The 64,543-nt window shown below is 46.3% G+C and overlaps 1 long non-coding RNA gene across 1 annotated transcript; it reads right to left on the bottom strand.

Moving 5' to 3' along the window:
* Positions 1 to 18,598: 18,598 nt before the first annotated feature.
* Positions 18,599 to 20,792, bottom strand: LOC119865296. Its single transcript, XR_005376676.1, has 3 exons — positions 20,658 to 20,792; positions 20,086 to 20,287; positions 18,599 to 18,658 (listed from the first exon to the last, which is right to left on the bottom strand). It is a non-coding gene; the product is annotated as an uncharacterized LOC119865296 (long non-coding RNA).
* Between the last annotated feature and the right edge of the window lie 43,751 nt (positions 20,793 to 64,543).

Genomic DNA, 64,543 nt, shown 5'->3' on the forward strand with positions numbered 1-64,543 from the left:
CTTCAGAGTCACAGCAACCTGCTCAAGAAGCTGCTGCCAAGGTTCTGTTGCATTATGATAACAGTGCAGCCAGCCAGACGTGCTGCATGAGGCTTGCCTGGGCTGACTTTGCCTCCAGAGGCTGAAATGAAATCAAAGAGACAGGATAAATGGAGGCTTTTTCTTCTCTTTGGTGTGGGCCTATGTGATATAAGCATATTTTCCATCAAGAGTTAGTTGCTTAGAGAAGAAGGATCCAAGCAAATCTGGACCAGGTGTTCACTCCATTTAGTCCTAGAACCAAGAAAAACCATTTTCTGGACACTGAGAAGAAGGAAAAGGGGAAGGCCAATTAATGGTCATCTTTCTAATTGTTTCTGCTTGTCCTGGGGACTGGGCTTCATTTGACCCTTCAAGCTCCAGTGGGCAATGGAACCTTTTTTCTGCAGAGCATTTTCTGATGGTCATGAGGGCATCACCCTGTGGGGAGTTGCAAAGATAGATGACTTCCTCTATGAAATCAAAACTTTATCTGCAGCAGTGTCTGTAGGAAGCCAATATAGGCGATAGAAAATAAGAAATAGTTACTCCATCTAGGAAGGGCAAACCGAAGGCTGTGGGATGTCACATAACCAGGCTAATGGATCTTTCACAGAATCGACGGGTGTTTTGACAGAATTGTCCTGAGTGACTGGTTGCTTAGGCAATGTGCAGACACAGCTTTCTTCTAACTCAATAGGATACCGATTATCATTCTCTTTACCTTCTGGACTCAAGGGAAAACAAATCTGTATATTTTAAGAAGGTGCATATATTTCCTTTGTGAGTAAAATGAAGCCAAGAGGATAATTTTAATAAATTATGAGTGTTCACTTATCCTGAAGGGGAAAAAAGAAAGGTTGATTCTCCTTCCAGAGCAGTCTCTTGATCTGTCCAATCTCTTAAAGAATAATTGAACCAGCAACAATCACTTCCATGAAGTATCTATTAATTACACTGCTCTATAAACAGCCTCTGCATTCAGACTTGCTGACTGCTAAAAAAGGATCATTACATCAATAAGAGTGTTGTTGGAGTTTTAACTACTCCCAGATCCAGGAGATCTAACCCTGAAAAATGAAGGCTGATGCTTTATTTTCCTTTTCCTTAGTGTGCCCCAAATCTCATCTCACATATTCTAAAGCCTTTGCTCTCCTCCAAATTCAAGTCTTTCATCTTCTTTTGTATTATCAGTCTCATAAGGTATCCCAAAATACACCATTTCTCTTAAATGATTCATTTTTTTTTCTTATTCAGCAAACTCTCTGACAGCTGGCAGAAAAGGCACCACGAACCAAGCCTGATATAGTCCATTCAGGCCTGCATTTTTATCTTTCAAATGAGGAAGATGGATTATGTATCACTTAGGATTAGGTTCAGCTGTAACAGAGACCAAAATAACAGTGGTTTAAAATAAGCATGGGGTTATTTCTCTCCCACATAGTGAAGCCTGGTGGTAAAGAGTACAGGGTTGGTACAGTAATTCCATGATTATCAAAGACCCAGGCTCCTTCTATCTTCTTGCTCTGACATCCTCCAAACTTGACTTCCACCTCCTGGTCTAAGTTGGCTGCTTTAGATCAGGTCAGCATGTCCACATTTACTTATGTCATTAGTAAAAAAGGGTGCATTTCCTCTGACATGACACCACTAGAAGTCACACTCAACACTTCCACTTACAAGCCATTGGATAGCTGCAAGAAAGTCTGGTAAATGCTGTGTTTGTTCTGAGAAGCTATAAACCAGCTAAAAATTGAAGATTCTATTACCATGGAGGAACAGGAGAATAGATACTGGGAAGAGTTAACTGTCTCTACCACAGATTAGGTCTGTGACTTGAAATCTTGTCTTCAAAGTCCTAGGGTTTGGGTGTGTTGCACAGGGGTTATTGTAGGTTTGAGAAGGGGTGGTGTGTGGGCACATTTGCATAGGATCCCAGAAAATTTCTCAAAATCAGAGCATATGGATCCTCTGTTTTGAATTATATCAGAACATTTCTGATGGGTGGCAGTGGTTTGGACTGAAAGCCATGGGTAAGAATTCTCAGGGCCCTGGGTAAGAGGTGCTTCAGGTAGTGCCTTGGGTTGGTCAAGGTGAAATCTGATTATGGATCAGGGTGCTCATCTTGTACAGGAACACAGCGAGCTATGTTTAGACTGGTTTTCATTGCTGATATCTGGTAGCACTGACACAAGCAACAGCACCTGACAGCTGGGCCCTGAAATTGAGCTGATAAGACTCTGTATTTTTCTCCCTGAATGGGTTGCAATCCAAGTGACAGTTACCATAGAGCAGCGTTCTCAACTTTGACACTGTTGACATTCCGGATCAGATGATTCTTTGTTGTGTATAGCTATAATGTGCATTGTAGGATGTTTAGCAGCATCCTTGATCTCTGCTAAATAGATGCCAGTAGTATCCTTTCCATTGTGAAAACCAAAAATGCCTCCAGACATCAAATGTCCCCTGAGGGCAGAATCACTCAGTGTGGAACCATGAGACTAGGATCTAGATAATGGTGCCCATTTTTGTATTTGCTCATGGTTGTGCAATTTGGTACCCATCCTTCCACAAATTAGGTGGGCTACATATCAAAAGCCTTAATATGTTCATGACTTTGACTTAATTATCCTATTTCTTGGACTTTGCCCTAAGGGAAAATATCACAAGAGGCCTTCTGTCTAAAGACATTCATTGTAATACCGTTTACAATAGAGAAAAGTTGGAAACAACCGAAAACATTTAAAAATAAGGAAAGAATTGAGTAAACCCTGGTAGATCCATGCACCCACTGAAATGTATGCATGAGTTTATAATAACATGGGAAAATACTTATGATAAGTGAGCACATAAAAAAGGATGCAGAGAAAAAAGACAGGAAGGAATTCACAAAAATGGTAGACTTTGGGAGTGGGATTAAGACCATTTTTTCCCCGTTTCCTTCTCTTTTCCTATAGTTTCCAAACTTTCTAAATTCAATGCAAATAATGCTATAGCAAAGTACAAAACGAAACTTAAAAAAAAAAATCCTGAATAAAAGAAAAGTCAGGCACTCAAAGGAGGCATCCCTTTGGGAATGGTGCATGTCCTGGAAGATCCACAGACCCTATGAACACCCTGGGATGCTCATGCTGCTGGCAGAGCAAACCATGTGGCTTCTCAAAGTCAAGCATGACTGTGCCAGCGAGCATTGAATCAGGAATCCCTATGGATGGAAGGAAAACCAAACCACCTATGAGAAAGCTTGACCCAAGGCACTGTCAAATAAGAGCCTTGATATTGGATAGTGAAAAACAGGGCTGATCATATCCTGTCTCAGGAAAAGTACATACAGACACTCCCTGAGGAAGCTTCTCTGCCCACTCCTGAGATTTTAGCAAAGAGAATCAAGCTAGAAGGCTGCTGGGTCCTGAACAGTGAGAGGTGTCATTCTGATTCCTCACCAGACAGGAGGATGGCTTTCCTTACTCCTTTACTTTCTTACAAGAAGTCTCTGCCACATGTAGAGAGCAAAGCAGCATTGGATCTGTGTCTAACAAAACTTGTCTCCCCTTGGGTGTATATAGTGGACACTGCAGGGGCAGCTGGAATTCCTGTCTATACCCCATGGCCCCATAGACCACCCCACAGATGAGTGGCACAGGGAACTTGGGTTGAATTCCAGATGCCCGGCTCCTCCCCTAGATAATCTCGTCTCATAGTCTTGAAAGTGGGGCACTCAGGGATTTGCATATAAGAGTTCCCAGGTGATTCTGATGCAGAATCCAGTTTGGGAACCATTGTTTTACCCACTACTGGAAAAAACACACACTCATGCTCTTCTGAAGTAATCCTGAACAGTATGGAGGGTCCTCAAAAACAGAACTCTGGATCTCCATGTTCATTGCAGCATTATGCACAACAGCCAAAAGGTGGAAGCAGCCAAGTGGCCATCACAGATAAATGGGTGAATAAATAAGATGTAGTATGGCCACATAATGGAGTATTTTTGTTCAACCTTTAAAAGGAATGAAATCCTGACACATACTACATTGGGGATGAGCCTTGAAGACATTACGCTAAATGAAATAAGCCAGACACACAAGGACAAATATTGTATGATTCCAGGTATAGGTGGCTCCCAGAGAAGTCCAATTCATCCAGATGGAAAGTAGAATGGGGGTTACCAGGAGCTGAGGGCAGGGAGGAGTGGGAAGTTATTTAATGGGTACTGGAGTTTCAGTTTGGGAAAGTGAAAACATTGTGGAGATACATGGTGGTACAACAATGTGAGTGTACTTAATGCCAGAAAACTGTGAGGTTCAAAATGGTTAAAAATGGTAAATTTAATGTTATGTATATTTTGCCACACATACAAAAACCCAACAAACCAGCCAAGCTACCACCAAAATAAACTATGCAATCTTTCTAGCAAAGAAGCCACTTGAAAGAAACTATAGCCAAGAAAATAACTTTCTTTTTGGTACAAAACACTGTCAGAAACGAAAATCTTTAGGAAAAAAATTAGTACAAAACAAGCTTTTTGGGGATGCTTAGGTGGCTCAGTGGTTGAGCGTCTGCCTTTGGCCCAGGATGTGATCCTGGAGTCCTGGGATCAAGTCCCACATCGGGGTCCCAGCATGGTAGGTAGGGCTCTGCACATCTCTGTGAGACTTTTCTAGACTAGGCTCTCATTTAATTCTTACAACTTCCCTGGGTTTATGTTATTTTCATTTTATAAGCAAAGGTACTAAAATGCTAAGAGTTATGTCCATTTTCCAAAGGAGCTCCGCTCCATACACGGTGCCTTTGGTCTCCAAATCCTTCAGAACCAGCTCTGTGTGGTCCCAGAACCCCTTCCTCTGTAGCCCCTAGAGGTGCTAAGTAGAGTCTGGCCCTGGGGTGCTTGTGTCGGTCTATTGTGGGTCTCTCAGCTCTGGACACTGTCATCTCTAAATGTCTGTGTCTTCCTAACTCCTGGGTCTGCTATGCCAGAGCCCAGGAGCCATCATGTGGAAAGCTATGCACACTGGCCCTGCTTTTCCCCAGGAAGCTCAGAACCCTTGCTTGCCTTTTGAGCGTTTGTGAGTGTTCCAGGGTGGATTTACCATCTTAGGTTGGGCTGTTGTTCACACTTTAATTGAGGGCACGCATGTGCTAACAGTGGGAGGATGCTTATTCCAGACCTTGGAGGGACAAAAAGAAGCATCCATCCAATGCTGGGTTCCCCCAGTGCTGAGACATCATTGATAGAAGGAAACACCTCGAAATGAGAAAGCTGAAAAGAAAATCCCCCTTTGGCTGGCTCTGTTCTGTCTTGATGTTTATATAGGTTCTTTCCATACTTCCAAAGACTGCTCTTGAGTGATTAGGAAATTACATGTTTAAATCAATGAGGAATAAGCCAAGAAGAGTAACTTTTAAGAAAGATGCTGGTTGAGGGCTCCCGGGTGGCTCAGTCGGTGAAGCATCTGTCATTGGCTTGGATCATGATCCCAGGATCCTGGGATGGAGCCCAGCATCAGACTCCCTGCTCGGTGGGGGGCTTGCTTCTCTCTCTGTCCCCTGCTTATGCTGTCTCTCACTTTCTCTCAATAAATAAATAAATTCTGTCAATAAATACATTTCTTCAATATTGTTCTCAATGGCTGAAGAAATTGCACTGTACTATCATTTTAAAAAATCCCTTATTGCTGGGCTACCAGTAAGATTACTTCATTACTCTATTTTTAAAAATTAGTTATTATTTTTATCTTTATTTTTAGTATAAATAAAATCTTTAGGACACATCCTATTTCCTTAGAAGAAACTCCTAGAAGTGGAGTACTGTGCAACTTTTATGATTTTTAATATATATGATCAAGTTTATCTGTAGAAAAAGCATAATAATTAATATTCATCTACCATGCAGGAGAGGATTCCCTGCATTCTGGTTCACAGTGGACACCATGTTTTTCTTTTTTTAGTTTTTGTAAAAAAAAAAAAATTTAAGTAGGCTTCATGCCCAGCATGTAGCCCAATACAGGGCTTGAACTCACAACCCTGAGATCAAGACTTGAGCTGAGATCAAGAGTCAGATGTTTAACCAGGTGTGCCCCCCAGGTGCCCTGACACTGTTTTTCTTGAGAGTTTTGGAAAGTCAATGACATTCTCTAATCCTTTGGGAAAGAACCACAGTTGCAGATATATCCTATACAGAAAGTTTTCCTTCCACGACAACTCTATCTGAAAACTCCGGACCAACACCTGCCCCAAAAGGGGACAGATTAGACCCAAAGTCAGATATGCCTGCATCTCAGAACACGCTCTCATTTCCATAGGCTCTTGAACACACATCTGGCTAAACCACTCTCTATACTTTGTGACCTAGGCTGGATTCAATGCTGACCTAGATAGAGAATACTTTGGATCTCATTACCAGCCCTCTGAACCATGCTAAACGGGTCCTGGCTAAACGGGTTAGCCATACAGCTGGAACCTTCATCACTCAAATGGTTTTCTTCTTGCCAGTTTTCTAATAAAAAATATTTCCTTGCTCTCTACACAAAAATAGAGCATGTGGATGTCTTTTGCACATTTTTGCCTGATAGCCAGGTTGCTTATTTTTCAAACTTTGGCAACCCTACAGATTCTTTCACAGCCCCCTGAAAGCCCCAGGAGACAGTGAGAAGAGAAGGACGGAAGAAACAGATTCCTGTAGTCATGAGGACTTGGGCTGGAGGAGTTGCCTCTGCATGTTATCTCCCTTACGTTAATATTTAAAATATTTGTGCTTGGGGGGAAATGCCAATTATTTTCAAAACTGAGATTCTGTTCTTCACTACAAAGCATTTTTTCGAATTCCTAGAATTAAAGCAGACTGTTCTTCCAAGCTCACGAGCTATTTTTATCTACAGCAATATGGAGCACACACACCTGTTTGCACGTACACCTACCCGCATGGACACTGGGTTCGTTATGTTGAAGATAGAGCTAAGAGACAGTAAGCATGGTGTTTTACCACCTGGGTGGAAGTGGATCTCTGGGGCACAAAAGATTGTCTTCCTTCATAGGTCCTCATTTTCTCAAATGATACTTTGGGATCTTAAAATCAGTCATATGGTGGGGGGGGGGGGAGACGTATTTTTAGTACTTCTATTGTTAATTGTATTATGTTGTTATGGTCTCTATTTATTTAATTATGCAAAACATCCTTATTGAGAGCCTATGTGGGCAAAGCCCTCTGCTGCGTGTTGCAGAAGCCATCAAGACAGAATCCCTAGTCCGGCTGTGTCACGGACCAGCTGACATGAAGGTCAAGACCTCACACAGTTCTCAGTTTATCCACCTTTAAAGCAAGGTGCTTGGATGTATTGCTCACAGGGCGCTAACTCCTCTGCTCTTGTGGGTTCCTCCTGGTGGGGTGCAGGATGTCCTGAGCAGGCTCAAGCTGGCATCCCCTGCCACACGTCAGGGAGACCTGTGGCTCATTCTGGAAGTGAAGCAGGTCGCAGCTGCAAGGAACCATCCCCCAGCCATGGACGCAAGCACCCGTCAGCCTGACAGATGCTGAGGTGGCAACTAGGTGTCCGATCCGGCACCTAACATCCTAACATGGTTTGTAGTCATGTAAGGTGACTTTATGAAAGGTTTTAATTTACTATAAAACTTTCAAAAGATACACAATGCAGGCAGAAGGGTATAAGGAAAACTCAGGCACTCATTCCCCAGCTCCAACCATTTAACTCTGTCCCTTGCTACTCCCTAACTCTAAGAGTCCCAGATACCATTTCATTTCAGCCATAAATATAAATACTTCCAGGTACATCTGTAATTGGTAAGGACTTTCTAAGAATATAAGTACCACACCATTATTCACCCTAACAAAATTAACAGTCATTCCCTAATATTAGATTAGTTCCCTTAAAGATGTCTCTTTGGGGTTGCTTTGTTTTGGTTTTGAATCAGGATCCAAACAAGGCTCATGCATTTCTTTTGATGGTTCTTATCTCTTGGGTCTTTTTTTATTTTTTAACAATTTCCACTCCCCCCCCCCCCTTTATCCACGCTATTGATTCGTTGAGGACACTAGGTCATTTATCTTGTAGAACGTCCCACATTCCAGATTGGGCTGATTGTGTCTTTATAGCGTTGCTTAATCTCTTTTTCAATCCCTGTATTTTCTGTAAACTGTTCAGAGATCCAGAGGCTTGATTAGTTTCAGGATCAATTTTTTTAAGACAAGAATTTGTCCAAGTTGGTGTTTGTATTTTACATCCATCACCTTAGGAAGCACTTAAGACCTGGTTATCCCGTTTATGGTGGTAGATCAGAGGGCCCGGGTGGTTAAGTAAGTAGACCACCTTGATAAGAGGCAGAGGGGAAGGGCTTTGGATCTTCTTAATCTGACCTCCAAATCTAGACTTTTAGCCACTACCCCACCCCATCCTGCAGGAAGGACAAGCGCTCATTGTCACACCTTACTCTCTTCCTGAAGTCCCTGTGCCCAGCACTCACCCTTCCTCAGCATCAAAATGCTGTGGGTTGGTTTATATAGTATAAACGAGGGAGGAAGATAGGTGTGAGGCTTTCAAGTATCGAGGGGGGCCTGACCTGTGGCTCCTTTTCTTCTCTCCTGGCTGTGGTGGAAGTCTTGAGAGGTAGGGAGCGGCTGGGGAGGGTCTAGCATCTGACAAGAGTTTTCTTTGGTCCCTGCATTTCCCTTTGGCCTGAAAATCTTCAGGCTCCAGCTGTGAGTGTGCCACGGGATTGAGGACTATGACAAAATGTGATCACATTTTCAGGCTTCATGCAGGGTTTCTCGTGAATTCCCCATCTCCTTGTCCTGCCTCCTTTTCACACTCTCTTCTGCCCGGATTCTCTCACATGATGAGAAGGGGTTTCCATCGGCCTCATCCATCTTGTCCCTTCCTCAAGGTACAGGGAGCTTGTAGTACCATCCCACACTGAAATCGCACTGCCAGAGGCAGCTGAGGTAGCAGAAGAAAGGTGGGTGTCATAGGTTCTGCCCTCTGAGGTCTCTGAGAGCCCCAGACCTGAGTGTCTCTACCTCTAACCCTGCAGGTAGGGAGAGAGCTGCACAGGAGAAATCCTTGAATCCAGGGAGCTGAGGAGTGGAGAAGGCAGAGACACAAGAGAAAATAGGCCATCTGGTGGGAAATGAAGAAATGATCGCAACTGTTCCGGCCCATGCATTTCTCCTCAACTCACCCAAGTTGAAAGTGTCTTCTTTCTGCCCGAAGGCTATCATGTGCTGCAGGCCTCCTAAAGGTTGTGGGCTGTGACATAGGGAGCAGTTAGGACATTTGTTCTTGCCTTTTGTGGTGGTGATTACTCTCCTTCATTTACGAGTAATATTTGCAGAGGTTCTGGCCATTTGCAAGGTCAGGGGCCCTCATAGGGCCTTCAGAAGGGAAGGAGCAGGAGCAGCGCTCACAGTCTCTGGCTTGAGGTGCCCCCACAATGAAGTGTCTGACCTGGGGATGGAACCACATCCCTGGGAGGCTGAGTGTCTTCCCCTGTGAGGCCCTCCCTCTGCACAAGCTTCACCTCAGAGAAGCGAGAGGGGCTTGGGTGTCACTTTGTTCAGGGCCCAGTGACTCTTCTTCCCAAGGACTTCGTCGAGAATGTCAGTTGCATTTGCTCCATCTGTGGTCAGTGTCCTTTGGGAAAGGGTCAGCTGGCTGTCCAGAGTGGGAAAGAATTCTTTGTGAGGCCTCCCGTTTCTGCTCTAATTATTAAAGGCATTTGTACTGCCCCGTGGGGCCTTCGTGGTACACATTCCGTGCTGCTGTTACGGCTGTTGATGTGGTTTGTGTTTTGGCCTTTTAAATTTAAAAATCATATTTTCTGCAATTCCAGGAGTCACATGCGCTCATTTTGAGATTAGAAAAATACAGAAAAGCACAAAGAAGAGAAGAAAGCTTGTCCAGTCTCCTGCTGCCCCACATCAAGGGAGGCCCTAGTGGGCTTCCTTCTGCCTTCTTGCCACCTACGCCCCTCCAGATCCTTGCCTTCCACTGCTCTGTGTCTGGAACCATACTGGCAAGTCCTGTACCCTCTCCTAGGGCTGGCTTCAGCTACGTTCAGGCCCACCAGAGGAAGGAAGGTGAGGTTGAGAAATTTAATCCTTGGCTCTCTCTGCAAGATCACCTCTGTTGAGGGCCGCTGCTCCTCTCAAGACACAGGGGCATAAGAAGACACCCTCTCCCTGTGGACTCCAGTAGCTATCCCCAATCTCCTTCTTTTGGGCCTAAGAGTGGTGAGGCCCTAGACACTGTACCACCTGTTGAATCCCCCACCCACCCGCACTTTTATACATAACCCCTCCCCAGGTCTTCCTGGTATGAATATGCCATCTGTTTTTCTATTGGGAACCCGATTGATTCACCTTCTGATTCATTGACATTTTGAGGCCTTTGCCTGGAAGTTCCCATCGCTATGACGTTTCCTGAGGTTTCCAAAGCAATTATGGAGTGCATGGAATAAACTGGAGGGTCCTTGGGAGGGAAGGCATTTAATTTCCTGACTGTTGCCTGGAGCTCCCCACCCTCCCACTGCCCTGGCACAGAGTAGGACTAGACTCATGTCCATGTGTTGTGACGTGAGGGCTGCCACACACCCTAAACACCTCCATTAAAGTCACTCCTTCGATCACCAGGACTTTCTCCACAAGGTCCCAGTTGGCCAGGAGGAATGAGCTTGGCTGCCTCGTGCTGAGGCCTCCGTATATAATGGCACCTCAGGCTCACCATCTGCTGAGCCTTCCTGCCCCTCTCATTTCAGTTTCCGTGAGGGACCCCTATGAAGCCTTGAGCTCTCCAGCCTGGCTAGTGGTCCTTCCTCGTGACTCTTAGTACCATGTCTTATGCCTCTCCCGAAGCTGTGAGGCCTGCAAGGGCAGGAACTCTCCCCCACTCACCCTTCCTCCTGGCACCTGCCGTAACACCTGGCACATGAAACACTCCATAAATAGGTGTTATTGCATATTTGGGACATCCTCCAGAATCAAGTTTCTCCATTGGATCCATTTTGAAGGACTGTTTCCAGTTGGAAGAAACTTGATTTGAATCAGCCAGCCACCTCTTCCTTGAATATTGTGTGCATGACAGTCCATTCACCCATCCCCACTGGCACTGATATGATGATGGGCCTAGACAGGTGAGTTTGTTGGAAATGGAGATGGGCCTTTGTCAGAGCCCTTGTGGGGTTGTTGATGTGGGAGGAACAAGGGAGCTGGGGAAAAACTATTCTATTCTTTTCCCAAAAGCCAGGTATATTTTTAAAAAGGTCACTGCTGCTGACAGTCATAGGAAGATAAACCTTAGAGGCAATTTCAGTCTCCTGGGGTCACTTTTGAAATTATCTACCTTATTTGACTTTACCTTTTAATGTGGCATCAGGGCAGCTCTGTGCATTCATGAACTATTTAAAACCTCTCTTTTTGAGGAAAATACTATTTGCATACAGCAACCCTGAAGGTTTTATAAGAAACAAATATAAGTGGTGACTTCCAGGGTGTGGGATGGAGGATCTATGTAGACTGGGGATCAGTGAGAACGAAATGTCTCGATTATGCCTTTTAGTATTGTGTTGACTTTTGGATCACAGGAATTTATAATCTATTTTTAAAAAATAAAGCTACATTTAAAAACCTTCCCAGAAAGGAGTAATAACCTTTAGACATTTTTTTACTCCAAGCCACGTAGGTGTGGCAATAGACCTATTCTGCCCTTTTACATTTTCTAATGGAAAAAAGATGCCACTTGTTTGCAACAGTGTCACTGTACAAGCTGTCACTGTACAAGTAAATTGCTTTTTAGGGAGAGGGGTGGAATTCCGTAAATGCTTGCTTTTGCAGTAGGGGCATCGATGGTTCTCGTCTGAACCACCATGTATGCATATCTTCCAGTCTAGTTATGAGATAATAACCACTGGAGACAAGATCAGATCATCTGTAACCAACTATAGTACATGGATAACATAGTAGTAACAAATGATGAGAGAGATAACAGAGCTCGCTTCCTCCGAAGTGTGGGCATTCTGGCCATTGACAGTGATGCATGCCCAGCACGAGCTTTGCAAGTTGCCACATGTTGCATGGAAGACAGAATCTGGGATAAAATACAGAGTAAAAAGTATTCTATGGGATCCCTGGGTGGGTCAGTGGTTTAGCGCCTGCCTTTGGCCCAGGGCATGATCCTGGAGTCCCGGGATCGAGTCCCACATCAGGCTCCCTGCATGGAGCCTGCTTCTCCCTCTGCCTGTGTCTCCGCCTCTCTCTCTCTCTCTCTCTCTCTGTCTGTCTCTCATGACTAATAAAATAAATAAAATAAAAAAATAAAAAGTATTCTAGTCACACACTAATTTTGGTTCACAAATTCCAAATTCAGTCATCTTTAATGATTCACTTAATAAGTTACTGGTAAGAAGTGGTGAGTTCTTTATAAACAACAGTTGAAGGATTGTGTGGCATTCACTCCGACAAGCAGAAGTAAGGACTCACCATGTGTGGAGAGCAATTTGCATCCATCAGAGAATTCATGCATCCCACCAGTGGCCTTCCAGCCCGCTTCAAAAATGACTGTTAGAACTGCAGTTGTGAACAAGGGGTGGTAGAAAAGGAGGTGGGCAGGGAGTGGGGGTAACTGGGTGAAGGGCACTGAGGGGGGCACTTGATGGGGTGAGCACTGGGTGTTATGCTATAGGTTGGCAAATTGAACTCCAATAAAAAATAAACAAGAAAAAAAAAAAGAAAAAGAGAATAGAACTGCTGTTGTGCCAAAGTCATAAAGAATTTGAACTCTGATGGAAAGGATCACTCACCCAAATCATGCTTTTTCCCAGTGGGAAGTAGCCCTTCAAATGAGGAAGTTCTCTGATGTATCAACTTCAGCATCCATAACAACTTTTCTAGAAGGGACTCACTATGTGAGTTAGCTGCAAAGCTCAGGAAAATCTTTTCACAAACAAGTTGTAAGACCTGGGAAGTACTGAGTAGCTCCTACCCTTGCCTTACACTGAACCGCAGCCAAGCTTCCCATGGCAAGAATGGGAGAGTTTTGAGGCAATGGTCTTACACTCCCTTGCTTCACTATGCTCTAGTCCTCTTGACCCTCTAGGACCCTAGAGGCTCTTCCCAGCATCTGCCTTTTGTCCTGTCTCTCAGGTCTCACTCTACACTTATCCTTTGGACTCAGGGACCCTCTTGGAGGTCTCCAGCTTTGAGCATCTCAGGTTGTCATTTGCCATTGATGCCTACTTCCTGCATCTGTTCACCCAGCCCATCTCCAGTTCCACTCCCAGCTCCAGTGGGCCAAAGGGGAGGCGGGATGAACTAAAATGAAATCTTTAAGGCTCTTAAATCCAAACACCTCTGTTCCTTGGCCTGCTATAATCAACCATCATGTATGCTCAGGGACACCTGTATGTTCAGCCATTTGGTGTGGCTCTGTAGTTTCTAAGAATTGAGAATATATGCTCATTTAAGGTTGGCAAACGGCTGGTTAAATCATTGCTTTCCTATCACGTGGTATGGCCATTGCCCCACTGCTCTGACCACCTAGACCCCTTCCCTGGAACTCCCTGGACCTTCCTCTAATCCTGCAGCTTCAGAGGCACTGCCTAACGAACAGGGGGGTGCAGGTGGGGGTAGGGCCCTGGTTGGGTACACTGGCCAACATCCATTCTGATTGGTCAATACCTGAGCATACTAGTTGCTATATACATTAAATATCAACTCCATGCAAGTGAGCCATGGGAGGATTTCCATATTTAAAAATGAGACAGAAAAAAAGTCAAGTGCCTGCTGTGTCAGGTACCCCCAGCCAGCAGCCTCTTGTCTTTAAGGCTGCCCCAGAGGCATGAGGGTTTGTTTGCAACAAGCAGGTGACTTAGTAAACATTGCTTTTGCCAAATCCCCAGAGGCTCTCAACTGTTAGGTGCTAATAAAGCCCACGTTATTATTAGGCATGTGGTCTATGTAGGTCATTGCCAAGCACTGGCACGATGGAAAGCAAAGAAAAGCAAAGAAAATGAGCTAAGCCCAGATAGAAGGTGGATGGGGAATGGCAATTCCTTCTCCAAACAGGAAACATGCCCGAAATCTCTGTTGCCTTCAGAAGGACTCAGTTTCTTCACTTATAAAATGAGGGTCACCTGAACAACCCCCTTTGCTAGTGTCTCCAGAGTTTGGACATAAAATAGGCTTCTTCAGCAGAAAGCGGGGGAACCCACTGGAGAATAGCACTGGGAGACTCAGCCTCATCCTATAGCCCTAGACTTTCAGGGACTGCCACGTCGGAGCAGTGTTTGGCTTCTGTTTTACCTAGTGGCCCCAGAGAGGGAGTGTGGTTGTGAGTGCAAGCAGGAAATAGCTCCAGGAACCCAAGCTCTGGACTGAAGGAAACAGCAGATGTGTGCATTTGATTCTGCTTGGACACAAGCTTTTTTCAGATGCTCACAGGAAGATGACTTGTGTCAAGCTCTCAACCATTTGGACAAAGTTCAGGATTGTTCTTTAGGGAGACCTCTTCCTGAGCAATAAGGAACACACGCGTTTCCCAGGCATCCGGTTGGGTGGTGACGTGCCCTTCCTTCCCAAGGTGCTCGGAGCTGGAAGGGTGTCCACCACACAGGCAGGAGAGACAGCCCAGGGGTCTGGGGCTGGGCGCGCGTGCTGGGATTGGGGACGTCTGGAAATATCGCTGGATCCTGGATAGAGTAGGATGCTCCCAGGGCTGGAATAAGGGTAGGACACAAGGAAGCAATGAATCTGCCTGTGTTGATAACAACTCTGGTGGCTTCCAGGCTGGGGCATCTCATCTGAACCTGGCAAAGGATGAGAAACATTCAGGAGAAGAAGCAGGAGGTGTTGAATTCAGGCCGTGCTGCAGGGAAGGGCAAGGTTGCAGGACTTACATGCCAGTGGAGATCATAGTGAGACCTAAGCATGGTCTTTAAAAAGAAAAAAAAAAAATATATATATATAGTTGACACAATATTACATTAGTTTCAGGTGTACAACTTAGTGATTTGACAAGTTTGTATGTGATGTGATGTTCACCACAAGTATAGCTACCATCTGTCCCGTTACATCCCTGTTACAATCTCATTGACCCTATTCTTTATGCTCTGCTTTTTATTCTTATGACTTGCTCATTCTATAACTGGAAGCCTGTATCTCCCAATCCCCTTCACCTATTTTGCCCAACCGCCTCCCACTGCAACTGTCAGTTTGTTCTCTGTATTTATAATTCTGATTCTGCTTTGTGCTTATTCATTTTTCTTTTAGATTCCATTTATGAGTGGAAGACAAATATGATATTTGTCTTTCTCAGCCTGACTTATTTCACTTAACATAATACCCTCTTGATCCGTGTTGTCTTGAATGGCACAATCCCATCCTTTTTATGGTTGCATAATATTCTTCTGTGTGCATGTATGTGTGTGCATGTCACATTTTCCTTATCCATTTGTCTATTAATGAACACCTGAGCTGCTTCTATGCTTTGGCTGTGGTAATAATGCTGCAGAAAACATAGGGGTGCATGTATCTTTTTGATTTAGTGTTTTCCCTGGGTGAATACCCAATAGTGGAATTACTGGATCACAAGGTATTTCTATTTACATTTTTTTTTTAGGAATCTCTACTATTTTCCACTGTGGCTGCACCAGTTTACATTCCCACTAACAGGGCACAAGGGTTCCTTCTTCTCCACATCTTTGCCAACACTTGTCTCCTTTTTTTTTTTTTTTTCTTAAGAGAAACAAAACCTCAGCTAATGTGCGCTCTTCTTGTTTTATAGGACACATGAGGTGGACTCACACCTTTAGTTTTATGTATTAAATAAGCACTAGCAGTATTTACTCAGTGCCAGGCACTCTTCCAGAGTTTAGTCACCAGGACAGTCAGAGCTACTGTGATTATTCCCATTTTACAGTGAAGAAACCAAGGCACAGAAGGACTAAGTGGTTTACCCAAGGTGAAATGGACAGGATTGAACCCAAGGCAAACTGGCTTCCGAGTGTGTGCTCTTGGCCTTTGATTTTTTTTAATAGACTTTATTTTTTAGAATAGTTTTAGATTTACAGAAAAATTAAGATACTGCAAAAGTTTTCAGTACATTCTATACCCCATTTCTGATATTTATAAACATCTTACGTTATTAGCATGGTACCTTTGTTACAGTTAATGAACTAATATTGATACATTATTAACAAAAGTTCATCATTTATTTAGATTTCCTTAGTTTCCACCTCTTGTCTTTTCTTGTCCCGGGATCCCAGCCAGGCCACCGCATTATGGTCAGTCCCAAGGCCTCCTTAGGATCCTCCTGCTGTGGCAGTTTCTCCGACTTCCTTGCTGATGATGGCCTTGATGGTTCTGAGGAATGCTGGTCAGGAGTTGGGGGACATATCTGATGATTTTTCCCCCATTAGACTGAGGTTCAACCCTTGACTTTTGACAGTGACAGTGAACTCTTATGAGGTGGGTGTAAACTCGACAGGGACATCTGTGTTGGTTCTACCATTATTTGGCACAAGTCCATGCTAGGTCTTTTTTTCTTACCTGTCTGTTTCATTTCAGAAGGAAAATGAGACTCCAGCTTTGTAGTTGTGCCGAGACATCTGGTTCCAATGAAAAGAAGTGAGGGCCTCTAGTGAGAGGCCCTTGGTCTGTGCTAGGCTCCATATTTCAGAGTCATAGATTGCATTTGGTTCCTTCAGGCCTCCTGCTTGGCCTTGTTAAGCCCAGAACCCTGAAGCTCTAGTCCGGTGCGTGGAGGCTGCCTCTCAGCTCCCAACGCTAGGCTCTGTCTCTGCAACCATCCATCTCTGCTGTCTCTGTGGAGGCATCTCCTCAACCCTGCACATGTATATCTGCAGCAGCTCCCCCAACTTTCCACCTTCCTCTGGTGCTGTCCTGCTGGGTGGACCACTATCTCAGGCGATAGACCACATCGTCGGATGGACCCTTCCAAGCCAGCCTGCGGACACGTCCATTTGATCTTCCCAGGGAGGACTTCAGTCCTAAAGATGTTTACACACCAGAGAAGTACTTGAGATGTGGTCTTGAAATGATAAAAATACACACAACCTTTTAAAACCATGGCAACACAAGAGGCAGGAATGCTGCCAATTAAAATGTATTGAAAATATGGCTCCAGGCTGCAGGTTTGGAAATCAAGTAGATGAGGAAAACAGATGGATGGCATAGAGTCCTGCCTTCATGCTCGCCTGCACTGGGCTCAGGTGGGAGCCCCACGGAGCTCCAAGCCCTGCCCCCTGTAAATGTCAGTCATGAGTGAAGAAGGGTTGTAGCATTGGCACAGCCCCCACTTCCATTCCTCCACACCTTCAGTCTGGATGGGCAGGGCGCTAACAGCTTCCCAACCATCCTAGTACCATGTTGAGTCACTGACCTCAATTATCCACCTTTTGCTGCATCCACACCCTTTGTCATGTGATTTTGCAGATTCTCCCACAATTTTTGGAAGAGAACACTTCTCTGTCTCGAGACTTTGGGCTTGGCCAGGGGTACATTAGCAGAGGTGATGCATACAACAGTTGAAAGTGTGCTGGTGTGATTGGGTGTGCCCCCTTGTGCCTCTGCCATTGCTGGGAGAAGAACATGCCCCAGCTGGCTTGCGGTCCCCGAGGATGAGACACATGTGGCACAGACTTGGGCCCAAACTACAGCCTGGAGCCCAAGCCAGCTGATCCCAGCCAATAGCAGCCAGAACGCAGCTCACCCACAGTGTGCAATGAGAGGCTCAGTGGCCTGCAGCCGAGGCTCTCGGCCATTTGGTACCAGCAAGAGCTGGTGGCTATACACGTCCCCCTCCAGCCCCTCTCGGAACCCTACACGGGCGGATGATTTCTGGGAAGAGGAGGCATCACGGAAAACTCTGTCCCAGGAGAGCATTCCTTCCTCCTGTGAGTCTCAATAGTGATGTTGCAGTCACCGTGACTCACCTCTCCCAGAAAGCATTAGTGTGTTAGTAATAACAGTAATTAGCATTCACCTGGGGCTTTACAAGCGGGAGGTAACGGCGACAACATATAACTATCTCATGAGGTGGAAAGGCTAGGATTATCATGTTCATTTTGCAAAGAGAAAATAAAAAACAGACAAGGTGGGTGACTCACCAGGACTGGACCAGGAGGCAGCTGTCTGGAGGAACAATGAGATAAGGAGTTCCTTATGCCCAGGAGGAAGTCACATGTGGGTTTTAATTTTTATAACCTTTTCATTATAAAAGGGATACATGCCAAGTGTAGAAAAAAGGAAAATACAAAATGCATAAAAAATGAAAGTTCCCATTCTACCTCATAGTATTTTGGTTTATTTCTCCTTGATATTTTTAATGCACATATGTTTGTTATATGTATTTTATAAATTAGAATCTTACTGTATATATAAGAGCATTTCCCACAACATTCAAAATTCTTTAAAAGACAAAGTCTTGGGTTTTTTAAAAAATATTTTATTTATTTGTTCATGAGAGACAGAGAGAGAGAGAGGCAGAGATACAGGCAGAGGGAGAAGCAGGCTCCATGCAGGAAGCCCGATGCAGGACTCGATCCCAGGATTCCAGGACTCCAGGATCACCCCCTGAGCCAAAGGCAGACGCTCAACCACTGAACCACACAGGTGCCACTAAAAAACAGAGCTCTTAATGCATAGTATTATGTTCTACGGACTTAATCTAATTTGTTTAAGCATTCTTTGTTATTGCAAATGTCACTTGTTTCTAATTTTTTGTCATTAAAAACAATGTCAGTCATTATATAAACAGGGATTTATTCCAAGTCTTCCCTTGCTCAATTGAAAGTCCTTTCAAATGGACAGAATTCTGTGGTAGAAATGAGGTTTGGGAGTGTCTGTTGGGGTGATTACACCGAGAAGCAACTGCTGGGCTTTGGAGCTGGCCAACCAGCCAGGGAGAGCTGCTGATCAGCAATCAGGAGGCCGGGGTAGCCAGTGGTGCCTTTACTCCTCCAGTCTCCCCCCTCACAGCTCAAGCACATGCTTGTGGCAATGGGTGTATTTGGGCTCTGTGGACAATTCTTTTCTCGAGGAGAAGGCAGGGATGTGGGCTGGAGCTTTGCCCCTGACTGCATCATGATTTGACTCAGCCAGCAGACCACGTGAACTGGGTTAACCCTTGCCAACCTCCCTTGGTTCCTTCCTCCAGGTTAGGCTGAGACCTCTGCCTCCTCCTCCTTCCTTCTCTGTCTCCCTCACCCCAACCCACAGCACTCTTGCAGTGCTTACTACTGTGCCTTTTAATGTTTCATTTACAAGTCACACTCCTCTTTTTGATTCAAGCTACTCGAGAGTCTTACCATCTTTGTATCTTCAGGAGCTGAGCATGAGAAGGAATGAATACATATCCCAGGAGCATCCGGAGTACACCAACGATAAATTAAGGGCTTGGAACTTATTTGGGAGAAGTAGAGTTTATTCTTTATTAATATGTTTCATCACAGAGTTTCATTGAATTGGGGAAGTTATAACTCAGATGTGAGGCTCAGTGGGTGGTTGGGGTTTTGGCATCACATATCTCTGTGCCCTGAAGGTTTCTGTTTTTGCTCTGATTTGACTTTACACTGAGAGCCAAGTCTTAACTAAGGAAGGATTTTTAAACAAACAAACAAAAAACCCATCTTCCCAGCTTTCCTTTAAAGCAATGGTTCTCAAGCTACTTGATATCAGAATTGTCAGAAGGACTTGCTAGAACATGGAAGGCTGAGCTCTACCTCTGGAGTTTCTGACTTAGCATTTCTAAAAACTTCCCATCCCGTGTGATGCTGATGCTGCCGGTCTGGGTACCACACTTTGAGAACTGCTATTCTCAATGTTCTAATGTGATGGACTGATCTTCTCCCAAGTCCAAGGAGCTGGGTGTGTAAGATGTTTGGCCCCTGTGCCACAGCCCAGCCCTGTTTGCCCTCACATCAGGCTTGGACTGTCTTTTCTTGGCAGCCTGTAGAGGTACACTGGGGCATTCCAGCTTTTGTCAAAAGGCCACCAGGACCTAAAAATCACTGCAGCAGGATCTGAAAGCTTACCAGGGTACTTACTAGCTTTTAGAAGAAGCACTTGAACCTTCAGGGAAGAGAATTATACATCACGGGAAAACTCCAGGAGCCAAACTTTGAACAGGAGGAGGCACCTGCTCCCTTCCAAAGGCCAAGGGACTCCTGGCTGTCATCTGTGAGGGTCTCCATATGCTCTCCATGCCACCTGCTCTGTGCCTGAGCCCACGGCCTCTTCTTTCTTGACCTTTACAGGGGAAGGGGATAAGGGCTAAGATAGGCTTTCCCGATCACATTCAAATAAAATCCAAACTTCTGACCATGGCCTGCCTGGGGCTTAGACCTCATGTCCCTGCTTCTCAGCTTGTCAGCTCCACCCTGACCCTCTGCCCACTCTGCTGCCCCTCAGATGCCAAGCTTTTCCTACCCTGGAGCTCCATCTGCTAAGGCCAGGTCCCAGATGGCACACAACATTCGTTCGGACATCCTCTCCCCAGAGATGGCTTCCTGTTCGCCCCTGTAAATCAGCCTCCCCGCCCCCCTTTCCTTCTACTCTTTCAGGCCTCAGTCCCAGGAACAGAGGGGCAGGGATGCTATATTTTTCCAAACCCACTTACCCCTACAACTAAGAACCTCTTTGGTATGTCTCCACTCCAGTTCCTTCTCCTTCCTTCCTGGTCCTGGCCCATTGGTGGAGGGCAATAGGTGGATGTGACCTCAGGTAACCCATCTGCCTAGGCTGCCGCTGAGATGCCGCCCACACAGCCACAGTCCTTGGAATCAGCAGGGCACTTACTGAAGCGTGGATGCCAGAAAAGTGCTCAGGTCCTAAGACAAACCAGGGCAGGAATGTTTTATAGATGTTGGGAGCATTTGATTCTTAGATAAAGGGCCTAGGAGACCCAGAACACTTTCCTGAATGCAGAGCAAAACTCCTGTCAGCCTATTTATTTTGGTATTACTAAACACCACCTTTATTACTAATAATACCTCGCACTCATGTTGTGCTTTTCATCCAGAGATCTCTAGGTGCATGCAGTATTAGCATTAAGCAGCACAGCCCTGTGACCCCTGACTTATGTAATTATACAGAGAGCTTCCTCAAGGTAGAAGGGTTGGCCCTTCATCCAACAGACCTAGATGGAAGCTAGAAATAGTCGAGTCCAAACCTCAGCTGGGTGACAGACATTTCAGTACATGTCCCCACCCACCCTGTTAACTTCGCAATGACAAGATCGGTTCTGCCTTCTTCTTCTTTGTCATCTCCAGCATTTAGCACAATGCCTGGAATATATAGCAGGTGCTCAGTAAATGTTTACTAAGTGAATAAGTGAGTGATGAACAAACAAATTAACCTGAAAGTGAGCTTGGCCTTCCCTCCTTGCTCTCTTCTCTTGCAGATGGGGTGTACAGGAGTGGCTGTCAGTATGTTGTTGCTACTCCCTCCTGTCGTATTGCTGTTCCCTGGTGCTTCTGCTCCCAGGCTCACGTGCATCTCCATGGCAGAGGACAACCCATAGGCTACTGGAGCAGCTTTGGCCATGCCCCCATATGTCCTGCCCCTACATCCCTTAACCAATGACTGAGGGGTCTAGGCTACGGGCTCTCCAACTCCCTCATCCCTGATGGGAACACTTAGGTGTGACCTATACTGTGCCAGCATTACCCTCTTAGGAACTCGGCTTGACACTATAGCCTTGTTTGCTCTTCTTCCCTTCCCAGACCTGCTTCCCGACCCTACAGAATGTGACAACCGTGGGAACACTTCCTAATGAGTCACTTTCACTGGAATATTCTGTCAGGATCCGCTTCTGGGGAAACTAGCTTAAAACTGGAACATTTTGATTTCATGACTGTGGCTCCTTTTCCCCATGATGCTGACTCTTTTTCCTGCACCAGGAAGGATCTACTAAGAGAATACAACAACAGCAACAGTAACAAACACCCTTCCTATTGGATGAGAAGCAACGGAAGATAAGGAGCAGCCAAGACTTTACATCTGTTGGGGCCAGAATATAGTTTTGGCTTAGAATTTTCTTGAGCAAAGATAGGGCAACAAAGTAAGCTTCTAATTCTTGCACCCATAAGCATGTGGCCTGATTTTTAGATTTCCCACCTGGGGGCTCTCTTCAGACAAATCTCTGCAGGAGTCAGAGTGAAGACCAGTGGTTCCTAAGCGACCAAAACAGGGCCTTACGATCGAGGCCAGGCAGGACCCAGATGGCCTCACCCATTTAGATCAAGGAGGTCTTGTAGCAAAGTGGTGGTGGGTGCTGGACCGAGTCAGTGTGGTGGGTTGTGACTGTGTTTCCTCAAAAAAGACTTTTAAAGAGTCATTTCTCCATTCCCTGGGACTTTCTTGTCCCAGGACTTCCCATCTTCAGAGATCAAGCTCAGATGCAGAGGGGCATCCAAGGGCTTCAGGCAAAAGCAATGGAATGGCATTTAATAACTTTCCTGACTGTACCATAAAGACAATGGCAGGGGTAAGTGTTCCTGAGCTCCCCGGAATTTTATTAGTTTGTACGACTTCAAAGGGCTCTGGTGATGCTGCCATAACCTACTTCGGAGGAAAACATTTATTATTAACATTGGTTTAACACTTAACTTTCTAGGGTATTTGTAGATGACACAGTCATACATCTGCCTTTTTATAGTGCTTTGCAGCAGAGCACAAGACCTTCTGGCTGACACCTCATAGATCATCAAAATTAAGACCTCTAGGCAAACAGAGGAAAGTAGGGCGGGGGTGGGGTAGGGACAGCAACTGGGGATGATTCAAATGGTTTCCCAGTTAACTTTCCTTCAGAGAGAGACTGTTTCCATTAAGGAGCAAATTATTCTTAACATTAAGACATCCTTGTTTCCGTGGCAACCTATAATAACTTGAAAGGAATGGTCCGCGGTGGCCATGCAGCCAAGTGATGCTTCCCACCTGATTGGTAGCTGGTGGAGATTAACCCAGACATGGGGTGAGCCAGCCAGGGATCATCCTCCGCCTACTTGGCATTCAACGCCCTTACTCTCCTGTGCTAAAGCCAGAAGAAATCTGGAAATTAGCAAGCCAGGATGAGAGCAGGTTCTCCATCTTTTATAAACATAAACTGTATTTTCACAGTGTCAGGATCTTTGCTGAAGACTCTGAAGATGATAACAGAAAGCTATCAATATGGCAGCCCAGGTGGCTCAGTGGTTTAGCGCCGCCTTCGGCCCAGGGCTTGATCCTGGAGACCTGGGATCAAGTCCCACGTCAGGCTCCCTGCAGGGAGCCTGCTTCTGCCTGTGTCTCTGCCTCTCTCTCTCTCTTTCTCTGTGTCTCTCAAGAATAAACAAATAATATCTTTTAAAAAAAAAGCTATCAGCAAAGGAAGAAAATAATTCATTTCTTTTTTACTGACTCCCCTTCATGGTCCAGCCCTGGCTGACATTTTGGGATTTCTTTGGCCTGTCTATAAAAAGATAAGCAAGAGGCCATAATTGTATGGTATTATATGCTCTTACACCCATGAGCCTTTGTCACTCAAACTGACCAAATGTGGAAAATGAGTGAGGTATTTGGGAGATCCCTTTGGTAGAGATTGTGTTGGCCCAACTTTATGTAGGTCATAAACTATTTTGCACAAATGACCTTTATTTTGGGAGGAACAACAATTGTTGCCTCTAAGCTCTGAGACCAGCAGTATCTTTGAGGGGGGAAAAAAGGAACCATGAAAGAGAAAATTTACTGACAAGCCAGTAAGGACTGCAAAATAGCCATTTGGGAGAATTCTTGCTGGAGACCACATAAAACCTTGCATCTTTCCCACTGATAAAGTGGCTGCTGTTTGCTCTAGGCTGTCAGGAATCAACTGTGCGTAGTAGGAAATGTAACACGAATCCATCTGCTGGGAGCCTTTTCTTGTCTTCTTTTGTCAATGGTATGACATTAGCAACACCATACGACATTTGCACAGTGCATCAAATACATGCCTGTTGGTTTCCAAACACTATGTCCAGAGAGAAATAGAGCCTATTGCAACCCAAATAAGGAAGCAGGAGCGGGGAGGAGCACTCTGCCCCGTGCTGGTGCTGGTCAATAAGAGTGCCATGAAGGCACTGTGCAATGGACAATGGGAAAAGCAGAGAAAGCTGCCCATATGCTGGAAAAAAGGAAAGACACCAATGGGAAGAATGTGGCTGCTCTATTGGAACAATGAAAGCAATTGCACCAAGCCACAGCTTCCCTTCACTGATGTTCTTTCTTCAAGTCTGGTCAGTACCCAGTTATGTTACAGTTGTTGTTTTTAATTTTTGAACGATGGGACAATGTCTGCAGGAACATTTATGGGAAAAACACAAATGGTGCGTTAACACACATGCTGCATAAGTCTTTTTGGTAGGGGGTCCAGGCGTTTCATGCCAGGAGAGGGAAAACACAGCTGTCTTTGACATCACCCTTGTTTGGATGGCTAATCAGAGAACACACACTACTTCAGAGGAAAGGTTACTAGTTTGGTTGGTCACAAAAATGGCTGAATGGGACTAGACTGGTGACTAATAAACCAGTTGGGGTTAATGTAAGACCACTGGGCAATACATTGATCTCTTCATCTTCCAGGACCTTGTGCAAAGTGCTTATCTGACTTCCTTTGTGTCCCCACCTCCATTCCCTGCCCTCCCTGCTCTCCTTGTCCTCTCCTACCTATGCAAGCACCAACAGGGAGCTATCACATCCCTCCATCCTGGCTGGCTGTCCTCCTTCCTCCCTGCTGATATGTGTAGGCCAGTGTTCTGGATGCAAAGGGCGACCAGGTGAACCTGCTCAGCAAGGCCTTTCCTGCTTTCCTGGCAGCAAGTGGGGAATGCTTTTGAGTCAAATTAAGAGGAGATATGGGAGTGGTAAAGGGACACCATTTCTAAGAATGTAGCCTGGTTGTAGAGCTGGATTGTGTGTGCATGCACACACATGTGCACACTGTTTACTAAGGGACAAGAAAAATCAAGCCAGTGCTTAACTGGGTTCCTGTGCAAAATTCCCAGGCTCCTGAGTCTAACAGCGGATGGGAGGAAGGGGCTTCTTCGGACGCCCTGCTGCCTTCCCCTGACTTATTTGGGCCCATAGACTCCAAAGCCTCCCAGTGTGAACTTCATCCCCACCTCCCTCATCATCTTTAAAATGTTGCTAAGCCCCTTCGCCCAGTTTGAGGAAGGGTAGCATTTTTAAAGAAGTAAAGTTATGGATTCCCGTGTGAAGGGAAAGGCTCTTCAACCCTGCCATATAGACCTCAATACAGACACTAGAGCAAAGAACGTGGGACATCCCCTTGCCTGTCGCCCCGCCCCCACCCAAGTCGTTCCTTAATTCATCCTGAGAAGCAGTTTAGCCTTGTGGTTGGGGGCATGGACCAGAGGTCCACCTGCTGGGGCTGCATCTCGCCTCCACCAGTGGCAGGTGCTATGACCCTCGGCAACTCATTTAACCTCCCAGTGTCTCAAGTTTTGATATGAAGAGTGAGGTAATAACTTACCTACTGATTCACTTGCCAAGAAGTCTCAATGAGTTCATTGAGACTTGAACCAGTGCCCGGTCGCTGTAGGCACAAAGTGTTAGCTCTCACATGCCACCATCCTGATGGGCAGGGCTAGTTCCATGGTGCTCCTGGTGACAGGAAAGCATTAAGAAGGGAGCCATTCTTAATAATTTTATCTTTGAACTTGTGTTTTACAAGAGAAGTCAAGGATACAATGGAGCATGCTCATAAGCAGAGATGTGTGCAGCATTTGTGTCTGTTGTTCCCTGCTGCCCCATTTCAAATAGCATTTTTGATGCCCCATGAGCACCTATTTCCCACAGACCCATGATGGGTACGTGGGAAGTATGTTATCAGTATGACTGATTAATCAGGGGAATGGAGGGGAGAGTCAATCTCTCTTTTCAACCACCACTGGCTTTGACTGCGGAAAGAAGACAGTGGGATTCCAAGAAAGGCCAAGGAAACCTATGGTATTTTTTTAAAGGTTTCATTTATTTATTAATGAGAGACACAGAGAGAGAGGCAGAGACATAGGCAGAGGGAGAAGCAGGCTCCCTGTGGGGAGCCTGATACAGAACTCAATCCCAGGACCCTGAGATCACAACCTGAGCCGAAGGCAGATGCTCAACCCCTGAGCCACGCAGGCGTCCTGAAACCTATGGCAGCCTTATTTTACTTCCCTGTATTAACCAACCACTGACACTGAAAATGAGGATTTAGAAAGAATGGTAAAGACAGGGCAACCATAGTATCTTTTCCTTTCAACTCTACTCTACTTGTCAGTAAGAGAAAGGTACATAGAATGGGTAAAATGTGTGTATTTCAAGAAGTGAAAGAAGAACAGGGGTCTGGGAGGCTCAGTTGGTTAAGTGTCAGACTCTTGGTTTTGGCTCAGGCCCTGTTCTCAGGGTTGTGAGATTGAGCCCCACATTGGGCTCCAAGCTCAGTACAGAGTCTGCCTGAGATTCTCTCTCTCCCTCTCCACCTGCCTTTCCCCCTGGGTCTCACTATCTCTATCTAAAATAAATAAATGAATCTTAAAAAGAAAAGAAGTGAAATAAGAACACTATCACACAGCATTTGTTCTGATAGGAATGAATCATACATAAATTATGAACTAGGAGATACGAATTGTGTCATTTTGGTGATTCCACATCTGACTTAAACACTCCTACAGGTTCATTCAAAACTGTCATTGTATAATAGAAAGATGAATGGTAAAATTCATAATAATATTTCATTCATTTATTTATTCATTCATCCATTTATTCATTTACTTACTTATGTTTTCTTAGAACACCATATATGGCAAATAAAGAACACCATGACAAATCAGAGAGACCACAGAAGAAAGGTTTACCTTCTACTTCAGTACTTTTAATGATGCTTCTCTCTGCTTTTTTTGAATAAGGGGTCCCACATTTTCATTTTGCACTGGGCCTTGTAGGTGATGTAGCAGGCTGTGCTCACAGGCTAACTCCTTGCTTCAGCTTCTTATGAGCCTCTTGTTCAGTGTCATTTCTCTTACAACTGGGAGAGTTTTAAGAGACCTCTTTTTCTCTCTCCAGAGGCAGCTACTGTAGTATTGTCAACTGGGATCTGACATCCCAGGGTCCCTTCATTCCCTGGGAGGGTCCCTGGAGGCTGCTAGGCAGCTTGTGAACAGCACTTCCACTAGCTAAGAGATTAGCTTGAAATCTACCCACCCCCCAACCATAGCTCCTGCCCAGGTTTGCCAGATGTCAGGTCTGAAAGGCAATTCCATTCCGAGGAAGGAAAGAGGATACTGAAGAGCCAAGTCATGCAGGTGGGCATTGCCAGCCAGGACCCAAGACCGAGGACCAGCCTGATGCCTTGCTCTGAATGGCAGGAGTAGGGCAGGGTTGTCACTTCTCTTCCTGGGATCAAAATCAGACAAATTTTCTATTTGGCTTACCAGGCAGTAAGTGGATCACGCCAGTGAATGTCAGTGCAAATTACAGCTCCAGCCTCCTGTCGTCAGCTTTGTGCTGCTTCTTGTCATTTTAATGCAAAGAGACAGCATGGAGCTGATAACAAGCCAGAAGGGTGGGGGATTGGAGGTGGTGGCTGTGTCAGGGACAAGGAAAATGCATGTTGGAGAGACTGATTTAAGACAGTAAAAACCCAAAGCAATGATTTCTCTGATTGCCTGTTGGAAAGGGGATATTTAAAGGTGTCAGGACAATGCCTCATAGATATCCATGAAACTGAGCAGCAACCTCAATCTGTTCATTCATCCACTTACCTATACATTCATCTGTCCATCCATCCATCAACCCCTCTCCCCACCCATCCGTCCATCCATCCATCCATCCATCTGCCAACCATCCATCTTCATCTGCTAACAAGCACTGGCCTAGGCCTCTCACACACTGGAATTTGGAGATACTCATGGTGCCTCCATCTGCTGCTTGTAGCCACTCTCCAAGGCTGTCTTTAGGAAGAAGCTTGGGGAACTCTTGGGAAGAAACACCTTTTTTCCTAGCAAAAAAATGTGGGCTCCAGGGCCTTTTAATTTTGCCTAAAACAGCCCAAGGACGGCTCAAAAGCTCCAGCTTTACTCAATTATGTTGCCTTTTGTAAGCTGGTAGGTGAACGTTACTGTTTCAGAGGTCCTCTGCCAAGAGCCAAGATGTCCTTCCAGCCAACTGAAGAGGAGGTCTTGTATTTTGCAGGCCAGGGTTTGAGTGTGTCCATCTGTCTTCAAGCCTGTGAGGGAGGGCTCACAGTAATATACAGTTTTGTTGCATGTCTACCCATATGATACATTTGAGGAATGGATGCAGTCAAAAAAAGAATCCAAGCCTTCCTAGGGCTGTGCTGGTGAGTTAGTACCTGAGGAATTTTAAAGACACCATGAAAGTAATGATATACAGGCCACACATCTTGTATATCTTCTTAGGTTGCTCAGTGACTTTGTTTCTTGGCTGGTACCCCACTTGCTCCTGGATGTTCTCCAGTTTGGGACTTGGATGAAATTCCTCACTGTGAGGCCTAGGGTCTGGCTTCCTGGGCGGTTATTAAGGGCTTGATAAATCAAAGGAGCTAGCTACCTGTGGGATGAATACTGACCTAGGAGATAGAAGATGAGAGCAGAGCAGATAAATTCCTCCACCTTCCTTTTCCCATGATCATGGGATCCTTCCTGCTTTTCCAGAGAAGCCTCATGCTAAGAGAGCCTGGTGTCCCCTCCCTGCCCATGTGGAACAGGGGATATCATAGTAAGGTATCATATTACATTGCATGCTGTCTTGTCTCTATTTCTTTCTTCTTCTCTCACCTCATTGACCTGGCCTTGCTACTTCCAACTAAATTATGAGGACCTTAATCCTTTGTCAGGTTCTGCTTTCTTCAAGGCCTAGACCTGGTAGTGAATATTTATTCAACACCTGCCATGTGCCCACAGATGCTCATAATATGTTCAAAACTGACTATGAAACAAAGAACACTCATTAAAGAGAGCAGGAGAGGAGTCCCCTGATGACCTACAAAATCAGAAGCAGAGTGGAAGTAAAACTGGAGTGAAAAACAGTTTATGAGAAAAAGAAGGAGTGCAGTGGGGATAGAGCAGCATAGGGCTTCATGGGGCCCAGTGGAGAAGAGAGACCCTCCCCCATATTCCTGGAGGCTTTGGTCTAGAATCCAGACCCCCAAATTAGGAATGATTTCTGTTTTAGAGCTTGAGCTTCTGTGATGATTTAGTGTTTTTTTCATAGCAGAAATAATACAACAGTGAAGCAAAGACAGCTTTTTGTACAAGCGCACTAGCCATCTATAGGACTCTAGTGGTCAGCAAACAGTGATCACCTCTGGGAGTTTCTGTGGCTCAGGAGCAGCTTGACTGGGTGGAGCTGACTCGAGTCTCTTGTAAAGGTAAGGTCAGATGCTGGCTGGGGCTATAGTCAACTGAAGGTCTGACTGGAGCTAGAGGACCCAATTCCAGCTTGTCTCACCCCCACAACTGCTGGCAGGAGGCCATAGTGAGTCTCTATGAGGACCTCTCCCCAGGCTACTTGAATGTTCTCATGACACGGTGGCTGGCGTGCCCTAGAGCAAGCAGTCCGAGAGACCCCCGTAGAAGCCACCCTGCCCATTATGACTCAGCTTCAGAAGTCACACCCGGCCCTCTCCATCCTACTGTGCTGGTCACACAGAAAGCCCAGATTCAGTGCAGACAGAGTACATAAAGGCCATGGACGTTGGGGGGGTGGGGGGAGCAGATGCTGGGAGAAGGAGGAGTGTTTTTAATGTTTTTGGAGACAGGACCATGACAGCATGAAACTTCAGAGCCGGGGGAGTTTTTAGAGATGGCTATTTCAGCAACCTCATTTAATAGCTCAGAACCCAAAGGTCAGGGCCATTAAGCAACTTGCTCCGGGGCTCAGTGAGTCTTCTGTTCACACTTTATTCAAGGACTTAGCAGTGTCCGTGGGAGCACGTGCTTTGAGGCCCTGTGAGGATTATGAGGCAGAGGTTAGCCAGCAACACTGGGCTGACAAAGGAAGTCAGAGGCTATGCTTTGCACAAGAACTGCCAGATGAATCCAATGCAAAGCTGGTTACAAGAGTTTGTTCATTCATTCCACATATATTTATTGAGTGCTGACCTCAGCCTGGCACCCGCACACTGGTGAGCAAACATGGGCCCCTACTCCCAGGGACCTTCTGGTGCAGGGGGAAAGGCAGACGGGCATCAGATAGTTCCGCAAACAATGGAAGCCTCACAAGGATGGCAAGTGCTCTGAAGGGGAGGTTGAAGCACTGGGAGAGCAAGGAATATGGAGTCTATGTCAGCCAGGGACGCTTCTCCAAGGAAGTGCTGATTCCATCAACACCTGACAGCCTGCAAGTGAAGCCCACTGTTGACACAATAAATTTTGTTCCCGATTTGTATTTCAAATATTGTATTTTCCACCTCCAAGAGTTTCATTTGGGGGTTCTTTTATACCTTCCATTTCTCTCATAGTTGAGTTCGTGTTTTGCTTTAACATCCTTGAGTCTATTGATAAGATTGATAATGGCTATTTCAATAGCCTTGCCTACTGGTTCCATCATCTCTGCCATTCTGAGCCTGTTCCTTTTTTTTTTTTTTTCTTTCTGGTTACAAGCCATATTTTCCTACTGTTTTCCTACATATATGCCTGTTAATTTCCTATTGGATGCCAGGTAATGGAAATTTTACAGTGTTTGGTGTTGAGTTTTGTTTTATTCCTTGAAAGAGTGTTGGACTGTGTTTTGGCACACAGTTACTTGGAAACAGTTTGATCCTTTCCAGGCCTGCTTTTGTTAGGTAGAAGCTAGACTTAAGTAGTGGAAGGAATGCCCCGAGGCAGATAAAGTCACAGGTGTATGATGGGGGAATGATAGAGACAAGAGCTGGAGGCCAGGACAGCGATAAATAAGTTACACATTAAAAGTCTGGAGGCAGGGCACCTGGGTGGCTCAATCTGTTAAGTGTCTACCTTCAGCTTAGGTCTCTCTTTCTCTCTTTCTTCTGTCAAATAAATAAATAAAAATCTTAAAAAAAAAAAAAAGCCTGGGGACACGGCATCCTGACTTTGTAACTTATAAGTCCTTGAGCCAGACAGATCAAGATCCACAGGTGCAGAGTATGTGCTCTCCTCTTCCACCTCCCATCCCAGGGTAACCCCGAGACTCATTATAATGCATTTGGAATGCGGGTACAGCCCCACTTGATGGAGAAAGGCTGCCATGACCGTTCCAGTACAAACCTCCTAGAGTCAAAAACTGCCTTCCCACCTGCAGGAGGGGTGTCCCAAATGACAGAAGTAGCCTCCATTTGAGAGCACCCACTCTATGTCTCAGGTCCTCCCAGCCCCAGAGAGACACAATGATATCAAATCCCAACACAACCCAGGGGCCAGTCCCACCTCCCTGAACCTGCCTGTTCTCCCACCTTGGGAGTGTATTTTCACCTTAACAAATTGCATTGAGCTTGCTACTTTCTTTCTGGCTGTCTTTATTTGAGCGAGGATCCCCATAAATGTTCTCACGAGGAATCCAAGGGCCAAAGCCTCCACTCACACAGCACAGACTCTCTCACTCAAACACTTGTAAAGTTTGTGCTAGATCCTTAACTCATTTAGCCTATGATTAAAGCAATACCCTTCTTTTTTTTTTATTTAAGTTTTATTTATTTATTTGAGAGGGAGCACAAGGGTGGAGTAGGGAGCAGGGAGGAAGAAACAGGCTTCTCACTGAGCAGAAAGGTCTTGGGATCTAGCCCTGCTTAACTGACTGAACCACCTAGGTGCCCTGAGGCAATACCCTTCTGAGGATGCTACCCACAAATTACAAGGTCTCTACTTCAGCCTGTGAGAATACCAGTCATTCCTAGCCCTGTAAGCACTCCAAGAATTGTCCTGTCTGAGATTGTCAGGTGGTTCCTAACCGTGCCTGGAGGAATTTCTTCATATGCAGCCACCGATCAGAAATTAAAGACTGGAGGTTTTTATGTGACAGTCTCTGGAGTTGTCCTGTATGTAGAGCTGCTTCTCTGTGACACTCTGCACTGCAAAGTTGAGCTGCTTTGACCTTCCAGAACTCAGAGCTCCTGTCTTCTCACTCTTTGAGACCACCAGTCTTCATTTGGAGTCTTGAGGGAATGAGCTGGTACTATTGTAGGATTCATTCACTGTGTCTATCCCCCAGATTTCAGAGATCACAATCCTGCCTTGACTCTTGTCCAATGTTGGAAATTATTGTTTTATATATTTTCTCTGGTTTTCTAGTTGTTTAAGTAGTCCCTGATATGTACATATCATGGTTTCTTTCTTAAGAAAACAGCTTTTACAAAAAAAGGAAAACAGCTTTATTGGGGCAACATTGACATAATAAACTGCATACAGGAGTGCCTGGGTGGCTCAGTGGTTGAGCATCTGCCTTCCACTCAGATCATGATCCCAGGGTCCTGGGATCAAGTCCCACATTGGGCTCCCTGCAGGGAGCCTGCTTCTCCCTCTGCCTGTGTCTCTGCCTCTCTCTCTCTCTCTCCCAATCTCTGTGTGTGTGTGTGTGTCTCATGATAGATAAATAGATAAATAGAATTTATCGTAAAATTTATTGTAAAAAAATAAACTGCATACATTTAACATGTACAGTGGACAAATCTTGATATTTTTACATACATGTAAAACCATCACGTTCAAGATAGTGAACATATTTGTCACCCCTCAAAATTTCTTCAAATTCCTTTTTCATCCTCTCATTCCCTGGACCCTTCCCACCAAGGCAAACACCGATCTGCTTTTCGTCACCCCAGATTAGCTTGCATTTTTTAAAGTTTTATAGAAATCCCTTTTAGTCTGGCTTCTTTCGCTCAGCAGAATTATTTTGATTCATCCACATTGTTGTCTGTATCACGAGTTTCTCCTTTTTCACTGCTAAGTAGTATTCCACTACATTGAATATATCATAATCTGTTTGGTTATTTTGTTTATGCCATCTTTGTTCATTATTGATGAGCATTTGGATTGCTTTCAGGTTTTAGCTATTACGAATAAAACTGCTATTGCACATTCACGTTTTTGTATGGACATGTTTTCTTTTTTTTCCTGGGTAAATACCTAGTAGTGGAATGGCTGGAACATATGGTGAGTGTACGTGTAATTTTTTAAGAACCTGCCAAACTTTTTTTGCAATGGCATTTGTTTCAAAGTCAGTCTTTATTTGTTTGTAGATCCATGTGGTGATGTGGTAAATCAATGAGACATTTGGATGTAAACCTTCAGCTTCTTTTATTCTGAAGCAATAAGCATGCGATGGCAACTGTCAGCTTGGTTCGTGTCAGACCCCACCAGTTTGGAAAGTAGACTTTCCCTACAAGATGCAAAAGTAAGAGGGGAGAATATGAGGGCCTTGTCTGTCAAGACCTGGCTGACAGCAGTGGGAGAAGAGTCTGAACCCTCGGATTTTTGCTTTGAGGCATTTAAACAGAATTTAAAGGGAATTTGCTCTTTTTGGATTGCTCATCTCTTTCTTGTGATTTTTGAAAATATGAAATGTTGGAGAACTTAGGTCAGAGCTGTTTTTTGAAGTTTTGAGCTGTTTCCTTGATGTTTTGACTTTGAAGCTCCTGTCTGTGAGTGAATTCAGCCTTTGTTTCACCTCTCCCTATTGAACAATGCCAGTGAATTAGAAGGAAATTTCCAGTAGGGATAAGTAGCTTTTCATTGATCTACACACAAATCAAGCTCCCTGTAGCCAACAGGGAAGTGGGATTCACAGATGCCCGTCTGGCTCTGAACCACTCATCACATTTAATGGGATGGGTGGTGGCGGCATGATCTCCGGCCACCTCCTCCCTGCTCCCAGATGCCCCAGCACAGGTGGATTCTCCTACAGGAGCTTCTTTATGACAGTCACACGCACCAGGTAGTGATACCATGTTTCTGTCAATACCTCGCGCAGTTTGAGATTTCTGGCACTTGGCTGTATTTTTAAGTGCAGAGACCCTTGTAAGTCATGTGATGCCTGGGGGTGGGGTGGAGGACTATGGTAGGAAGAGAGTGCTGATTCACACCTCTATTCGGCCTTGTTTGTCATCCCAATGATGCAGAATAAACGGGAGATCAAACAGCCAGGGCCCCCCTGTGCCCCACACTCTCTCAGAGCAGGTGCGCCTTCCCTAGAGGTCGAAGTCACCACTCCCTCGGGAATACCCTATGTGTGGCTCTGTGGCTGGCTTAGCTCACGGTGCAGCTTGAGGAGATCCATTACAGAACATTCATGTGCACAGTCATAAACTACCCAGGACAGAAATGGAGATGACCCCCTCATGGCCTTTTCTTAGCTGGACCTGATAATTCTGCATGGTTTGGGCTACAGCCAGAACACGGCCCTGCTAATCATTTTTAATTTCCCATGTTGGTTTTAGGCTTTGTTCTTAACAAGGATGCTCCTACCTGTTGTGTTCTGAGGGGCTCTGCCCCCCGACCCTCCTGTCCACAAGTATGATTTGCACTGAGCCATCCAGCCCTGCAGGCTGTGGCTAGAGACAGGGCCACTCACCCCAGCCTAGGACTGGGCCTCCTCACCTGGGCTCCCTGTAGACTCCCAACCACTGTAGTCAACCCGGTTGACACGGGCAAAGAGTTAGACACAGGGCACTGCTGAAAATGTTGTCACAACTGATGGTAGATGGGAGAAAGGAGGGCCAGCCCCCACCCCCCAACCCCAGTTCTTGGGCAAGTGACAGGTGGAGGACCCAAGGCATCTCCTTCTTGGCTTCCACCTCCTTGGTGGTGCTGCTTGTGCTGGGAAAATAAACGTTTGATTGATTTTGTTGCCCCTAAACTGTTGGTGTCGTGGCGAATGATTGCAGTTGTCATGGCAGCAAGCACCGTTTTATTATCATCGGTGGCCTCTTCCCTTCCCTGGGAAACATCTGACATGATTCTGGCCCATCACCGAGTTCTGTCCCTTGTCTTGTGGTGAGAGCTGCTTCCTCCCTGCCTCCAGCTGGCTGGTTGGCAGGGCCCGGCTGATGCATGGGAAGGACGAGGGTGGGGCGGGAGGAGGGAGTCAGAGGAGGGACAGGCTGTGTGTGTCTGGGGGGACACTGAAGCAGCAGACAGACTCTCACTGGAGGACAGAGGAGAAAGGGAGAGGGAACAGGAATGGGCACGGGCGGGGTCAGACACACGGGCGAGGGGGGTCGGGGCAGGCAGCCGGGCTGGGACACACAGACCATCGGGCCCCTCCCGACTCCCGCAGCCCAGCTCAGCGCCCTCCACTGGCCTGTAGGTTTGGGGCAGGGACACTCCTGCTCCTCAGCCCTGCCCCACGGCCTCTACCACGCACCTCAGCATAGTGAGCGGTTCGAGGCCAAAGGAATAAATGCCTGAATGGACACTCAAACACTTTTTAAAAATTGTTACTAATGAATAAAGGAGACTGATTGACGGGAACCAAAACCACTGGAGACAGGCTCGCGTGCCAGTCTGTGGATTTGCTCTGAGAAGTGCAGCTTTGAGGGAGAGTGGGAGATACGCATGGGCTGGTCCTCCCCTCTAGGCACCTGCCCTAACTGGGCGGGGGGCGGGGCCAGCTTGCCGGCGTCTTCAGCCCCGAGTGTCCCACCTGGAGACGCTGTAGGCTCCTGGCCCATGGGAGAGGGAATAGGACCCTGAGAGAGAGGCTGTTCACCTGCTCAGGGCCACCCTCTCCCGCCCCCACCCCCGGGCTCTGCTGCCTCCGTTTACAAAGTATGCAGGTATGGAACACACCCGGAGCCCTCCTGTTCCTGCTACAGTCAGGTGCAAGTGACTGCATCAGGGCATTCTGCACAGGGGAGCAAGTTCCTAAGTCCCCTAGAGGGCGCGGGGGTTGCAAAGCCCAGTGTTCCCGGTGCCTGGTGATTGATGGGCAAGGCCGATGGGCCCTGAGGCCCCTGCTTGGGGAGTGAAGGTGGCAGGGCAGCTGCGGTAGGAGCAGGAGCGCTCACACTGAGGTTGCTACAGCAAGGACCAGGCCCACCGGCAACCTCCAGAAACCTCTTTCCGGGTCAGCAAAGTCAGTGGTGGAAGGAACCCCAGGCCTGGAAGAGCTGCTGTTGCTGGGACTGTGGACACCCCAGAGCTCAGGAGGCAAGGCCTGCTGGCACCCGTATACATAGGAGGGAAGGACCCAGGCTACAAGCCCCTGCAGGCTGCGCTGAAGGGGTGGCCCAGAGCTGGCGGGCACCCCAGCAAAGCAGAGAAGCACCTTCATGGCCCCCTAGGTAGGTAGTGGTTGCTTTGGGGACTCAGATTCCTCAGCAGCATCGTGGGGGCCACCAAAGGGGTCAGCTCCGTTTTATCCAAGTGACACACCAGGGGCCCAACAGGACCAGGAGGTACCCTCAAAACAGTGTCATGAAGAACAATGTAAGGAAAGGGTACATCGGTGAGGGCAGGGATGCTGCAGGTTAAGGAAGCAGCCCTGGGGATGACAAGGCCCCCAGAGACCAGCCACAGTGGAAAGCAGACAGTATCTGGAGGGAGGAGAGGAGGAACGCTGAGGCCTGGGGCCCGGGAGGAGGGCTGGGGCTCTGAACGCAGCCGGCTAGCAGGTCTCTGGGAAGCCACCTGGGCCCTGAGCAGGGCGAGGCGAGGGGGGGTGGCGGAGAGCTGGACGGAGAGGTAAAGGGAGCCTTTGGAGCATCCGTGGAGCCAAGATCCTGATAATAAACCAGAGAAAACAAAACGTGAAAGGGCCTTACACCAACCACAAATCTGCATCCAACTCCTGACTCTTGTCATTCCCTCGCTGATCTGGGCCAAGCCCCATGCCTCTCTGATGTGGCAACCCTCACAGCCCTGGCACTGAGGGACAGCGAGGAGTTCCTTGCTGATTGGCAGTTGTTGTAGGGTGGTCATCAGATCATGACGTAAGGCACAAAGCTGTGTCACAATTGTCCCCATTATGGTCCCAGAGCTCCTCTTGAAGTAGAGATCTTGACTGTCCTGGGCACAGGCCCTCAGAGCATGCTCCTTAGAGTGGAACAACGACAAAGAGAGGGCAAAGTAAGAGGAGAGAGGAGGTCACCTCTGTGCCTGCAGCCTGAGAATGCCCCCTGTTGTGACCCTGAACCTTTAATTCCTTCTGATATGATCAGAGCTCTGTATGACCTCATGCCCAAGCCCAGCCCTGGGAAGAGGAAAAGCATTACAGTGGTAAATCCCAGCTTACATCCAGTGCTGGCAGCTGGCAGTCTGTGGGAACAAACGGAGCAAATGGGAAAACTGATCCATGCTGACTAAACTCACAGACAACTGATTGATAAACCCACACACTACCTATTTGTTCTCCATTCTTCAAGTTCTTTGATATATGAAAATCTGCTCCAGTGAAAAAAGATTAGAGTTTCTATATGACTCATCCTGTGGCATTGTCTATAAAAGAAAGGGATCCATTAAGCCTTGCTCCCAAGGAAGGCAGGAAATGGGGCAACGAACAAGTTTGTTGTTCTTTGCACTTATTGATTCTAGCTTTTTGACTCAAGCAAGGGAACTCGATTAGTGGGAAAAATAAAGTCACACTAAATGCCAACCCTTATACTTTCCTTATGGATGTAAGTAGATATTAACCTCCCTGGACCTCTCTCCACCTCATAGAGATCCAGGTAGTGTTGACTTGAGCCATAAGATTTGTGACCGTTAGAAACCTAAAGCACCCTCTAGACTTCTGTACACCCTTAAGGAGCTCATGTCCCCCTGTGTCCCCTCTTGCCCTCCCCACCCCAGCCTGGCTCTTGCTTCCATGTGTGTGGTCCCTATTATGTGCCGTTACCTGCATGGCTTTTGTCGCGTGTATCAAGAATCCTTCTCAACAAAATATTTGAGAGCAGAGCAGAATTTGGCGACTATTTCAGGAACGAAAGGGCTGGGAGGGGAGATGAGCAGATTGAGCCACAGCAGCAACACAACTTCAAACCAACAGATGAGCATCTCTGACCTTCAGCCTCTGGCAGCCCCACCCTGACATTCCCCACTCCCTCCCAGCCCTCTCTGTCTTCCCCCTTCCCCCGTACCTCCTTCCTCATCTCTCCTCTGTCCTCTCTCAGATTCTCCTAGGGGCTAAAAAGTAGTTCTCACATTGTTTTCATGTGGCAGAACAGCTTTCCCTTCAAGACCTTGCACTCCACCCCAAGCATTTATTAAGGTCTTTTTTTCCCCCAGGAGGCACTCCCACACTGCTGAGATATGAGAGGCATTGCATCTCCTTTGCTAGACAGACTCTGATTTGCAGTGCCTCACTCAGTTTGCTCTAAGCACTCCAAGGACTCAGGTGTCCTCAACCCATCCCAGACGCTACTCTCCTTCAGAAAGGCTTCTGACAGGGGAATTTTAAAAAAGAAAACCATATCTGGGGGCATCACAATGCCAGATTTCAGGTTGTACTACAAAGCTGTGGTCATCAAGACAGTGTGGTACTGGCACAAAAACAGACACATAGATCAATGGAACAGAACAGAGAACCCAGAAGTGGACCCTCAACTTTATGGTCAACTAATATTTGATAAAGGAGGAAAGACTATCCACTGGAAGAAAGACAGTCTCTTCAATAAATGGTGCTGGGAAAATTGGACATCCACGTGCAGAAGAATGAAACTAGACCACTCTCTTGCACCATACACAAAGATAAACTCAAAATGGATGAAAGATCTAAATGTGAGACAAGATTCCATCAAAATCCTAGAGAAGAACACAGGCAACACCCTTTTTGAACTCGGCCACAGTAACTTCTTGCAAGATACATCCACGAAGGCAAAAGAAACAAAAGCAAAAATGAACTATTGGGACTTCATCAAGATAAGAAGCTTTTGCACAGCAAAGGATACAGTCAACAAAACTCAAAGACAACCTACAGAATGGGAGAAGCTATTTGCAAATGACGTATCAGATAAAGGGCTAGTTTCCAAGATCTATAAAGAACTTATTAAACTCAACACCAAAGAAACAAACAATCTAAACATGAATTGGGCAAAAGACATGAAGAGAAATCTCACAGAGGAAGACATAGACATGGCCAACATGCATATGAGAAAATGCTCTGCATCACTTGCCATCAGGGAAATACAAATCCAAACCACAATGAGATACCACCTCACCCCAGTGAGAATGGGGAAAATTAACAAGGCAGGAAACCACAAATGTTGGAGAGGATGCAGAGAAAAGGGAACCCTCTTACACTGTTGGTGGGAATGTGAACTGGTGCAGCCACTCTGGAAAACTGTGTGGAGGTTCCTCAAAGAGTTAAAAATAGACCTGCCCTATGACCCAGCAATTGCACTGTTGGGGATTTACCCCAAAGATTCAGATGCAATGAAACGCCGGGACACCTGCACCCCGATGTTTATAGCAGCAATGGCCACGATAGCCAAACTGTGGAAGGAGCCTCGGTGTCCAACGAAAGATGAATGGATAAAGAAGATCTGGTCTATGTATACAATGGAATATTACTCAGCCTTTATTTATTTTTTTTTTTTACTTTTTTTTTTTATTACTCAGTCTTTAGAAATGACAAATACCCACCATTTGCTTCAACGTGGATGGAACTGGAGGGTGTTATGCTGAGTGAAGTAAGTCAGTCGGGGAAGGACAAACATTATATGTTCTCATTCATTTGGGGAATATAAATAATAGTGAAAGGGAATATAAGGGAAGGGAGAAGAAATGTGTGGGAAATATCAGAAAGGGAGACAGAACGTAAAGACTGCTAACTCTGGGAAACGAACTAGGGGTGGTAGAAGGGGAGGAGGACGGGGGGTGGGAATGAATGGGTGACGGGCACTGGGGGTTATTCTGTATGTTAGTAAATTGAACACCAATAAAAAATAAATTAAAAAAAAAAAAGAAAGACTTCTGACTTCCCAATAGTTCATTTTTGCTTTTGTTTCTCTTGCCTTCATGGATGTATCTTGCAAGAAGTTGCTGTGGCCAAGTTCAAAAAGGGTGTTGCCTGTGTTCTCCTCTAGGATTTTGATGGAATCTTGTCTCACATTTAGATCTTTCATCCATTTTGAGTTTACCTTTGTGTATGGTGCAAGAGAGTGGTCCAGTTTCATTCTTCTGCATGTGGATGTCCAATTTTCCCAGCACCATTTATTGAAGAGACTGTCTTTCTTCCAATGGATAGTCTTTCCTCCTTTATCGAATATTAGTTGACCATAAAGTTGAGGGTCCACTTCTGGGTTCTCTGTTCTGTTCCATTGATCTATGTGTCTGTTTTTGTGCCAGTACCACACTGTCTTGATGACCACAGCTTTGTAGTACAACCTGAAATCTGGCATTGTGATGCCCCCAACTACGGCTTTCTTTTTTTAAAATTCCCCTGGCTATTTGGGGTCTTTTCTGATTCCACACAAATCTTAAGAGGATTTGTTCTAACTCTCTGAAGAAAGTCCATGGTATTTTGATAGGGATTGCATTAAATGTGTAAATTGCCCTGGGTAACATTGACATTTTCACAATATTAATTCTGCCAATCCATGAGCATGGAGTATTTTTCCATCTCTTTGTGTCTTCCTCAATTTCTTCCAGAAGTGTTCTGTAGTTTTTAGGATATAGATCCTTTACCTCTTTGGTTAGGTTTATTCCTAGGTATCTCTTGCTTATGGGTGCAATTGTAAATGGGATTGACTCCTTAATTTCTCTTTCTTCAGTCTCATTGTTAGTGTATAGAAATGCCACTGACTTCTGGGCATTGATTTTGTATCCTGCCACGCTACCAAATTGCTGTATGAGTTCTAGCAATCTTGGGGTGGAGGCTTTTGGGTTTTCTATGTACAGTATCATGTCATCTGCGAAGAGGGAGAGTTTGACTTCTTCTTTGCCAATTTGAATGCCTTTTATTTCTTTTTGTTGTCTGATTGCTGAGGCTAGGACTTCTAGTACTATGTTGAAAAGCAGTGGTGAGAGTGGACATCCCTGTCTTGTTCCTGATCTTAGGGGAAAGGCTCCCAGTGCTTCCCCATTGAGAAGGATATTTGTTGTGGACTTTTCGTAGATGGCTTTTCAGATGCTGAGGAATGTTCCCTCTATCCTTACACTCTGAAAAGTTTTGATCAGGAATGGATGCTATATTGTGTCAAATGCTTTCTCTGCATCTATTGAGAGGATCATATGGTTCTTGGTTTTTCTCTTGCTGATATGATCAATCACATTGATTGCTTTACGAGTGTTGAACCAGCCTTGCATCCCGGGGAAAAATCCCACTTGGTCCTGGTGAATAATCTTCTTAATGTACTGTTGGATCCTATTGCCTAGTATCTTGTTGACAATTTTTGCATCCATGTTCATCAGGGATATTGGTCTATAATTCTCCTTTTTGGTGGGGTCTTTGTCTGGTTTTGGAATTAAGGTGATGCTGGCCTCATAGAACAAGTCTTCATCAAAATAAAAAAGCTTCTGCACAGCAAAAGAAACAGTCAACAAAACTAAAAGACAACCTACAGAATGGGAGAAGATATTTGTAAATGACATATCAGATCAAGGGCTAGTATCCAAGATCTATATGGAACTTAATGAACTCAACAGCAAAGAAACAAACAATCCAATCATGAAACAGGCAAAAGACAGAAATTTCCCAAAGGAAGACATAGACATGGCCAACAAGCACATGAGAAAATGCTCTGCATCACTTGCTGTCAGGGAAATACAAATCAAAACCACAATGAGATACCCCCTCACACCAGTGAGAATGGTAAAAATGAACAAGACAGGAAACAACAAATGTTGGAGAGGATGTGGAGAAAGGGGAACCCCCTTGCACTGTCAGTGGGAATGTGAACTGGTGCAGCCACTCTGGAAAACTGGGTGGAGGTTCCTCAAAGAGTTAAAAATAGACCTGCCCTATGACCCAGCAATTGCACTGCTGGGGATTTACCCCAAAGATACAGATGCAGTGAAATGCCAGGACACCTGCACCCCGATGTTTCTAGCAGCAATGACCACAATAGCCAAACTGTGGAAGGAGCCTCGGTGTCCATCGAAAGATGAATGGATAAAGAAGGTGTGGTTTATGTATACGATGGAATATTACTGAGCCATTAGAAACGATAAATACTCACCATTTGCTTCAACGTAGATGGAACTGGAAGGTATTATGGTGAGTGAAATAAGTCAATTGGAAAAGGACAAACATTATATGGTCTCATTCATTTGGGGAATATAAAAATTAGTGAAAGGTAATAAAGAGAAAGGAGAGAAAATGAGTGAAAATATCAGTGAGGGTGACAAAACATGAGAGACCCCTAACTCTGGGAAATGAACAAGGGGTAGTGGAAGGGGGGTTGGGGTGACTGGGTGATGGGCACTGAGGAGGACACTTGGCAGGATGAGCACTGGGTATTATGCTATATGTTGGCAAATTGAACTCCAATAAAAAAAATAAAAAATAAAATAAAAAAGGAAAAGCTTCTGACTAACTCCTCGTTATTGTCTGGCTGTTTGTGGGGAAGCCAGTTGTGGGATCCTGGACAAAGTGCTTAACCTTCCCGAGCCTCCATGGGGAAGGGAATGACAGGTAACATATGAAGTCTTTGCAAGCTTCCAGTAACAGGATTCAGGTGGAAATGCTCTGGCAGCCACAGAGCTCAGTAAATTTACCATTGTTTACTCAAGGGGCCCCACTTGCTGGGATACCAAGCACTGTGGCCCTTGGTTGTGCGAGTGCGTGACTTCCTCTCTCGATGACAGCAGATCTACTGATGCACCAGCCTTTCTCAGGTATAGCCAGAAGTTATTTCAGTTGCTATGCATAAAGAACACCTAATGAGTAGAGAGCTAGCAGTCCCACCAGAGGTGGAGCATCTTAGACTACGGAAAGTCTCTATTAGGGGGATTTAGAAATGCCCATATGTCTGCAGACAATCCTCACCTCTGGACATCTTATAATTGATAGTAAGCACCAGTTTATTTTATTTATTTGTTTGTTTGCTTGTTTATTTATTTATTTATGATTGTATTTATTTATTTGACAGAGCACAAGGAAGGGGAAGGGCAGAGGGAGAGGGAGGAGTAGTCTCCCCACTAAGCAGGGAGCCCAATGTGGGGCTCAATCCCAGGACCCTGAGACCATGACCCCAGCCAAAGGCAGACGCTTAACCAACTGAGCCACCCAGGCACCCCACAAACACCAGTTTAAAAAAAAACAATTACTCCTCTATTTTAACTTCTTTACACAAACAATATACTGTAGATTAATTAAAAATAATGGATCAATAAAAACAGAGAGAGAGAGAACGTCCATCTGTAGCCCCTTCCTTCAGGGAAAACCACTATAACATTTTAGTGTCAGTGCAGCTTAATTTTTTTCCTGTGTGTACCTGGTGTGAACTTCTCTGTAACCCTTTTGAGCACAGTGGGTCATACTTCTTTTATTTTTCCAAATTAAATTAAAACTATCAGTCACCCATCTTTTAATCCATTCAGTCATTCAACAAAAAGTTACTGAATGCTTATTACTTGCCAGGCACTCTTCCGGGTGCTGGGGAAGCAGCAGTGATAGAGAACAAAAAGCTCTGCCCTTGCCCAACTGACATTCTGGTCAGGGAAGACAGACAATAAACAAATGAATAAGAAAAATAGTATGACAGCTGGAGATGAGCACAATGGAAATATCTCAGCAGGGGAAGGGCTTTGGGAGTGTCAGGCAGGCCTAAAATCTCAATGGGGCGATCAGAGAAAGCCTGAAAGCAACACCCTGAGGGAGACAAAGGACTGAGCCACCTGGAGAGGATGGGAAGAGTGTTCCAGCAGAGGAAACAGCACGTGCAAAAGCCCTGGGGCAGAAGCATGCCTGGCAAGTCTTGAGAACAGAGGCAGTCAGTGTGCCTGGAAGAGGTAGTGTGTCAGTGTGAATGGGGTGTGGGAGGCGAGATAGAGAGATCATGGAGCTGGACTGTGCAGGGCCTTGGGGCAGTGAAGGGATGGGGCTGTTTTCTGAGTGAGATGGGATACCACTGGAGGATATGAGCAGGGCAGTAAGGCAAAAAAGATTTAACATTGAGAATAAACTGCAGACGGGCACAGGTAGGAGCTGTTATGTAATAGCGCATGTTATGCGGCTATTACAACAATCCAAGTGAGAGACAATGGTTATTTGGACCAGGAGGATGTGGGTGGTGGTGAGGAGAGGTGGTTTCTTGATGTATCTAATGATAGAACTAAAGGAGTTTCCTAGTGGAGATGCAAAATGGAATAGAGGGGCAAGGTGACTCCAGATTGCCCCGAGGCATCCAGAGAACAGAGAAATGGGGAGACTGCAGGAGGGCCAGGTGGGAAGGCAGATCAGATGTCGGCTTTAAAACTTTAAGTCTGAGGGATCCCTGGGTAGCTCAGTGGTTTAGCACCTGCCTTTGGCTCAGGGCATGATCCCGGGGTCCTAGGATCAAGTCCCACATCAGGCTCCCTGCATGGAGCCTGCTTCCCCCTCTGCCTGTGTCTCTGCCTCTCTCAGTATGTCTCTCATTAATAAATAAATAAAATCTTTTATAAATAAATAAATAAAACTTTAAGTTTGAGATAGTAAATACCCACATGATGTATCAAGGAGGCCAGTCTGGGTTTGGAGGAAAAGCTGGAGCTAGAGACACCAATTTGCGTTTCAAAAGCAAAGTGTTAGTATTTAAAGTCATAGGGTCCCTTTCACGAAGATGGCCCTGAAGGCCAAGACAGAAGCCCCTGCCCCTCCCAAAGCTGAAGCCAAAGCAAAGGCTTTGAAAGCTAAGAAAGCGGGACTGAAAGGCGTGCACAGTCACCAAAAAAAAGAAGATCCGTTCATCACCTACATTCCTAAGACCCAAGACCCTGCCTCTCTGAAGGCACCCCAAATATCCTCGAAAAAGCGCCCCCAGAAGAAACAAGCTTGATCACTATGCCATTATCAAGTTCCTCCTGACTACCGAGTCAGCCATGAAAATGGAGGACAACAACACACTTGTGTTCACTGTAGATGTCAAAGCCAATAAGCACCAGATCAAACAGGCTGCAAAGAAGCTCTGTGATTGATGTGGCCAAGGTCAACACTTTGATCAAGCCTGATGGGGAGAAGAAAGCATATGTTCAACTGGCTCCTGACTATGCTGCTTTGGATGTTGCCAACAAAATTGGGATCATCTAAACTGAGTTCAGCCGGCTATAAATCTAAATATAAAATTTTTCACCATAAAAATAAATAAATAAATAAATAAATAAAGTCATAGGGTCACCAAGGAAGTACCTGCAGACAGAGGCAGGTTTGAGGAGCAGGTCTTAGATTAGCAGAAGAACCACATCTCCCTCCTGGGGCACCCCGCAGATCCCTGCATGGCCCAGGAACAGATGCTGGTTTACACAGAGATGGTTTGATTTGCATTCTCAAGTGACCCCTACTATTCCACTATAGCAATTGCTCCACCCTAGTGACCACACCACGTATGAGGAACGCTGCACTGCTGTGGCCACATGGAGGTGCTGAGCAGGGCCTCTCAGTGACCTCACTTCTTGCTCAAGGGCAGACAATGACCTGAATTCCTCCAGTACCACACTGTCAAGGCCACTCCAGACTTGGGGTCCCTAGGTCTCATATACAGCTAGCCCCACGTGGGTCCATATGCTCTTGGAGCTTATAATCCAAATCCTTCTGGTGTCCAGCCCCAGCTGCCTTCCACCCCACCCCCCAGGGATAAGCCCCCACCCATCAGACATCTTAGCTTCCCTACTCTTGAACAAAAGGAGTTGGTTCCACTCTCTTGCTTCCAAAAGTGGGCCCTGAATGTTGACATGTTTGAGTGGGTGCTGTGAATATTATCCTCTCTCACACATCCTTGCTTAAGTCCCATCCTCATTGAGAAATTAAACAAAGGAATAGTAAGGCAGATGGAGACCAGAAAGTCACTTGTTAGGATAAAGCTGATGTAGGAGAGAGAGGCTGCATATCCTTCTACATTCTGAATCCCAGAATTAGGCATCTAACTCACCCAGTCCTGGCAAAAATGGACCAAGACACGTACCCTGTGGGATCTACAACAATGGAGAGTAGACAGTCCCAAGAAGTTCTGGGCTATTCCTGTCCAGTTTCTCCCTCCAAACTCCCAATCAGATTAAGCGCCACCCAGGGAGGGTGACAAGGATGGGGAGTTGGAGGGATGGAGAGAATCCAGGGGCATCATACCAGGTGCACTGCTTCCAGTCAGATGAAAGCATCTTAGGGGGATAAGCTATCACCACTCCCAATAGCCTCCTAACACACACCTTATGAACGGCCCCTTTTAGATCCCTTGGAAGTGATGTTTCCCTCTTCCAGAGGTGAACAAGAAGCCCTGGCACAGGCCTTGTCAAGATAATGAAAACCAAACACTGAGTCATGTATAGCCTCTGATATGCAGAGAGAGGTGGGTGTGGGTGTGGGTGTGTGTACATACACATGCACACAAACGGGATCCTAATGTATATATGATCACAGCATATTTTATAACTCCTTTCCCCTAATAACATATTAGTACTCCTCTTCCAGGAAAGATACTTTCACAAAATCATTTTAATGGCCACAAATCATTCCACTGTGTAAAACACCCATCTTTTGGTCATCTGGTTTGTTTCCAACCCTTTGCTACTATTAAAAACAAATAGAAAGTAAAAAAACAAAACCAAAAACAAACAAAATTGTCTGAACCTTCTTGTAGCTGAATTGTTTCATGTGCTCAATAATTTCCTTAAACTAAATGTCTGAAATTGGCATTGCTCAGCTAAAGCGTAGACGGTTTTTAACGCTTTGGTTAAATTTTGCAAAATTAACCCTGACATAGTCCAATGTGCAAAGGATGAAAAGAAAGCTAGGGCTATAAGCTCCCGCACTGGACTGTGTCCGCCGTGGAGCCTTGCACTACGCGGGCCACGGCCCTGCAGGTAAGCTGACAGGCAGAAGGAAGGAATGGGAAGGGATTTAGGTGACAAAGGCAAGTGCATTTTCAAGGGTGAGCAGGGGCCTCTCCTCGCTGGGAGACGTAGAAATGCTGGTTCCTGATCCCTCCCACCCCCTACTCATGCTCTTTCTCTGTGCCTGGGCAGATCTAAAATCAGAAAAGCAGTATCCTCTGCCTTTGTTTACCGTGAGACTCTCCCAGATGACCTGCTACCAGAGCAGCCATCGGTGGGCTCAAGCACAGACACGGTGTTGCACTGTCCCAAAACCTGGACCTGGAACCTGGACCTCTGTGAGCCATTTTTCACTCACAAGGATTCCTGGAAGCTATCTTTGGAAACACGTGTGCCTCTTTGGATCACATCTCTGAATGGCGATTTAGTTCATGGGCTAATATTTTCCGTGAAGCACCTCCAAAGAAAACATGAATGCAACGCAGCCCCATGAAAAGAGCCGACTGCCAGCGCTCCTGGCGTTGCTGGAAAGTTTTTCTGGTGCTGAGACAAGAAACTGCTGAAGGTTTCCAGGTTCTCAGGGATGGAATGAGGGAGGGTCTTACTGTGCTCAGGGATGGTGGCTCTCCAGGTCTCCCAGGTCTCCCAGGACTCCCAGAGCATGATGGAGAGCTTAGGAGTGAGACCGGGCTCTGTTGGATTCCTGGTGCTGGCAGCCCCTCCTTGCAGGAAGGTGGGCAGGTGATCTGACTTCTCCTCGCCTCTTTGCTCCTTAGCTGGAAATGAAAGCAGCAAAACTCAGCACCTAGCACTGTGCAAGGATCTAATTGCATAATGTGTGTGCGAATTACATGGCAAGGGCCCCGTTCGTGTCAAATGTTACTCTAGCATCAATACTAGCAAGTGTGGACAATCAGGAAGCCAGACTAGAACTCTAAAGAAACGGATAAAAGAACCAGTGGATGTGCCTCGTATACTGCACATCATTATGTCCCCAGGGCGTAGCACGTGCTCACCACTCAGTAAATGTTTGGTGAATTTGATGGATGAATATGTGTTAGGCTATGCCAGACACGTCAGCAGCAGCAAGAGGGAGCCGCTGGGCGCGGACTAGCTAAAATAACTCGGTGACAATGCTAATACCATCGGTAAAAAGTCGCAGACTATAACACTTACTCGATACCTTAAACTAAACCTCACTCTACCCTTTCTGTGTGTGTGTGTGGTTTTTTTTTTTTTTTTCAAGATTTTATTTATTTATTCATGACAGACCCAGAGAGAGAGAGAGAGAGGCAGAGACACAGGCAGCAGGCCCCATGCAGGGAGCCTGATGCGGGACTCGATCCCGGGTCTCCAGGATCACGCCCTGGGCTGAAGGCGGCGCCAAACCGCTGGGCCACCGGGGCTGCCCCTCACTCTACCCTTTCTAAAGTGGTGCTTCTGGAGCACCTGGGGGCTCAGTCAGGTAAACGCCTGCCTTTGGCTCAGGTCATGATCCCAGGGTCCTGGGGTCAAGTCCCGCTCCCAGCTCCCTGCTCAGTGGGGAAACTGCTTCTCCCTCTCCTGCTCCCTCTGCTTGTACTCTCGTCACTCTCCTGTGTCAAACAAATAAATAAAATCTTACAAAAAATAAATAAATAAATAAAGCGGTGCTTCCATTTTAGAGGAGGAAATTGAGGCACAGAGAGGTCCCACAACTTGCCCCATGTCACACAGTTAATGAAGGTAGAGTGGTGTCTGAGCCTGGATCTTGGGGTAGGAGGATGGCCAGCCAGGAACTCTTCTGGCTTAGCTAAGGTGGTAGCAAGCAATGACAGTGAATTCAGCTCTGGGTTGAAGGTGGGGAGACTGTGGACACTCGCTCACCCCAGACAGGCAGACCAAGCTTAGACCACAGAGACCAGTGACAGAATAGAAATAAGACAGAGGAGCCTATACCTTCATATTTAAGCCGTTTCTTCTGCCAGAAGGTAGGGTGACACATTTACTCAGCATACCAGGACCCATTCTCAGGGCTTCACATACATTAACTCACTCAACCCTCACAGCCACCCTATGGGCCAAGTAGTATTATGACCCCATGAGGAAACCGAGGCACAGGACGTGAAGGTCATACAGCCAGCAAACGGCCTACCTGGGATGTGCTGTTGGTTTGCAACCCTCCTGGGAGCTTCCTGGGTGAAATCTGAGCTGGCCCCTGAGCGCGGAGGGCAGGGAGAGATGGAATAAAGGGACTGGCCACTCCACGTTAGTGGGCGGCAGGTTTAATAGCAAAGGGAACTTACATACGAGGCTTGTCTTGGGCGGCAGCAAGACGAATGGATCCCTGCACCTGCCCACAGCATCTTAAAAGTTTATAGTGAGGCCTTAAGTGGGTTCAGACACGGACACCATGCAGGGTTCTCAACACCTCATCACCAAGGCAGGACTTTTCCCTTGGAGCAGTGGGAATGGCAAGTGGAACTTGCAGCAAGGACAGAGCTGGGGGTGAGGAGCCTCTGGTCACCTGGGCTCAGCTCACGGGTCAACTGGCACTCCTGTCTTTTTGATGACCTTCCTCAACATGTGCACCCAGGTGGTGTAGGCTTGGTGACAGGGCTGCCCATGGACTTAGCAAATGTTCCTGAGGACCTGCCCTGTGTCCAGCCCAGTCCTGGGGGCTGGGGAGGCAGCTCTTCTCAGGAAGAGCTGGAGACAGGGCCGTGCGGTGTGCATGGTACTGACACTGCTGGCTGCCGGGCGGCCTGCCCTAGGGCTACAGAGACCACTCAGCATGTTGGGGTGTCGAACCCTCGCAGGCTTGCTCTTCTGCTTGAGGTTGGGGGGTGTGCCGCCACTATTAGGTGATCCTGAAAGAGCCTAGCAGATCTCAAACCTCAGGGTGTGCTCAGCCATGGTGTAGTTTGTTTTCATCACTTTCAGCTACTCAGGAGACCTGATTATTGGCATTCCTATTGTAAGCAAATGTCAAGGCTATTATAAATCAAGAATTCTGCTGCCCACGAGCCTCTTCACCCCTTCTCTTTCTTTTTAAAGCCTTAGAATATAACTTTGTTCATGTGAAGTCTCTTAGGGGCATTTTTATCACCTCTACCTAAGGATGAGCAGAAGAACCATGACCATCAAGAGTCCTCTCTACATGGCCAAGGGTCCTCCAGTGAGGAGCCACCAGTGGCCTGGCAGGGATCCCTGAGCTCCATCTTACATGAGTGAAGCCACCTGCCTCCCCATTTGCCTGAACTGTGGATTTGAGTGCCCACCCTGAGCCTTGAGCAGCTCCTGCGATATGACCAGACTTGTCAGCAGGATGCCCGCCAGTGTGTCGGGATGATCCCCAGGAGAGACATTGGCCTGGTGAGGGGTGACCTGGAGAAGCTTCACCCATCATTGGCGACTGACCCATGAGGTATACAGGTCATGAGAGCTAAACTGATCATAAGGATTCCCTCCAGGATATGACCCAGGCACCCCAGAGGAAGAGACTAGCCCACTGGGACCTGCAGGACCCCCACAGCTGACAGGGGTTGAGATTCCCAGCAGAACTGGCTAGTCTAAGAAATGTGAGCTGGAGGGAAGTACAGGAGCCCTGAGGGGACGTACGGTGGGACCTAGCTGTGGGCACCAGAGAGGAGGCCCAGGTGGGCACTTGTGAAAGAGGACCCCCCATCCCTGTGGCCTGCTTATAGGTGGTAGGTGTGCCCTCATCACTGGAGCCAACCTTTGCAGGTTCCCTCCTGGGTATGGTCTGATCTGATCAACTTTGTACCAGGCTGCCTCCAATCTTCCTCCCATGTCAGGGAAACTTCTCCATGGCTTCTGTCTCCTTCCTGAGCTTCCCTACCTCTGAGCCCCTGGAGGAAGGACAAAGTAAGGCAGCCATTTGCAAGCTGGGAAATAGGTCCATGTTCATGTTTTGCAAGGAGGCAGTGCGTTTGGCCTGGTCCGCTCAAGGCTCTAGTGGCCTCTCACATGCTGCTATAGCCGCCCAGCTGAAGTGAGGCTCTGAATTCCCTGTTTCCCTAACAGCCTTGCGCCCTCCCTCCACTTCTTCAGTTCTTCTGTCTCCTTCTATCCTGTGCTGTCCAGTCCTTGTCCTCCTGGGATCCTAGCCTTGCCTCAATTTCCTTATCCCTGGGGGTTGGAGCATTACTAAGCTCTAGCCATGGGAGGGGCCCAGCCTCCGCAGGTGCACATTACATATCGTCTATTGTATGAACAGCATCACTGTTTCTATAGTGTGACTTTGAGCAACTCTTTTAACTTTAATGGGCTTGAGTTGCCCAGTCTATAAAATGCACATTAATCATCATCTCGCAGGGTTACCTAGGAGTTTAAATGAGATCACAGCTGCAGGGCTGGAGGCACAGTCACCCTCCTGCTTCCCCACGTGCTTGCCTCTTGCCCATCACTGTGCCTGGGGCCTGCTCTCCAAGGAGGTGAGCCAGAGCCAGGGAGGATATAATGTTCCTGCCGGCAGGTGCTGCCTCGTGGCCCCCAGGATCCCAGCTCATCTTCTAGTTCTCACTATTCTGTTCCTTTGGCATCTCTTCCTGGCCACTCCCCTCCAGGGCCCACCAACTGGGATTGTAAATGACCGAAAGGCCCATCCAGGATGAGCAGAGGGGGCTGAGTGACCATGGCCTGGGTTCCCAGTTCCTGCCTCCAGGGGTGCGGTTTCATTACCAAACATCCTAAACCAGTGTCAGGAATGAGAAGTCAGGCCTGGTGGGCTTCAGGGAGGAGATGTGGCATCATTCAGCTTAGAGCCAGACTGATGTGTGTTCAAACCCTGACTCCTAGTCCCCAGACTCCATGACCTTAGGTAAAGTCATTTATCTGAGTCCTTATCTATAAACTCTGGTGATAACCTCTTTCTTAAGGGATCATTGGGAGGCACTGAAGGAGATCATTTATGGAAACTCTCTGACATATAGAAGGTGTGCAATAAATCCTCCCACCCCCTGCACCACGTGATCTCCACAGGCTTGCCAGAACAAGTAATAACAGCATACTTACAGGGCGCTGCACATCTCCCCACACGGTATTCCCATCAAAATCACATGAAATAGGTTATATTATTATAACACTCATCTTTCCCAGATGAGAAAACAGAAACACACTAAGTAACTTGCTCAGAGTGCCCCGGATGGCCTGCTGGGAACAACTGTCACTGCCATTGGTGGGCATTTCCAGCTTAGCTTGCATGGCAAGTTTCCCTATGGAACTCTGGAGGAGGGATAGGAGTCTTACACCCCAGAGTGGACACGGTTCCAGAAACTTCCATGGCCCCCGTGTGGAGGGAGCTCACAGGGAATGCAGAAGGTTCAAACAAGGCCAGTCCTCCAGGTACCTTCTCTGTAGTCACTGTCGGATTTGTGACTGGCAGGAAGCCGGACCCGCCTTCCTCCTGCATCAAGTGTTTGGCAGCACTTTCTCAGAATGGCCACTCATCTCTGGAGCTCCTTTCAACGAGTTCATTAAATGGAGGCACCAAGTAAGTGGGATCTCAGAGGTTAGGGGACTTCTGGCTGCAAAGCCTCAAATGTATTTGCTTTGTTACCTGAAATTATTTTCTTAAATGTCAAAGGCTTACTTCAGGAAGACCCAGATGTTTACCAGGGCTCCAATTGGTGAAGAAAAAAGTATTTGAAAGGCCAACTGCAGAAGCAAACACCTCTCCCTTTGCCATTCTTCCAGGCAGCATCCTGGCCTTGACATTAAAACAGCTCGGTCCGTGTGCTGACAGTGTTCTGTGCACACAGGCAGGATTTCCTGGCTGCCACCTCACCGTTTCCTCTCTTCTGCCTCTGTGCCCATCCCCTTTGTTCCTCCCTCCTTCCTCCCCACAGCTTGTTCAGATCTGGGGGTAAATGTGGGGACATGTTCTGGGAACTGGGAACACTGCTGCTCCAGCCAGGCAGGCATTTAAATTCCAGGTCGACCATTTCCCAGCTGTGCACACATAGGCCGCTTACCTCTCTGAGTGTCAGACAGCCATGTGGAAACTGTAAGAACACCTGAAAGTGATCTGTCCCAGAGCCTGGCACCGGGAAAGGGGTAACGCATGGAAGAGATGGGGATAAGCCTGGCACCCAGAGCTACTGCGAGCCTCAGGCACTTGGGCCTTAGCTCTCCGGCACCCTTTCTTGAAGGCCCTGCCTCCTGTCCAGCTCTCTCCACAGACTTCACCTCAGATGTGGATTCCTTCTGCCCGGCAGGCCTAGAGGGAAGGCTTCAGGGAGGTTTCTGTGACTCCCACCTGCCCCCAGTAGAACTGACCTGTCTCAGTTTCAGCCCAGATTTGGCCTGATGGCTGAACTGACCCTGACCGACATTACCACAGCGAGGTCACGTCTCACCACGGCCCAGGGAAGCACAGACTGTCACTTGTCCAGTGTTACCTAAATGTCTCAGACCAGCTCACTTTGGGCCATGCTGCCAGGAGCCGTGCCCCACCCCCAAATGGGGACAAATGAGGGCCATGGGGCCAGTGGTGCACCCATGGGGGAATATCTTTGACTTTGAACTTCAGGTCACACTACTCAGGTCCCCACTAGGCCTATTTGTGCACTTTCCAGCGGCCTTCCCCTAGCAAGCAGGGAGCCCCAGGAAGGAAGGGAGGAGCACCCTCCAGAGCTGTCTGCTCCAGCTGCTGAGGGCCAGGAGGGGATGCTGCACCCGGGTCCAGAGAGCAGGGTTTAGACTGTGCTCTGCTCATGACTCACACATGACACAAGGCAGGTCATTACCCTTCTGTTCTGGCTAAAAGGCTATAATAGCATTTGGCCTCTCCCTGCCTCGTAATGGTGACTCGGAGGATTAATAAGGGAATGAGCACTAAGCCTTGTGAATGCGAGCTTTGTTCTCAAGTCAGTTCCCTGATTATTCCACAAAGCAGAGGAACAGCAAATGTCAAGGTTCCCTTTACTCGAGGCTGAAGTCTGAGGTTGCGGGAGGTGCCTCTCCAGGTGTGGCCTGAGCTCTGCGTCTGTGTCACGGTCATGGGAGGCCCCGAGGACACATCAAAAAGGTGGGGGTGGAAGGTAAGTCTCGTAAAGAAGGGGGTGAACACTCCTCGGGCTCAGGGCCCATGCCTGGGGCATTTCACATGGCAAGTCAGACAAAGGAACAGATCTTATTAGGCCTTTTGGAAGTTTCCAATAGGCGAAAACCATGGACTGAGCAGCACCTGTCAAGGTTGGAGTGAGCAGCACCGCTGCTGTCTCCTTTCAGAGATGCTGCTTTTCGGGGTCTCCCGGTCATTTTCCTGACCGGCTTTCTGGTGTAATTTGGTTTTGTTATCTCTCCTGGTCAGTTGACAAACCCTGCGGCACCACCTCGAGGACACTGATGGCTGAGACTGGAGCCCTAGAAGGACAGGAGAAGGGAGAGGGGCAGGTGGGTGCTGGCTGTGGCCCAGCTCCATGGAGCCAAGTCAGAGAAACCACTTCCCTGGGTGCCATGGCTTTTCCCACTCAAGATTTGGAGATTCCTCAGACTTAAGGTAGTGCAGATTCTTTCCAGTTTAATTTTATCTAATGGATAAGTAATTCACATGGTTCAAGAATCAAAATAATAAAAAATTGACATGATGAGAAATCTTACTCCACCTCTGGACTAGCTCACCGTTTCCTCCCACTGCCCTCCTTACAGTAAGCTACTTTTTTTTTTTTAAGATTTTATTTATTTATTCATGAGAGACACACAGAGAGAGAGGCAAAGACACAGGCAGAGGGAGAAGCAGGTTCCATGCAGGGAGCCCCATGTGGGACTTGATCCCGGAACTCCAGGATCACACCCTGGGCTGAAGGCGGTGCTAAACCGCTGAGCCACCTAAGGATCCCTGCTGGTTTTTATATAAAGTTGGTACTTCCCAATCCCCTTCACCTATTTCACCGATCCCCCCAGCCCTCTGGCAACCACAGATTTGTTCTCTGTATCTTATGATTTTGTTTCTGGTTTTGTTTGTTTTGTTTTTAAGATTTCGCATATAAGTGAAATCTAGTCTTTTTATGCAAATTCAAATATGTATTTTCATGCTGCATCCTGCCTTAAATGCACAAAAGTTGGCATATGGTATGCCCTGTAGACCAGCCAGAGTCTCTGTAGGAAGCAAAGGGCAGACTAGAAGCAATAGGACCTGCAGTAGCCCAGGACTGGTGACCATGGGAAGCCCTGGCAGCAGGGATAAGGAGAAGGCGCAGATGCTGAAAGCCAGAGAGACAGAGAGGGAGAGAGAGAGAGAGAGAACCTGGTGGAGGGAGCTCAAGGTAGAGGGACAGCCTACTTGGCAGTCCTTCAAGGAGGGCCCAGGAACCCAATCCCTCTCCCTCACTCCCTCTGGCCCTCTGACACTCTGCAGGGCCCCCACTGGCCATGCCTGCCACAAGTCACGGGGCCAGGAGGCTTGCACGTGTAAACGTCACCAGCCAGCCTCCTGAGACATAAAGCAGCCCGAGAAGGGAGTGGGGGTCTCAGGAAGGTCACACAGAACTCACAGCACACCATGTGGCTCTGATCAGCTGACAGCACATCCACACGTTATTCACTAGTGATGATTTCTTTTTTTTTTCTAAAGTTTTTATTTAAATTCCCTTTGGTTAATATACAATGTAATATTAGTTTCAGGTGTACAGTATAGTGATTCAACACTTCCATACATCACCCCATATTCATCATAGGTGCCCTCCTTAATCCCCATCACCTCCAGTTAAGAGTATCTTTCTTTTTCTTTTTCTTTTTTTAAATTTTTTTATTGGAGTTCAATTTGCCAACATATAGCATAACGCCCAGTGCTCATCCCGCCAAGTGCCCCCTCAGTGCCCATCACCCAGTCACCCCAATCCCCCACCCACCTCCCTTTCCACTACCCCTTGTTCGTTTCCCAGAGTTAGGAGTCTCTCATGTTCTGTCACCCTCACTAGTGAGGATTTCAACACTGCTTTGTTCCACTGCCTCACCTCTCCAGCCAGCATGGCCACCAGACTTCCCTGACACCCACTGCCTGGCCTACAACATCCTGAGGACACTACAACATCCTGAGGAGTGTTGGCCAGCCTCCTAGGGCCATCCTTCCTTTTGAAAACCAAATGGAATGCTCAGCTGCCTTGCATGTCTCTGCCAGCAGCACTCCAGGGCTCTTGTAGACACCTCCAAGGATTTCTGGGGATCACACTGTCCTCTCAGTTGCCTGACCTTTCAAACCTTGTTCCTCTCCTCTGGCTGTCAGGCCATTGCTTGGCACATCACTGTCTACACTTGGCCCTGTTTTGCCCCAGTGTGGACGCCACTCCCCCAGCCCCACACAGTCTGTCCTTGGACTGTGGGGCCAGCAGAGGAGTACTACAGCACAGAATGGGAACCCATCTACAATTTACCCACAGATCCCACCGCTGGCAAAACTCACTGCCAGCCCTGCCTCAGGGACCCAGGGAGCCCTTCCTTAGCCATCTGTCTCCCTGGTCTCTGGAGGCTGTGTAGTTCCTGGGCTTCCCCCTGACCCTACCTCCATTTCCCCTCCCCTGAGACCCAGCCCAGGGCCATACTCACCTGTCCTGGTCCCATTCTGTAACTTTTCCTTCCTTCTAGTTTCTTATACGAAGTGGCTAACCTTCCATTTGTCTCAGAGTCTTCCTCAGGTCTGGACCCAAAAATTTGTTTCTTCAAACCAAAGGGCAGTTTTGTCTTTAGTTGGTTTCCACTGAATTTCCAGTAGCTACTGAAAAAAATTAAAACAAGCAGGTGGGGGGCACCTGGATGGCTCAGTCTGTTAAGCGTCCAAATCTTGATTTTTGGATTAGTTCATGATCTTAGGGTTATGAGATCGAGCCCTACTTTGGGCTCTGCGCTCAGTATGGAGTATGCTTGGGATTCCCTCTCCCTCACTCTCTGCCCCTCCTGGTCACCCCACCCCCACCCCCACAGCTCCCTCCTGCTCTAAATAAATAAATAAATAAATAAATAAATAAATAAATCTATCTTTTCTTTAAAAAAAGAAAGAACAGGTAGCATCAATTTTAATATGTTCTATTTGACCTAATATATTCAAAATGTTATCATTTCAACATTTACCCAATTTAAAATTATTAATGAGACACTTTAATTCTGGTATGTAACAAGATATTTTAAAGCCGGTGTATAGGAGGACGCCTGGCTGGCTCACCGGTTGAGCATCTGCCTTTGGCCCAGGGTGTGATCCTGGAGTCCCGGGATTGAGCCCCATGTAGGGCTCCCTGCGTGGAGCCTGCTTCTCCCTCTGCTGTGTCTCTGTGTCTCTCATGAATAAATAAATAACATCTTTTTAAAAATAAATAAATAAAAATAAATCCGGTGTATATTTTGCACATACAGCACGTCTCAATTCAGACTAACCACTTTTCACATGTTCAATAACCACACGTGGCTAGTAGCAACCATGTTGGGCAGAAAAGCTCTCCAGAAAGACCTGCAACAACCTTTTAAAAAATAACTAGAATTCCCCCACTTAGTGGGTACAGTGGATTCACATTAACGGTAGCAGTCCATATTTCATTGTTCTTGCTCTTTTTGCCATGAAGAGCACCATATGTCTTTGCAGCTCACTCAGATGTTTCTGGAAAGGAGTTTCACGTTCTTCTTCTCCGGATGCCTATGTCTTTGTCTCCAGCGCAGGAAAGCACCCAGCCCAGGGATCCCCTCAACCACTGCTGCCAACACCTCTGGAGAGCGTTGGTACCTGCCTCAGGACCCTACCTGCATTCCTCTGGGTGCCTTAGTGGCCTGAGTTTGAATCTAAACTCCCAGTGGGCACAGCCTCCTCAGGAGATTTAAACACTGGTCCAGAGTTCTAGGGAAAGGACCAGTATCTAAGAGCACCAACATGTTGTCCCTTCCTTCTCTCTCCAACCATCTGTGCAAACCTCTTTAACCTGCCCTATCCATATACATTACTGTGGGGAGGGGATGGGAAGAAGTGCACATTATTTATTAAAGCAAGTTTCCAGGATGTTCGTTGCTATTCCTAGAGAAAATGTGAGGTGGACCCATAGTCAAATAAGTTTGAGGAGCATTAAGCTCACAGATGTCTGATCTATGGCTGCTGAGTCTCCGATATCCTAATGTCTACAGTTGCTGAGAAAGGTCATGCAAAGACACGACTGCCAGACAACCTCTGAGCTAGACCCAGGTACTGGGAATGCCTCACTTGGGCCCTGTCTTTGGAACAGTGGGTTCCCCTTGCCTGTCCTGCTCCCAGAGGCTGCTCCAAGCACACAGCCTCGAGATGTGATGTGGTGTTGAGAACACCTGCATGATACACATGAATGAATCCACTTAGTGCCTCTCTCTATATAAACTTTTAAGATGTGGTGGGCAGAAGTGGGGATCTGCTTGTCTTGCTGCCACAAAGACTAGCCCCAAACATAAATTCTCTTTGCTTTTTAAACCTGCCATCTACCAGCCGGGGCTGGCTTGCCCCCTTCTCTTTCTCTCCTGGAGCTCCATATGTGGCTGGTTTCAGATTTCACCAATGAAGCTCCCTAGAGGGTTGCAAACCAACAATAGCATGGAGCATTTCCCCAGCTAGTTGACCATGGAGTCCCTTTTCTACAGATTACCATGGGGGATGAGAATTTTTGAAACTATTTCTCAAGTATCCTGATAAATAAATAAAAATGTCTCTTTATGTCCAGTTGGAAGTTCCCTCCCTGGTAAGAGCAGAGCTTTGGGAAAGAGCTCCTGGCCTCTTGAACACCAGCTGTCCAGCTCCATCCTCAACTATATCCTGTGTGATCACATCCTCTGGGCGGACATTCCTCCCTACACACTGAGCTCATGCCAAACTCTGGGGATTTGCCTTCTAGGCAGAAACCTGGAGCTGACGCCTGTCCTGGGAACCTAGGCACAGCTCTCCCATTTGTTTGTTTTTAGAATTTTTAAATTTTAAACTATGCAAATTAATATGTTTTTATTAATATTTAAACAATAAATCTCCCGTAACATCATTCAATCTCAATAGCTACCCAGGGATAACAACTAGTATCAGTTTGGTCTTTGACTAACTGCTTTTTATGCATTTATTCACATATGTAAGTACCTACGGAAATACACATTTTGTTTTGTAAATTTGTCTTTTTATGTAGCATGCTATATGTATTGTTCTGCAGGATTTTTCCACTTAACATTTCCTGGAGATCTTTCCATACTAGTGCATGTCAGTATCTCATTGTTTTCAACTGGGCCATGAAATTTTATAGTATTTATTGGACCATTTTCCAACATAACCATTTAGGGTGTTTCTAATTTTCACATTTGCAAACAAAGTTGCAGTAAACATCTCTGTGCACATGGGTGTTTCTCTAGGATTCCAAACTGAAAGAGGAATGATTAAATCAAAGGTTATATACATTTAAGGGTGCCTGAGTGACTTAGTTGGGTAAGCATCTGACTCTTAATCTCAGCTCAGGTCTTGATCTTAGGGTTATGACTTCAAACCTTGAATTGGGCTCCATGCTGCACAAGGAATCTACTTAAAAAAAGGAAAAAAAGGTTATACATATTTAGATTTTTAAAAAAAGATTTTATTTATTTATTCATGAAACACATAGAGAGAGAGACAGAGACACAGGCAGAGGGAGAAGCAGGCTCTGATGCAGGACTCAGTCCCCGGACACAGGATCATACCCTAAGCCGAAGGCAGATGCTCAACCGCTGAGCCACCCAGGCATCCCACACATTTAGATTTAAAGGTATTTTCAAATCATCTTCCAAATGGCTATCAATTTATACTCCTACCAGAAGTATGCATAGTACCCATATCTCCACACCCTGGACAACTCTTGGATCGTCAAAATTTAGATTGCTTGCTGATGTGAGGGCAGACAGAAGCAGGAAAACAAAACATTTAAGAGCCAGCATCACAAAAGATAGGCACCTCGCCCTACAGGTAGTTGGGCCCAACTCCCAAGGAAACAAAGTTAACAGAGCAAATGTAAGGAGACTTCATTATTTGCAAATGCAGTTAGTATCCCCAGAAGAATTGAAGAGGACATTACATCCATCAAAGACCAGGTTAATATGAAAATAAACACAGGGGATCCCTGGGTGGCGCAGTGGTTTGGCGCCTGCCTTTGGCCCAGGGCGCGATCCTGGAGACCCGGGATCGAATCCCACGTCGGGCTCCCGGTGCATGGAGCCTGCTTCTCCCTCTGCCTGTGTCTCTGTCTCTCTCTCTCTGTGTGTGACTATCATGAATTTAAAAAAAAATAATAATAATAATAAAAAAAATAAACACAAAGACAACGGAGATAAAAGTTTGACTATTAAAAAAAATTTTAAACATAATAGTTGAGAATAGAGCAACTGAAGAACAAGTTACTACTTGTAAAATCGGGTTGAGGTTTCTATCAAAAAGGGCATACAAATGGACAAAGATGAGGCAGATGTGAGGGCAAAGTTAAGAGATGCAGCCTTCAAAGTCTGAACATTCATCTGAAAAGCTTCCCAGAGGAGGAAATGAAATAATCAAAGAAATAGTCAATGGAAGCTTCCCTGATCTGAAGAAACACCGGCAAGGATGAAAGGATGTCCATTCCTCGACATGGATATTTTGTCACTTGGAAATCATCTTCTATCAGAGCTCAAACATCTGCCTCCTCCGTCCGGACGGTCACATGGAACGTGTGCATAACGTACACACTCACACACCATGATTTACGTTTCTGTTAATGAACACTTACATGATTTCCAATAGCCACAATTACAAACAATGGCCCAATGAACGTCCTTGTCCATAGGTCTCTGTGGACATGGGTGAAAATTTCTGCAGAATGGATTCCAAAAGGGGTGCATGGGTGGCTCATTCAGTTAGGCGTCCCACTGTTGATTTTGGCTCAGGTCATGATCTTAGAGTCATGAGATTAAGCCCTGTGTTGGGCTCCATGCTCAGCATGGAGTCTACTTGAGATTCCCTCTCCCTCTGCCCCCCGCCCCCCTGCTCTCAGGAGCACTCACTCTAAACTAAATGAATGACTAAATGAATGAACAAATAAAATCTTTAAAAAAAAAAATGGTTCCTAGAAATTTAGGTGGTGAATTACATTTAAGATTTTCGTAGCTGCTGCTAACATACCCTCTGGAAGACTACAACAAATGACATTTGTGAAATTGCTGATTTATTGTATCATCAACACTGGATTGTGGTGTGTTTCATTTATGCCAGTCTGATGGATATAAAGTACAACTTGTATTTTCCCTGATGATATGTAAGATTAAGCTCTTTTCACTTATTTACTAGCTACCCTCATATTCTCTTCTGTGAATTATCTATATTCTTTGTCCATTTTTCTACGAGATTCATTACCTTTTTTGAAAATAGAGTTTTAGGATCTTGCTTTATTCTTCCTCGGTTCTCTCTGGGTCCTTTTCTACCTGAAGTATTTCTTCAGCACTAGAACATTTTCTTCTACTATATATATTTTTTATTTCCTTCTATACATTCACTGTGTTCTCTCCTCTGGAACTCCCATAAGAAAGGTATATCAGTGTTTGACTCTATACTTCATACCACATGATGGCACCTCTTCATTTTTTTTCTAACACATTTTTGAGAAATCCTTTAGCTTGATCTTCCAGCTTGCCAATTTGTTTACATTTGTCTATTTAGCCCATTTATTGTGCTTTTTTTTAAATTTTAACAGTCATGATGTTAATTTCTAAGAATTTAGTAACTTTTTCATAGAGGCTTTATTAGATTTTTTAAATGGATAGGTTGGTCACTTAACTCTAAAGAATATTCATTTTAATTGAAGTTTTCTTCTGTTTTAGGTATTAATTCTATTTTCTTAGAGTCGGTTCTATTTTTGCACTTCTCTCAGGTTCTGGCTTTTTGGGAAAAAAAAAGATGATAGATAGATAGATAGATAGATAGATAGATAGATAGATAGATAGACTTCAGATAAAGTTTGTTTATCTACTTGTAGATAAACAAGTCTGGGAAGACCATCTGGATGATGGCTAAAGGGCACTTCTTTACCCCCACAAGAATCCCATTTGTCTAGTCAGGAATTCAGTTTGGGACACAGGGGCTAGCCTCAGGTGACATGTGTGCAGGGCAACAGATGGTGGACAGTGGGAAGGAACCAGCTCAATCACCCTCCAACCCATTGCCTGCTGACTCTTGCACCCAGTGCTTTGTTGCCTTCCTTCTGGAATTGTACAGGGAGAATTTACCTGTGATTGATTGTGCATTTAGCTCCATAGCATTACAGCTTTCCGTTCATTGCATCTTCAATCTCCTATTTCCCAGAAATTCCTTCATCTTCTGGACATTGCTCCCACTCCTCCTGACTGTCCACAACCACTTGGACTCCATTTTTATTTCTATATTTACTCTATCATTTCTCTGGGATTTAAGGAAGAAGAGTGCACAGCAATGTGTCCTTAGCCATGATGAACTGTAAAACACTTATTCCACATTCAGAATTATTTCATAAGAATAGGTTATCAGACATGAGACTCTTGGATCAAAGAGCAGGGACATTTTTGAGGTTGTTAATACATATTTAAAACTGCATGCTAGATTGAGGAGTAGAACAGAGGGAAGGTACTGCCTCTGGCAGAGAGGGAGCTGGTTATGATCTTAGTTCCTTCAATTGCCAGTCATGTAACCTAAGTGAGTCAGGGAAACTCTGAGCCTCATTGGTAAAATGGGCACAGTAATTATACCAACATTTAAGAATACTACGAGGATGAACTACGCAAACTTTCTTCCCCATGGCCCAGCCTATAAAAGGTGCTTGATAAATGCTGTTAGTCAGCATTATTTCAAATAAGTAATTTTCAGCATCAGGTAATTGTGCATTCAGTCAAGTGCTTGGAAAAGCACTCTCTTTCTTGGTCATTGGCATTTCACGCTCTCAGATAAGTCATTTCTCAGCTTGGTACCTCTATCTTCAAAGAAAGAAGCCTCCTTCCTACCTGCCTGCCTCTCTGTAAAGGCTTCTGTGAAGATTCACTGTTATTTGTAAAGCTCTTAGAGATGCTCCAGTGAGAATCCCTGGGCATACTTGGGTTGTTTTCATTGGAATGATGGGTCCTGAGGCCCTGTCTCCAGAGTGAGCCTCCACAAGACAATTCCTCTTCCTGAACATGGTCAAGTCAAATGTGAATTCCTGTGGAAGAAAATACCTGGTCTTTATTTTGAGCCAACTCCAAGAAATTTATTTTCTTCCTCAGCTGAGAGGTCGGGTCTTATGACTCCTTTTCTATTTGACAACGTATTAATCAGAAATTGTCGGCTCACCTGCTCCAGCGAGGCAGGCTGAGTCCTCACTACAGCCACGTGTCGATCGATCCAGGCCCAAGGATGTTAGGAACCCAGTGTTTATGCCCAGCGCACAGGAAGGGCTGTAGATTGCTCTTGCAAGAACCTCTGAGGCTAATGTCTTGGGGAGGATAGTTGTCAGGAAGGGGGTAAGAATATTTACAAATAAACAAGTTTAGTGACAAAGAGAGAAGTTTGTACCTGTAGAACACAGGCAGGTCAGGCATAGTGGTGAGCCAGGGGCCAGCAGCATGAAAGCTCACAGGGGCAGACCAGGCTGAGGCCATGTGTGGGGTGGGATGAAAACAGCAGGGAAGGAGAGAGCTCATCTGAATAAATAGGAAAATCCATAGGGCAACCACAAGACCTGCAGCATTTTATTTTTGTTTTGATCCAGGAAGCAGTTAGCAAACAAATAAAACAGCAGAGTACTGGGTTTGAACTTGACCAAGAGCAGACCTTTATACAATAGGAGTAGCCACTGGGAGTCTCTGCCTTCTCCCTCTTTTCCACCCCACTCACAGTGGGGTGGGAGCCACCCAGCTGGACAGGGCTGGATAAAAGCAGGGAGGGCCAGTGGAAAACACCTTCCAGAAACTCAAGGAGCACAGGGCAAGAAGGACACAGGGGACAGATGCAGGTGAAGGAAGAGTTCATTCACCAAGGGGCTCCTCACCTCCCGGCCCTCTAGCCCTCCCTTCACACTATTGGCCTTTCTCTCTGCTCCCTGAAGGGCTGTGGGCAGCCAACACATGGAGTGCCATCTGGGAGTCCTCCCTCATTGCCAGGATGACAACAAAGGTGGTTAAGTCTTCCCCTTGACATCTTGCTGTGTGATAGAAGACCCAGGCTCAGAAAGATGTGGTAAGTGGCTCAAGGTCACACAGCAAGGAAGGGGGAAGCTGGAATCAAAGCCAGGCAGTTTCCAAAGTTCCTGTATGGCAGAGGTTAAACCATCTAAGAAGCCTTAGAAATAGTAGAATATAAAGTTCCCAGGGGGCTCTCAAGCACTACAGTGTGTGCTCAAGGGCAGAAAGTCCTATTTGGACCTGGGCTGGGGGGCGGGGAGAGATTACTGAAGCCACCAAGGCCAGAGCAGACATGGGTGCTGGTCCTCTGCCCCCAGATCATCTCAAATTCCCCTCATATCTGGGGAGATTCTGTGAGAAAAGGGAGGAGGGGTGATTCCTAAATGCTATGAGAACTCTGTCCTCAGTCCTGGGATCTCTCCCGTGCCCCTTCTCGGTGGTGGTGGTGGTGGTGGTGGTGGTGGTGGTGGTGGTGGTGGTGGTGCGGCAGAGGGCAGCC

This window comes from Canis lupus, chromosome 23 (assembly GCF_011100685.1).
Source record: "Canis lupus familiaris isolate Mischka breed German Shepherd chromosome 23, alternate assembly UU_Cfam_GSD_1.0, whole genome shotgun sequence".
Lineage (NCBI taxonomy): Eukaryota > Metazoa > Chordata > Mammalia > Carnivora > Canidae > Canis > Canis lupus.